This window comes from Cinclus cinclus, chromosome 17 (genome assembly GCF_963662255.1).
Source record: "Cinclus cinclus chromosome 17, bCinCin1.1, whole genome shotgun sequence".
Classification (NCBI taxonomy): domain Eukaryota; kingdom Metazoa; phylum Chordata; class Aves; order Passeriformes; family Cinclidae; genus Cinclus; species Cinclus cinclus.
Window position 1 is genome coordinate 10,556,493 of NC_085062.1, and position 60,567 is coordinate 10,617,059.

General features: G+C 46.7%; 2 protein-coding genes and 2 non-coding genes across 4 annotated transcripts; 1 reads left to right on the forward strand and 3 right to left on the reverse strand.

Moving 5' to 3' along the window:
- Window positions 1-1,111: 1,111 nt before the first annotated feature.
- PXN (paxillin) lies at window positions 1,112-43,478 on the reverse strand. The gene is made up of 11 exons (XM_062504324.1): window positions 43,450-43,478; window positions 18,955-19,181; window positions 18,354-18,469; window positions 16,334-16,473; window positions 15,766-15,967; window positions 15,142-15,277; window positions 5,033-5,203; window positions 4,516-4,689; window positions 3,880-3,961; window positions 3,387-3,535; window positions 1,112-1,432 (listed from the first exon to the last, which is right to left on the reverse strand). The coding sequence occupies exons 1-11, from the start codon at window positions 43,460-43,462 to the stop codon at window positions 1,166-1,168; spliced, it is 1,677 nt and encodes a 558-aa protein (XP_062360308.1). The 5' UTR covers window positions 43,463-43,478; the 3' UTR covers window positions 1,112-1,165.
- Window positions 43,479-47,736: 4,258 nt separating this feature from the next.
- Window positions 47,737-47,877, reverse strand: LOC134051153 (U4 spliceosomal RNA). Its single transcript, XR_009933761.1, has one exon. It is a non-coding gene; the product is annotated as a U4 spliceosomal RNA (small nuclear RNA).
- Window positions 47,878-48,477: 600 nt separating this feature from the next.
- LOC134051154 (U4 spliceosomal RNA) lies at window positions 48,478-48,618 on the reverse strand. The gene has a single exon (XR_009933762.1). It is a non-coding gene; the product is annotated as a U4 spliceosomal RNA (small nuclear RNA).
- Window positions 48,619-52,263: 3,645 nt separating this feature from the next.
- SIRT4 (sirtuin 4) lies at window positions 52,264-55,308 on the forward strand. Its single transcript, XM_062504569.1, has 3 exons — window positions 52,264-52,763; window positions 53,765-54,059; window positions 55,156-55,308. Exons 1-3 carry the CDS (start codon window positions 52,264-52,266, stop codon window positions 55,306-55,308), a joined length of 948 nt encoding a protein of 315 aa, XP_062360553.1.
- Window positions 55,309-60,567: the final 5,259 nt, after the last annotated feature.

The window sequence follows — 60,567 nt, forward strand, 5'->3', positions numbered from 1 at the left end:
CAAAAGGTTATTGCTGTAGCATCTCTCAGTAGAACATGTTTAACAAGAGAACAGAAAAGGAAAACACCAAAGGGCTGATAGGTCTCATTAGCAAACTGGAAAAAGAAAGGATATAAATTTAGAATTTGTTTTTTTCTCCTGGCTTCGTAAACCCTTCCTTCTCCCCACTCTTGTGACAGATTCAGGCCCTGATTGATGGGAGAGTTTCAGGCCAGATAAATACACGCACGTCACACTCACTCATGACAGGGATGGATGAAAAAGGCTGCTCTAACCTCTCTGCACCTGCATTTAAAGAAGGAGTGATGCCTCTTCCTCTCTCCCAGGAGCAGTAGGTGAGGGGAGCAGATTCCCTGAGCTGGCCTGGGTGCCTGTGGAGCTGCCTGGCAGGGCATGTCCTCACAGGAGAGCACAACAGTGCTGAGGGATGGTTGGGGCTTACCCCACCTCCTGCTCCAGTGTGCTGAGAAAAGGCATTGAGAAAGGGAGTAACAAACTAGGGAAAAAAAAGAAAAACACCCCACACAGTAATATCTTGATTCCTCTTAATTAAAGAAAGAGTAAGTGGTATTATCTCCTTACAGTGTAATGGAACTGGAGAGACCCTTGCAGGGCCTTGGCTGCCTGCACTGATGCTCTAGTCTCAGCAAGTCACACACACCGTGTAACTCTGTGAGCAGAGCCAGGGTGGCACTGAGGTCACAAGGTGGCCTCGCTGTGCTGTCACTCACCCTGCACACGTGTAGGCAAAAGCCTGAGAATGAGGTGTCAAAGCAGAGGGTTGTGTTGTCTGCAAGTGTCACCATTTGCTCAGAGAACTGACACAGGCTGAAATGTACTGGCAAAGCCTCCTGCTGCCAGGAGGGGGCTGGGAAAATCTCCCTGTTAGAGCCCTCGAGCTAAGCTCAGCTGTCAGACACACGCACAGACACACACACACCATAATGAGGGATCTCAGCCTCTCTCTTCTGAGACACAGCAAGGGCGTTTCCAGTTTAATGGTCCATCTCATCTCTGGATCTACTGCCTCTCCATAGCAGCACTTCCCACCCCCCACCCCCCTCCTCCCCTGCCTGGTAAGGTTCCTAAATCACAGTAATGTTCAGAGAGACAGAACTGCCAAGGGGGTGGCAGAAAGATGCTTTAGCGCCCATCTATGGTGCCTCTAACAGAAGAGCTTGAGGAAGCAGTTCTGGCAGTAGGGTTTGTCGTTCTGCTCTTTGAAGGTTCCTTTGTTGAGCTGCTTGAGGCAGAAGGCACAGACAAAGTGTTCTGGGTGGAATTTCTTGCCCATAGCAGTGATGCAGCGTCCCGTGATGGGCTTCTGGCAGCCGGAGCAGAGCGAGCCGCGGCGCTCGTGGTAATGCACCTCGCAGTAGGGCTGCCCGTCGTGCTCGAAGAAGCTGCCGTTGACAAATGGGGTGAAACATTCCTGCAGCAGGACAAAGCAAAGGGGACAGGTTGTACGAGAAGCTGGAGTGGTGGGGAGGGCAGCTCTACAAGCATCCTCTGCTCTATGGCACAGCCCAGCTGTGCTGTGGGCAGGTGAACTGCTGCCTTTCAGCACTGTGCTGTTATTCAGAGCCAAACTCTGTCCATCATGAGTAGTTTCCAAAAAAAAAAAAAATACTAAGAAATAGACAGATACAGACACAAGCAAGGGAATTAACCAGCTCCTTCACCCAGCTGGCTTCACTTCTACAAAGAAAATACTATGGATGAGCTACCAAATGTGTCCAGCCAGGAAAAAAAGAGAACATTCCTGCCCTGAGATAGGAAACACTGCAGTACCTTTCCCTGTTTTTTTTTCCTCACTCTAGCTTCCCCACAAGGGCAAGCAGAATAAAGGACCAACACAGACTTTCATGCAGCAGAATCATGATGACCATGGGACTGGTTCCAGCTGAGAAAATCAGGCACAGTTAATCTTCGTGAGTGACCTCTCCAGAATGGCTGGCATTAGACAGGTACACTCTGCAAAGGATTGTCCAGCCTGAAACATTTCCACCAGTTACACATGGGTCACTGCTGGGAGAAACTGTTCTATAGTGTTAGTGATGTTGAATAGATAAGGGGAAGAAGATACACCAGCTATGTGATAAGTGTAGGGGAGCTGCTCCCTCCCCCTCCGAGTCAGGCAGCTGAGGACACTTCACTGCAGAACTTGCAATAGAAGCACCTACCATCCCCACCAGACTGGGGACTCTCCTCTCTTTATAGAAGTAGGAAACTGAGGCAGCAGAGTAAGGGAAAGAGTTGAGAACACTGCCAGATTTACCAAATATATCAGCACCAAGACCCAGAGGAGCCAGTTTCCTGATTCCTGGTTTTGCTGTCCTCAGGGAGGACACTGAGTATGACACACAGCTGGCTCCCAGCATGTGCACAGGAGTCCAGCAACAGCATTCAGAGCCATGGGCAGCTGAACACTTGCAATACCAGGAGAATGCAGTTTGCCTGCAGTGAGTCCAAGACTTTACCAATGCTGACAGTTACTTCAGTAAACAGTCTCTTCCCTCAGTCAGCAGGACAGCTGAAAAGTTTGTTATGCTTTTGCAGAAACAGAATCACATCTTGTGGCCTGGATGAAGCTCATACTGGCCTCGCTAATTCAAGCCGCAGCAAGGGGAAAGGAAAACAGAACTGCTTAATAAAGTCTCAATCTTCTGCATGGGAAGGCATAGCCCCAACCAGTCCCAGTCAGGCACAGCTTCTGCCTCACTGTGCACAGCACTGCAGGAGCCACAGACAGTCCCAACAGGCTGGTGACCGTCTGCTCTGAGCATCACAACAGGAATCAGCAGCTTGTGGTTCTGGCTGCTTGATCTGTTTTCTGCCTTCTCTCCCACTCTAGGAAACAGTGGCTGATTTGGCTCATCTCTTGAGGACAGCAAGAGTTAATATTTGCAATGCTCTCTGAAAGAGTGCCAAGCATTTAATCTGCAGTGTTCCTGTTTATTATGCCTGTTGTATGGAGCCTGCCACTATTTCACTGACTTGCATGTTTGTCTGAACAAGGTCACTTTCATTAGTTTACATTGTCAGATGGGGCATGGGAGGAAGATCCTCAAAATCTGATTGCTGAGAAAAGTGCACAGAGAGAAGCTTAGCTTATAATTATTTAAAGGTCACAGAAAATATCTCTCTTTATCTGTGAGCTGCTGCAGAAGCCCATAATTGCAGCTGGGAACAGAAAGAGCAAAGCAACCAAAAGTTTACTATAAACAGAGAACAAGAAGGTGTTTGGTTGCTGGCATGTTTTTATGTTGTGGGGCTGGCTGCCCTTCACTACCCCACAGACACCTTTCCCCAATATGGAACCAGATGCCTCAGGGTGGAAATAAGAGGGGTCATACATCAGCAGCAAAGGACCTTGGGTTTCTTACCCGACAGACAAAGCACTCAGGGTGCCACAGGGTGTTCAAGGCAGAGATGTAGTTTTCCAGGATAGCCCGGGCACAGCCTCCACACTTGGGAGCAAACATATCAAAGTAGTCCTTGCGGCAATAGGCTTTGCCATCCTTCTCATGAAATCCTGCCGAAGGAGAGGAGAGGCAAAGGGATCAGCTCCCCATCTTCACCTGTGGCCACACAACCTGTGCAGGGTAACCCGTGTGGGTAGGATCATCCTCCCCCATGCTAACACATGCAGCAGCTAGAGCTTGTTCTGTTCCCTTCCCATCCTAGCAGAGGCATGTTCTTCCTCTCCAGGGAGAAGCCATGATTCCTGGCACCATCCTTCCTCCATAAAAAGCTCCCTTGGAACTTCAGTAGTTCGCCTGTAATGCCTCGGGCTGTACCCCAGCAGCAGCTCTGCCTCACTCCCTCATCTGCAGTTCAGAGGGGAGATTGCTTTCCCCTTGCACAAACCAGCAATACCTTCAGGTCCAAAGAAAGCTCCACACTGAGCACAGAAAAAGTGTTCAGGGTGCCATGTCCTGTCCAAAGCCGTCACCACTTTCTGTTCAGGAGAAAACACAAACTGCAGGTCATGGAAATGATGGCTTCATCTTGGAGGTAAGGGGGACTGGACAAAGGGGAGAACACATGAATGTTGGTGCTGACAAGAGCAAGCATTAAAACAGACTGTCCTTTAGAGAGCAGAGTCAATTTGCCCCTGCCTCTGGTGCATTCAGACTTTCCCACTGCACACTTTTTTTACCCTAAAAGGATCTCAGGCACTGCTTCCTCCCTTACACAGGGCCCCATCCAGTCCTCAGGACCAGCACTGGTGCCTGTTACCACAGGCTACCAACAACAAAAGGTTGAATCATTACCAGAATGATGGAGCAATGTGGGGTTGTGAAGGAACTTCAGCAAAGATAAGAGGGACCAACTCCACTCTCTAGTGTAAGAATTTGACTGTGCCAAGTTGTTTCCCTTTCAAAGCAAGGACAAAACAAATACACAAATCCCTGAACAAAATCTTCCACCCAGGATACATGGGTGAAGTGGAATTTTAACACCTAGTCCTGCAGCAACTTGCCAGCACCGTGACTCCTGCGAGGAACTCACATCAAGGATGGGCCCATTGCAGTAGTAGCAGCGAGGAGAGAAGAGGTTGTGATAGTCCTTCTCACAGTAGGGCTGCCCATCCCGCTCAAAGAAGTTCCGAGACCCGATCTCCTCCTGGCAGTGGGTGCAGACGAAGTGCTCAGGGTGCCAGGTTTTCCCCATGGCTGTAACTACCTGTTGGGAAGACAGATTATGGAGAATAACTCTATCTCTCCCTGCCCTAGACCACATGACAAGATACCAGCTGGAGGTCAGCAAGAATGACAAGTTCTACTACTCAAGTGAGCCCTGGACTGGGGTAGCATGAAAACTGAATTACCTATCATCTCAGGAGAGGGCAGTCCCTCAGGGGCAGGGTAGAGGTCACTGGAGGAGCTTACAGCGTACCTAGCCAGTGGATAAATAGAGTACTTCAGTTTCTCCAGCATCTCCAGTCTCTCCAGCCTCACGAAACTCCCTCCCCGTTACTCCCAGCTGCAGCCCAAGGTTCAGCAATGAGGCAGCACCTTCAACTCACCTGCCCAGCAATAGGCTTCTTGCAGGCTCCGCAGACACCTTTGGCAACTGTAGCTACACCCAGTTTATTCAGGTCAGACTGAAGACTTCCCAGCATGGTATCCAGTTGACTGCCTGGCTTGGAGGCTGTGGATGGAGGGGAGCTGCTCCCAGCTTTTCCCTGTGCCATGAACTGCAGGTAAAAGAAAACAAATACTGTAAGGTTAATGCTGCTATGCTTATCAGATAAAGGCCTGCTGTTGCTGCCAGTGACTCGTCTGCAGAGACAGACAGGAGTCAGCTAGGTTCTCTGAAGAAGCTGGTGAGAGCCAGGATCAAGTACACACATGCAGAGACATGCAGAGAACTGAGGTATATAACAGCAGAGCTGTGAACTGAGGATTTGATTTTCCTTCACTGCACATACAGAAGTCACCAGCACATCCCAGGCACTCAGTGCAGTGCTCTCTAAGCCTTTGCCAAAAACCTCCCTTTACCTCATCAGTTCCTGGCCAGCTGACAAAGCAGACGCCATCCAGAGGGCCCCTTCTCCTTGACCTCTCCCCTATTCCTTTGCTCTTGCTCTCAGTTGTCTCTCCTCTGATAGAGATGCTCTTCTCTCCCTCATCTTACCTCCTTTTCACCACCTTCTGCACGTCAAGTCTCTCTCAGGTGGTTCTCACCCCATGACTGAGCTAAGCTACTGGAAGCAGGAAGGAACTCCCTCCCAGCTGGCTGCTGTTTACTTACAGAGAGGGCAGTGCATCCTCAGCAGACAGGGCTGCCACGTGTATTGTAGTTGGAAATGCACCGGTGGGGGGAAGGGGATTTGGACACTTGTCTCAGAGGCCCTTTCTGAAACTCACACCACCACAGCACACATGGCTTGGAAAGGCTTCCCAGAGGAGGGGAGAAATGTTTTACTAAGATTCGTAACTTATAAACAAAGCATATGTTCTCCTTGGCTACCACAGCCCCCTCTGAAGACAAACCCCAGCAAGGAAATAAAGATTATTTTAGATGACTTGGCACTGCCATAGCTACTGTCAGCTTTAGGGACACACAAAGAGTTTAGAGCACGTTTTCTTTTACTAAGAGATTAAATTAAAACAAGACAAAATCTGTGCCTATAAATAACCCACTAGCCTGCTGCTAGCCTAGCCAAAGGAGCATGGACATGCTGAAGTGCTCCAAGCTTTGGCAGACCCTACCCTTCCAGCCACAGGAGCTCTATTCCCTGTCCTGCAGCTGCTTGTCCTTGCAGTTGACCAGGTTATTCAATGACAAATCCTGGTTTCTGCTCGTTTGTATAAACATTTTCATGACATACATGAATTTAGCTGCTTTTACACACACAGCCACGCACTCCCCAGCCTTGCCTCACGTGCAGCATGACTCCCAATGGATCCTAACACAGCTTTTCCCTTCCTCTCTCCTCCCGTAACTTGGAACCTCTCCTAGTCTAACCACACAGAGCAGCCCCATCACACCCCAGTGTCCTCAGCCTAAAACAAACCCTTCACCACACAACACACATTTGCTACCAAAAACTGTTACAGTGACTGTCTCCAAAGCACACGAACAGCTGCAAGGATACTCTCACAGCAGGAGGCACCATGTCTTTGGAGACAAAGCCTGTCCAGAGTCCCAGGGTTAAGCCCAGGCTTCCTGCAGGGTGTGGCAGGAGGGAAAGGGCTGCACTGTGTGGGAAGAATCACAGTTTCTCTCGTTCTAGCCAGGGGTTATGGTCACGCAGGGCAGGCACAGATGCCACACACAAGTGATAAATACCATCCAGGAAGAAAGGAGATGAGATTAATTCAACACACAGCAACAGAGCACTTCATCTTGTAGTGACCTGGAGGGACCACACACTCCTGCCAGTCACAGCTGACCCCAGAGCAGGCACAAATACCTGTGCACACCTCCATTTCTAGCTGGCCCGGCCAATCCAGCCCTCTTGACAGCTCACAAATGAGCCGCCACCTCTACATAATGCATACTGTTTGTAGGGGACACTCAGCACATCATCCTCATAAACTGATCATGCAAAGGCCCTCCAAATTCCCACCCTTCACCCATGAGATTTGCCATCACTCAAGTTCAGAAAGGAGCTCTATGAGTAGCAAACCATGCAATACAGGATATTATCCACATTAACAGTGATGGGAGCTCCAGGAGCAGATCCCAACACACTCATCAGAGCACACACCATGCTGAGGAAACAGAAAGGGGATCCTGCCTTGTCAGGGGCTGTGGGGCCCCGGGGTGCAGGAGCAGCCAACAGACTGGCACTGCGGATGAGGGGACGAGCAGAGGTCACCTGGAAAGTACAACAGGTCAAGATGCAAAGGTGTTTCCTTGCTCACTGCTTGACAGCTGCCTGTACGCTAACACTGCACTGCACATAGATGTTAAAACTTGCCACCACCCTGGAGCTACAGCCCTTCCCTGGCAGGAGATGCAGAACCCAGGTCTTGACTATGCCATCTCCTCCCCAAAATCTACTTGTACAGTGGACATCTGCCTAAAAGGACAAACACAGGAAGGATTGCTGAGCTGCTCCTTCAGTATACATGCTCTGCCGTATTTTACTCTCCCCACTTCAGAGAGATTGCGGCAGGGAGAGCTGCAGGTTGTGTTTCAGAGTTACCTTCTTAATCTCAGAGGGAAATAAGAGTCCTTGCTGCACAAAGTGACTGTCAGGACACACAGGACCCACATATCCCAGCAAGTTACTGCACAGACATGTACTGTGCAGTGCTACAGATAGGATTAGATATTGTCCATGAGTCCTCTCTCCCATCCAGCAGTTCATACCAGCCTTTACCTGAACTGAACTGTCAAATCACAAGCAGTAGTCAGACTGGAAAATACTGTTAAAAACAAAAACCAGAACAGAGAAGCCTGCCTGCATTTCTGGGAAGAAAGCTTCATCTTCAGTCTGACAGCCAACAGAGATAACTGCCTTGGTGCTAGGGGTCCAGGTCTGGGGAGAACAGGAATGTTTGGGATCTTCATTAGGAGGGGTGCCCACAACAGAAACCTCATTATAATCATTATCAGAAGCTTCGCACTGGAAGAGAGGCTTGGGAGCCAAGCTGAGGGAAGAGGAAGAGACTGGACTAGGAGCTGGGGTAGATGACACGTGGGAAGGCTGTGGTGGGAGTGAGAGAAGAGGTGCAGGGCCAGAGGCAGGAGAAGAAGCAGCGCTAGCAGAGACTATCTTTGCAGCTTCTTTGGAAGGCTGGAGCTGGGAAGAGGCTGGAACAGAGATTGTCCTCCTGGGGAGGAGCGGAGATTCTGGAGGAAAAACCACCTAGAAAGACACGGAGGAAGAAGAAAGGTGAATAAATCCAAAGAGGAACCAACAAGCACTTCCTTTAACAGGAAGGCTGGCTCCTACCAGTATGCTTATCTAAGGGGAAAAGGCGGCAAGAAAGAGAAGGGAACTAGAAAAGGTGCTGTTCCCTGTAGCTTAAGGAAGAGCACCATCTTACTCATCCCCAGAAAGCCCTGTACAGGCACAGCACTGGACAAAACAGAGCACACCTCTGTGTCAGGCTTTCCAGTGCAGTTTAAAAAATAATAACCCCACGGGGACATTTGAGATGTGATAGCAGCAGACTGCATCAACAGGTAACATCAGCAGTCCTCTCAGATCCCACTGCAGTTCTTAAACATCCAGAACTAGGACCCTATACTGCTTTCCCTCTCAGGACAGACAAGGGAGAATAGAAAGAGTTAATTCCTCATTTTGTGTCATTTAGGATGCTCAGAAACTCAATCTGGACCTCCACACAATGCTGTCTGGACAGAGGGACATGCTGGAATTTCCCAGTGCAGTGACCCTGCTTTCTACCTTCTCTACTTGCTGTTCACCATTCTGCTCTTCCCCCCAGGGCCTGGCAGTGACAATGACCCCCTCTGTCAGCCAGACATCCTGGCTTTGCCATTCTTCCTGCTCCTGGGTATTGATGCCCGGTTTGTCCTGACGCTCCTCAATCAAGCGATCTTGGGACTCAGTCTTGTGGAATATGGCAGGACCTAGTTTATGCCTTGGAGAGAGGTCCCGAGACATTGGATGCACATTCGAAGTCTCTTTTGTCCTCTTGATTAAAGATTTAATCTGAATGACAAAGGCAATAGTATCAGCAGAGAAGAGCAATGTCAGAGCAAGCCCCAAGATGCAACAGCACAAACTCAAAGACGTTAGTGACAACTGTGAGCAGGAAGAGTGATGGCATTTATTCCACAATGCCAGAATTCCTCTTGGCACAGCCCAGAACAGTGACTCAGTGCAAGGAAAAACCCTGTAAGGATAATCACAGCAGCCAAAAATAACTGTCTAGAAAAGGAAGAGAAAGATTAACCAGTGGGAAGCCAAGATAGGAGGTACAACACGAGCATTCCACTGAGCATTACAGAAACCTCAGCATCACAAGGACACAGAGCTGCCTCCCTGTGCTTGCCCTTGACAGGCACAAGGCTCTTGGTCAGAGATATCTGTTGCACAAAGTGTACTCCAGCATGGAAAGGAACACTAACAGCTTCAGTAATGAGACCTAAAAAGGTAAGCAGAGTAGAGGAGCTGCCATCCCAATCAGCTGCATGAAACAGCCCTTCCAGCTTTCTGGAGGTCTCTGTGGACTGAGCCTTACCCCAGTGAGCAACTGGAAGTCCATTTCACAAGGAAGTCCCTACAAACTGCCATGTTCTGTGCTGCTGAACCACATGCAGGAGAGACCACAAGATAAAGCTGGGGGTTGTGAAGCCCCGTGACATGCAGCTGTCAGTGACACGGCTCAGAGCTCGTGCTGTTAGCAGGGTGAGCCTGGGCACACTCACTGCACACACACACACTGTTAGTGTGCTGTGCTGGCACAACAGTCCCGGCTAGGACCCGCCCTACTCCTACATTCACTCAGTGCCTGCCTGGCCTGACGCAGAAATCCTCTCAATGGGTGGTTTGGAGACACATGGCAGGTCCCATTCAGCCTTCCCAAGGTTTTCAGAAGATTTCGGAGTGACTGCAGAACTTCTGAACTGCTCATTTTCCTGGTCTCCTTTGGCCTTGTTCATGTTAGCAGTATCTGCTTTCCTAGGAGTTCTGTCTCTGCCCTGCCTCTTGCCCAGATCAGGACAGTGGTGTACCTTGGTTTCACGTGGCACTTCAGCCTTCAGATCCTGTCCTTGCTCCACTACAGAGCCCAACTGATTTTTAGTGTCTGGAAACACATCCCACCGATCCAGGGCAACAACAGAAGGTTCATTAACAGAATCCAAAACACTGTCATTCCTTGAACGAACCTCTGGCACATGTGCAGGCAGCTCCAGGGCCCATAGCTCATCTAAAGCTGTTTCCATACTTCTGCCCTGGGAGGAAAGAGCTGGGTTGTCCCTAAGTGCTCCCTGCTGATGCAGCTCTTTGGGTATCTGCCCCTTCAAAGTATTTGAAATAGGTACACTTGAGATTTTGGGGTCAGTTCTCTGCTCCTTCTTCTCAGTCTCTTTTGCCACGTCACACCCTAAGCCCCGTGCCTCCACACTAGCAGATCTACAGAGAAGCTCCACACTGGAAGCTGGCACAGCCTGGGAAGTATTTCTGGAAGAGTCAGGCTTTCTGTTCAGATGAACTAAGCTTGCAGAGGCCACCTGCTCCCCACGAGTAGCATATCCAGAGGAGCTCCGTGGTGGGGGCACAGGGACAGTTTGTGCTAAACGGGGCACAGGTGGAGGGGCAGCAGGATGCCCTGACAAAGGCAGAACTGCAGTGCCACTGCCTTCCTCAATGCAGGGGTCTGCTGAGGGGACAGATGTTGGCACTGTTGAGTCCCCACTGTGACTTGCAGAAGGGTATTTGGAATGGGACAGCACTGTTAAACTGTGAGGAGTGTTGCTGGAGTCTGCATTTGCTGAACTGGGAACCGGTTCTAGGGAAGATTCAGAAATCAGAGACATAGTGGAACTGGTCTGCAAAAAAAGAGATAGAGGGAATAAGGAGAAAAAAGATAATGACAGAGATGACGAGAAAAAAGGCACAGAATTAAGCATCATAAGAATCCTTAATAAGAATATACTTATATGACTTCCAAATCAAAAAGCCATGCTGACCCAGATCCTTACTTCCAAGAGTAAGGAAGAAAAATGAAACACAAAAGAGTAGAACCGGTATGACATTGTACAGATCTTCATGAGTTCTACAGCCACTGGGATCCTTTTTCTGGGCTGTCCTCCTCAGTGACAGCTCAGTCTTCACCTGCAGCTATAATGGGGGCATGACATAGCCACTGCAACTGCTGGGAAGCCAGCTCCAAACCCAGGAGTGTCTCAACTGTGAATAAAGGTCACATTAACTTACTCACAGTCAGACATGTAAATTTTATATTCCAAAGCTGCAAAAAATTCAATCAATGTATAGAACAAAGCATGACATTTTCTTCTTGATACACTAATAAAATTCTCCAGTTGGCTGAGTTCATGACAGTGAATACAAAGCTTCAGGGCATCCACAGCAAGTGCAGATGACACAGGCTTTGTTCTATTCACATCACTAATCTCACCTTGGAAGTGACACACACTGAATCTATACAAGCCTGTCAGTCACTCCATGCCTTTGTGAGCATTGCTTAGGTGGCAGATTAGCCTCTTCCCCTTAGGCCAAAGTCTCCACATTGACATTGTAATAAAATCAGTATTAATTTTAATCCAAAAAACCATTCTAAAAAGAGCAACTAATACAGGGGTTTTGCTTTTCCTTGATTTACAAGGACTTTTAAAAACAAAAGTTCATTGGTTCTTCTTTCCCCACTTCCAGTGGTTCCTGACTAAACTCTAGGAGACAAAGTGGTACTACTCCTTTTTCTTAGAAAGGGATACTCAGAACAGTGACTTGGACAAGCTCACAGAGCAGGTCAATCTAAGACCAAGACTGTGCCTTCTTAGTTTTAAAAATGTATCCACAAAGGATTTCCAAATCCAAGGGCTATCAAAACCTGCTCTGACTCTTAGTCATGTTTTCCAGAGAAGCCTAAAGAAGACAGATGTGTATGCTCTGAGGTGGAGGGGCACAGAACTTTCTAAGCCCCACACATGCTACCTCAGTCTCCACTTACCTTTCTGAGATACTTATCATGGAAAAAACAATATAATTAACCAGAACATGCACAAAACTTGTCAGTAAGTGGAAGAATAACCTTCAGCTGACCTGAGCTCCTGCCATGCTGAGGGGCCAGGAGCTGGCACACACACACACACACACACACGATTGCAAAGTCACACAAGTAGTGCTACAAGGAGACTGTTCTCGGAAAGGAAAGAGCAATAAGAGACCTAATTTCATTATAGATTGCTCTTCTCCTTGAGTAACACAGCCAGGCTACTGTGACCACAGTCACAGCTGAAATGAAAACGACTAGCAAGTATATTAAAATGAGGGAATTTCTCAATAGTGCCTTCTCTCTGTATTTTGCCTAAGCTGGGTACACCTGTAAAAGTAACCTGGTTTGATGCTGTGCTTCACACTTGGTTTCCAGACTTCGTAAAATGAAGTCAGTAATTTTCAAGGCAAGAGTAGCATTTTGCTCAAACATCACTATTTTCAACATACTAAAACCATACTAATTCCAAAATAAGAGCAATGGGTGAGCACTCAACAGTAACAGAACAGTTAACTACCAGCATCCAGCTATGCAGTAAGCAGGCATCACATTACACAGAAAAAAACAAGTGCACTAAGTAATCTCAGTGCCTGATGACCGATGAACCAGATAACCAAAATCAAATGAATTCTGTAAGCAAAAAGAAGGAGCCACAAATTAGGGTGAGTAAAATATGATAAAAGGTTAATGTATCATCACCTTTTACTCTGGGGTACAGGGCGAATCAAGCACCAGTGCCTTCCACTCCTCCCACCCCCATCCACTGCAACTCCAACTAGTTACACATCATATTGGGTTTTTTATCCTCTTTCCTGCAGTCACACACAGTCTGATACTCAAACAGCAGCCTTTCATACTGCACCTTCCTTGGCAAAGACTCCCCTTGTCTCCCTTATATGTTGACAATGGTACAGACTAGAATACACTTTTACAGCCAAGGTAACACCCCCAGCTGTCACAAACAGAAGAGGTATAACCAAACAAAAAGGACTAAAGGGAAAATGAAGCAACCTGAAGGACAGGAAAAAAAGTGAAAGTAACTTAAAAACAGTCAGTTACATCATTAACAAAAGGGAAATGATCACAGAAGCCATGTTGCTTGGGCTCCAGAAAGAAGGTTTAGGGACAGATGAGCTCAATGCATCACAAAAATACAAACGCTGTGCTTAATAAAGCCCAAATCTTAAAATCTTGCTGCATTTCAATTTGGTCTCTGAGGTCAACTGAAAACTAAGCCAGGAAAGTAGGTGGTATATTAGTCACAGCAGCTCATCTCTGCCATGCAGGTTTTACTGGAGATTATTATTACTTCTTCTCAGGAGTGCAAAGTACTGGAACACCCACATTTTAAAATGTCCTTCCCTGTGTCTTGCCAAAGAAACCTGTGCTGGGCAAGGTCATTCTCAGTTGCCAAGAGCTCACCTGGGAGCAAAGGCTGGACCACACCCTGAGCTTGTTCCCAGATAAAAGCAACAGGGGCACAAGGCCACAGAGCTCAGCTCCCACAGCACATGGAAGGAGCAGGGCAGGGAATGCCAGAAGCACAAGTGGGAGCTCCCTCCAGCTTCACCACACTGCAGTGTTTCAACCAGGCTGAATAGAGCTTGTGGCTATCCTGCACTAGACCCTAGGACCTCCAAAGGAGAAAAAAGGCAACACTGAGGTGTCAATAGTTGCAACTGACTAAATACACACTACAGTAAGTCTAGAGAAAACACTGAGGAACTCCCAGATTCTCACTGATTTACGTGCAAGTGCTAGGAATGGCAGAATGAATTCCATTCCAGCAAGCACAAGGCAAGTGAAGCTTCTCAGAACATGTGTGCTCAGTGCTGGGTTCTGAACTCACACTTGTCACAACTCTGTGTATTGTACTGACCTCCAAGGGACCCACCAGGCACAGAAAGAACAGCAAACAGTAGAGCTGTCACTGCATGTTCTGTACCTCTCCTCACAAAACATTGCTCAGCTCTGGGTGCCCCACCTAACATCAACTAGGAGGAGATGGAGTTCAGCACAGACAAAAAAAATCTCAAGCATGCAGCAGAATCTTCCATACAGGGATAAAACAGAGTTAGGAACTGATTTAGGATTAGAAAGCAGATATGTATGTAAAAAAGGTACGCCTAACATAGAGATTATCTAGTATATTTGCTTTCTCCACCTCTCTCAGAACAAATCCAAGTCAATAGTTCAGTAAAACTAAGCAAATCAGCTGAAAGTAGAAAGTGAAAAAATATTTTTCATTTTGCTATGACTATGGGTAAATGAAGTCTCATGAAAACAACTTCCATAGTTCATCATCTAATGCAGGAATGCTAACATACCCACACTAGTAAAGAAAAAGTTATTCAATTACATATGCCAACACTGAGTAGTGTTTGCTACTTGCCCCCACAAGAAGTTCAAACTTTAATCCCACTTTGAGGTGAGTAAGAGATTTTGTTTTAAGATAAAAACTTTGAAATCTCCTTCTGTCTCATGTAAAGGCTTCAGTGCTCACACATGCCTGGAATATCCATTCTCCTCAGGGAAAGCACATCAGGGTAGAAACACACTTCAGAGAGGAGAGTCATCCCACAGAACAGAAGGGCCTGGTCTCTGTTAGTAACCAGAGTGGTGTCCCATGTCTCTCTCCTTCTCATTAAGTTGTAGCACAGCAAAATAATTCACTCTGTACTGAGAGGTAACAAAGCTCATTATCTATGGCAAACAGACAAACTGCAGAACTGAAAGAAAAACAGATCCCAGAACTGCCTTACCCTGCCAGTGATGAGAATTTATAGCAGTCAAGGACACCTACAGCACCACTCAGAAAGCACAAATACACCAGAGAAGTTTATCAGAACAAATGTGAAAGGCAAAGGAGGCATTCTGGAGACCAACCAAGGTCAGCAAATGTGGTTAACGGGCAAGAGAGACTGGGGTGGGTAGGGACAAGATGAAGCATTGAGTGGTCATGACAGGGTACCTTAAAGTCAGAGAGAGATGCCATCAGCTCATCCAGCTCTCGTGTAGCTGAAGAAGCAGAAATTCGGGTCTGCTGCTGACTGGCAGTGACACGCTGGGGGCTGCTCACCTCGCCCTGGCTCACAGTGATTGCAGGCCTGGCCAGGAGGAAAAAGTAAAATTTTAAAAAGTGTTCAAAGTGTTTAAACCTGGGAGGGCACTCCTAGACTGTAAGTCCCACTGTTCCCACAAGTAAGCAGAGTATGAGGAGTTTCATCAGCACAGCCCAACCTGGCCCAGCTTCACCAACAGTGCAGACCCTGCCTCATGTGTGCACACACATCCCATCCACTAAGAAACAGATGATGTCTGAACATTCATTTTGTCAGACAGGGGTACCTGTGGTCAGCTGTACATCTGAGCTTGAACAGTCCACCTCTTATGGATGATTTATGCATTTTTCCATCCAGAAGTAGATTAAAAAGCACCAGCATCTTCATGCACCCGCCTGATTTCTGACCCTTTAGACAAAGCCCATCTTCCATCTGTTACTCTCCTGCAGCAGCTGCCCCTACACTAGAGTCACCATTCCCCCAGGAGCCCATCCCACCCCACCCAAGCCTGCAACCACCAAACCATTACTCACACTGGACTTGGCACAGAGCTCTCCAGCTCATCCAGCAGGCTCTCCACACTGGGACGCACATCTTCAATCCCACGGGCACCATTTCTCTTGGGCTTTTCTTTGGTCGGGGGTGCAGCCTTCCCTCCCCCTGAGCTGCTGTTCTCTGGGACAACATAGTGAGGGCCAGCCACGCTGGGCAGTGATGGGCTTCTGCCAGCCTCATCTGAAGAAAGGGGAGCAGAAAAGAGCTATTCAGAGCCCCATTACACACACACACACGTGCTGATCGCAGGCAAGTACAAAACATTGTCCAGACATCTTGTGGATCATCCATCTTCAAGGACATGAAAAACTTAACAGTGCAAGGGCCTGACTAGCTTCAAAACTCTAGTAAGAGGCAGTTTTGAAGTTGGTCTTGCTTTGAGCACAGTGCTGCAGCTCAGACCTCAAGAGATCCCACCGTAACTAAATGAATCCTTGATTAAGGGCTGGAAGGGTCTCCCTCACTAAGGACATTGGAAAGAAAAAGCAAGATACTATCCTGAGAATAAAATTATCCACTCATACCAAATGTCTTTCTATTCCTTACCTGCTGTGAAGCCACTGGCAGGAGTATGTTGAACAGCATTCAGTTCCAGAAGGAGTCTGTCCAGTTCTGAGAGGTTGCTGCCCAGAGAGGAGCTGGTCATTGTGGGAGATGGTTCTGCAGACTTCTGCTTGTTTGGGAAACTGAAGATAAAAGGGAAATGTGAAATTTCTGCATCAAGACACAGCAGAAGGATGGAGGGAAACTCATGAGGTTTCCAAAGTTTACACATGAGCTGTGGTCTTTTCAGGCTGATGCTTTTAGCTCTGGGGGTAAAGAAGACATGTGCTTTGTGACATGACTAAACACAGCCACTGCTATTCTTGTAAATTACAAAAATAGCATTGATGGACAGGGCCTCTGATTTTAGGACTATGTGCTGCCCAGCCTGTAAGAAAGAGTTAATTGTCTGTAGATCCAAAATGCACAGAACAGCAGCAGGACCATTAGCTCACATATGGGAAAATGACTTGTTTCTGCTGACACCACACCAAGCAGCACAATCCTCCTCCCTGAGCAAGGGAATGCAGGGCTAGCACAGACTGAAGAGAGAGGCCAAGCACAAACCTCAGGTTAGTAGCAGGAAGTGAGAAGCAGTAGGGTATGTCATAACCTCTTGCAACACTCAAGGTGTCCCCAAATCCTCACACCTTTAATTTGGGGAACTCTAATCAATTTATAAGAAAGTAACTTGATATTATTTTCTGCTGTGTTAAATACACATGCATGTATAAAGCACTGTCTGTAATTACTGCTAGTCTTATATGGGTGATATCATTTACCACACAAAATTGCAAACTGTTCCAAAGCAGAACGTCATATCAATGCAATGATTTTTACAGCAGTTACACTGTTGTAACAGTCTTTCTATTGTCACTGGTAGGAACATTTTTTTCTCCTGGTTTTACAAATGAAGAACTAACTTTTAATGCTCTAGAGGTTCTTATTTTATCAAAAAGATTCTTTCCAAATCCAAAATGGGAACTTCTGCCTTGTGCACAGGACCACATTATGCTCAAAAGGTTAGTATCTAGCAAGTTAAGGACTCTGACACCTGTAACACCAGTGACAATTATGAATTCCATAAGGGAAGGTATCCTTCTCTTCAGGTTGAAAAACAAAATCCACAATTGCAATCTGAGGAGAACATACACCAAACCAACACATGAGCCACAATTCACGCCAGAACCAAGCCATGTCAGACCCTTGTTCAAGAGGACTTATGGCTCTAATTACCTTCATTTCATACTAATTGCACGCAGTCATCTGAAAAAATTCCAATTACTGTATCCACTGGGCCATCTGTGGCTAGGCTGCCCAGAGAGGAGCTGGGCTCTACCCAGAATTAGTTCTGGTTGGAAACAACTTCCTGCTCAGCAGAAAGAGCTGGCACGGTTAGATTATGGTTCCAAAGAAACACCAGCTTCTAAAGTGTAAAAAGGTGCCTAGGATGAATTTCTGACAGCCTCTGCATCACTCATCTCTATGTCAGCAGAAAGGTCTGTCCTACTGTGCAGGTTACTCCTCCAGCCTCTCAGAGTAAAAGCAGCTGCCTTTGCAAGTGTAAACTTGTTATCTGTCAATCACCTACTGAGATGGGAGTTTTAAGAAGTTTGAATTCACTTGAAAACTCAAGTATCTGAACATCCCTCCAGGCCACAAGTACTAAGTTCCCAGGGAAAAGTAACCCAAAGGCCATCCACCTCCTGAAGAACTTTTGTGCTGTTTAACAGGGGGGTGGATTTGTCACTTGTGTCTGGATCATATCCTTCACAACACAATCCAGATCCTGCTGTGTCTGATGGATCCTAAACCTCCTGCAGCTGAGCAAGCCGGAGGGCCAGGTCAAAGTATGAAGTGAGTATGAAAGTTACAGTGGCATGTTACAAGAGGCAATCAAAACTGACACAAAGTAATGTAACACACATGGGGAGCAGCATTTGTTTCCACTTATAGAAGGTAACTTGACCCTCAGCAGGCTCAAGCTGTGAGTCAGGCTTATCTCTTGAAAGGGACAGGATACCTGTAGACGTGTTCCTCTTCACTGGCACGGGGAGTAGGAGAGCTGAGTCCGTCTCTGGGAATGGAGGCACTGGAGCTTTTGGCACTAGAGCTGTATATAGGAGACTGGGACTGAGGCTGTGGAAACAAGATTTGCGTTGGAAACAGAGAATACAAAACAAATATATACACAACTGCATTGCAAACCCATGCATTGACAGGGCAGAACAAAGCCCAGCAGAACAAAAAAAGACCTCTTTAGTCAAGCCAGTCTCTAGCAGGTGAGCTACACCAGGAACAACAGTTTTCCCCTTACTTCAGGCCTGCCTGTGAGTCACAGCTTTGTGCTGGAAACCCCCAGTCTGCCCTCCACAGGCTCAAGACAGATGACTAACACTAATCTCATCACACCACCATTTTGTCAGCACAATGACGATGGCTTTTAAATTATTCTCTGCCATTTGCTCCAACCAGTTAGTTCTAATAAAAACTCCCACCTCCCCCCATTTCCCTGCTCTGTTAATAGCCAAATTCATTCTCACTTTTTCCTATTCCCTCCTGCTTTCCTGAGAGATCCCACACCCACAAAACAAGCACCCTCCCACCTGCACACACCCACTCACCTGCTGGTGGCCGTATCTGGGTGTGTTGGGTTGCCACTGGTCTATGGGGTCGATCACGGTGCCATTCAGGGCCTCGTTGGATGGTGGTGGGGGCACCGGGGGTGGCACAGCAATCTCTTGGTACGTGTGGTTTCCAGTTGGGTAGGAGTAAGGAGTTTCCTCTGTGAGAAATACCGGTCGTTTGGAGATATGTGAGGTGGTGGATTCCAGGTCTGCCAGTAAGGCGTCTGCAGGAAAGCAAAAAATATCCCAACAAAATGGTAAAAGCCTGGACTACAACTTTGCCTCTTTCTTCTCATTCGATGTATCTGTATCAAAAGTTTTTTGGGAAGACTTTTCATCTAGGGTAATGTAATGCCCCAAAACTGATGCTCAGGAATGAATGAGTTAATCAAACTTCTACTACAAAGAAAACATCAAGATGTAACAAAGCAGCCAGAAAAGCTGCATCAGTTTCAGATTTTTGCTTTAACTGGAAAAACACCCAAGAGCAGGAACCCATAGTCTCACTGCACCCTGCAGAAGTGCAACCTAGGCAAGCCTGTCCAGAGATCTACTCCAACAGGATATTGACACAGACTAATTACAGGCCCCACATCATCACAGAGTCATTTACTGTGGCCGCAGGCACTGCTTTCTGCAGGAAACAGGATCTCAGGAGGTGTTTTCTCCAGAGTCCAAGGTAGTGGAAGAAGCATAAAGTGTTCAGATCAGTCCATCAGTGCAGCAGGAGGATGTATTTCAGTTCTAATGAAAATCCTTCTCAGTACATCATACAAACAGTTAACAAGTTTCCTGAGGCTGCCAGGTGAACACCATTTCTTCTGGAAACAATTCTTTACTAGACGGGTGGAGACTGCTCACAAATTCCTCAAGAGAAGGAAAACTTCCACCAGCTAGAAACACTGTCACTCGTGCCAGGCAGAAGACTCACATCACACAGTTCCCACTTCTCAAAAACCTTCAGTCCTGCCAGAGATCAGGCATAAAAAGGCATTTCCCAGCTTTTTGGATTTCTCCCTGCAAATGTATCCTCTGCATTCCTCTGGGGTGATTCAAAAGCAAATCCTGACCTGTTGGATCTCCCAGCCTGTGCACCCACCCTGCAGAGCCCATTGCAGTCCCTGTGGGGGGAACTCCAGGGAACACCTGCAGGTCTGTGCTGCACTCACTTTCCAAAGAAAGCCTCCCTGGCCACGTGCCCAGCCTTCCACTGGAGCAGCAGCACCAGTGCACACCTCTGCAAGACTGCTAGAGAGGAGACAGCTCAGTGGAGACATCGGCGCTCTCCATGTAACAGCACCAGGACACACCTGGCAAGTCACTCTGGAGACGTGGAATTCATCCAGAAAACAGAAATGCACCTTCAGAATTAGGAGGGGACACACCGTGAACCCCCCTGGATCTCCCTTCCCCCAGCCCAGACCCAGCTGCCCTCAGAGACTTCAGCACGCAGCACATACTTGACGCTCAGGTTTGGGGCACAGGGGCTCAACCTGAGTGTGGCCACCCTGCAGTGTCCCCCACTGGGTCACAAGGACCTGGAGCTATCCCATGGCACCAGAATAGCAACTGAGCAACTGCTCGCACTAATGGCTGCCCACAGCTCCCCAGGCAGCACCTGCCAACCCTGAGCCACTTCCTGAGCACAGCACTCCACAGCAGCCAATGCACTTAGCAAGCCTTCAAGAAAATATATTGGAAGAGGACAGTATTATTGCATTACAAGATGAGGAAGGTGCCGGTTTTATACTCACTCTTTTCCAAAAAACCAAAGCATCACAAAAGAAAAAATAAGCACTCCTGCATTCAGAGAGCAGAATACAGCCATTAGCAAATTAAATACTGTTTTTAATTATTTCTATATGTCTTTCGTTTAGTTAAAAAGATGCTCCAAACCATTAAAGTCACAGGATGGATATTCCTAAAGGGACCAAAATATCCCACAGGCAGATTCTCTGAAGGGAGACAAGTATTCTGCAGCTGGGGAAAAATTAACTGAATCTTCTTTTCAGGCAAAAGAACAGCTGGTGGATTCCAGAGTGAAAGGCACATACCTCCAGGGAACTGCCGATGAACCGCAATTCCTACAGTCAGGCAGGTCCTGTGACTGGAGGTTTCACGCACACAACCTCCCAGAGAAGGGCTTGCCGAGAAGGAGTGGTTTTTGCTTCTCCCCTCCAATGACAAAGGCAAATCAAGCTCCACCAGGAAGTGAAAATCCCGTGAGGGTGTTGGGCTCCTACGGCCCTGCAGAGGGGATGAAAACCATTTTTCCACCCTCCACCTCCAGCCCTCAGTGCAGGACCGGCAGCTGTAACCATGTCCTCACAGGAACTGCCCTGCTCGGCTCCTCTCTGTGCCGATGATCCATGGGACGGACACCCACGGCCTTGTGCTGATGACACACACCGAGATCGGCTACACGCACCGGTTTACTTTTACACATCTGCGGAAGAAGGGACGTCTGAAAATACCACGAGCACTGAGCCCCATGGCTGTGAAGGAGTTAAGATCAATGATTAACCTCTCCCATATCCTCCCCCTTCCTGACTTGAGCAAACAAGGCAGAGCCGAGGATCGGAAAGCTGAGGGAAGAGAAAAGGTCCGAGAGGAGTCACTCGGTTACTCAAACTCAACTCCAACTTTACAGCTGATACCGAAGAGCTGCACGAAGGCATCACCCCAAGCCTCAGGGACAGGAAAGGCGCTCACACACCGGATTCCCCATGCGAAAGGACTTCTTGTGCCTGCTCGCCCCCAAGCCCTGCAATCCGCTGCCCTCCCTTCCTGCGCCCCCGCCGCTCCAAGCTCACAGCAACGGCAGAGGGAAGGTTTCCCCATTCGCCTCCCTCCCTGCTGCTGTTCCCGGATCCACCCATCAGCAACTACAGCTCCCCGAAACTCTGCCGAAATGGGAAATTGCGCCCGTTTAAAGGGCCCAGCAGCAGCAGAACGTCCCCGGCGAGAGCAGGGTGAGAGTGGCAGTGGCACCGTCCCACCTCACGGACATCACCCTGCCACAGGGAAGCGACTCCCCAGTCCACAGGCACGGGCTGCAGGTCCCTCCCTTGGAGGTCAGCCGAAGGAGTTCTAGAGTCCAGAGCGTGACTTGAGGCTATTATTCAAAACCCAACCAAAAATTAACCAAAGGGATTAACACTTTGTTTTCCATTAAGCATTTCATCCCACGAGGTCCCAATGCACCATGTGTTCATTTAGGGTTTGTGCAACTACCAGAAGACAACGTGAGATAAAAGATGAAGGGAAAGAGGGGAGATTTATTAATGGAAAAAGATGAATCGCTCTCTCTTTTGCAAAAGGCACCAGCGTCTGTAGCCTGATGAACTGTGACAGGGATGTTCTGCCTTGTGCAGTGCTGCACCTCTCATCACCACACTGAGTTAACTTACAGTGGCCGCTCCTTAAATGGAATATTAAATGCTTAAATAGAAATATTAAAGTCTCGATCTATTTACTGGGTAATGAAGTGTTCCTGCCCAAGGTGACTCCTGAGGGCAGTGCTGCAGGACGTGTTTATCAGCCGTTTAGTCCCCACAACCCTAGGAAGCAGCTGACAGCCACCGCAAGGCAGTGAGTCGGGCCAGTCAGTGCCCACGGCACCATCCATCAGAGGGCACCACCAACACCCTCAAACCCACAGCAGTGCCCAGCTTGGCAGTGCCTTCACCGCAGCTGTTCAGCCCCGCAAGAGCCGGGAACCTGTCCCTGTTTCAGGCACACAGAAACCTCGGCGGTGCCACGTGTGCTGCCCCTCCCCACGGAGACGCACATCTTCAGAGCAGCTACCGCCCAGTGCTCCGGAAACAACCACACACGCTGACCTCACCACAGCCTTACCGCTGCCCCAAATACTCTCTGGAACACCACACACAGAGGCAGAACCTCCCAAGAATGAAGACTGTAGATTTAGTTAACTTTAGAGAATAGATTTAACCACTTTGTAGCAGAAAAGGAAACCAGACATAGTTGTAATGGACCTTCAAACTATTGTTCCTCCCTAGGATCACCCCTCTCTCCAGTCTCGCCACTACAAGCCACTAACACAACCCACAAACAAAATGTCAACTCACAGACATCTTCACGGGGCAGAATCACCCCGGTTTCCAAAGACTCGGTAGGGCTCAGCTACGCATGGGCTGTCCGCGTAGAAATCTGTATTTTCCACTCCATTAGCAGGGTGCTGCTCAAGAGGGTGAAAAAGGGATAGCTGCTAAGACACCACCAACCTGGACATTCCTGTTTATCATGGCTACTCTGGAGCAGTTACACAGCCAATAAAACCCTACCCCACTGAGCACCGCAGCAGAGAGCACTTCAGCACGCTGCACAGCTGGTCCTCCCCAGGCTTGGGTAACCTGGCCAACCACCTGGTAAAGCTGTGTGAAAACATGAAACAGAAGGACAGGGTCTTCCTCCCCCCCACTGGGCAACCCAAAAATTACATACTCGATTGAAATCACATTTAGGCCTGAGGGCTACTCAAACCACATCCTCCCCAGTATGGGAAGTCATTGTTGTTTGCATTCAGATGGATTTTCTATACAGATTTTCCTGTGGAGGAAGGACAGTTAAAGAATGATACCATATTTAAGACCTTCACCACTACAAAGCACTCCAAGACACTCGGAAGTTCACGGACATTACTTTGCTCCTCTCTCCCTTTCCTCCATTTTGCCAAAGATCATCATTAACTATGAGGTCCTTGGGATTCCGGTCTACAAATCCTCCACACCACTGTGCACATCAGTTAGATATGTAAATGTGCCCTTTAATACCAAGTGCATTGCTTCAAGGTAATTCCAGCAAAAGCCAAAGCTGTGCTGGTCATTTTAACAGCTCAGGCCAAGAGCTCTCACACTGATGTCCAATGCATCAAATCACTCAGAAAATATTCCTTCTACTACCGAAGTAGCAAGATGGAAGAGCAGGACAAATCCTTAGGCTAAGCACCATTTATCAGTTCAAGCTGCACTGAAAAGAGCAAGTTCTATGGTGCACATTCCTGTGCTATCTCCCCAGCCCACAGCTCCGTGGGCAGAGAACAGCTCCAGCATTCCAGCGGCTCCAAGGCAGGCTCCTCCGGCATCGCTGCGTGTCAGCACTCGCTGGCCTGCAGAGGCAGCATCCTGCAGCAGCATCGGCCTCTGCGCAGCCAGGGGCACATTCTTCAGCTTCCCACAGCCCAGGTCTGTGCGACACAGAGCACTACCACCAGCCTAAAGATCACAGCACTGCTCTACAGTCTGCACCAGCAACGAGTAACACCGGGGACCCTTTGTACTGATGCACACATCGACACTCCTTTCCAGGAATTTCAGCTGCACGCAGTCCCCTTAAATAGGTAGAGTGAAGTTACTAAAAAGTATATATTTATATATATTTAGATGTATTTTCCCATGCATATCAAAGCATACTTTGTTCACTTCCCCTTTCCTGTGCATGTCAAAAATGCTCATGGATTAAGGTGACACAGTGAAGCAGAACATGTTATGGACTAGTTCTGAAAAAACCTACACAACAAGGCATAGACCAATTCACATTTGCCAACTGACATCAAGCAGCTATTCAATGCTAATTTTTCCTCAAGCAGTAAATAATTTCCCACAATTCATAAGCAGTTTAGAATTTATCTTTTTTTAAAAGAGGCGATTTAGAGAAATCTAAATTTGCTTTCCTCTGGAGAAAGGATTTCCATATGCAGTTCATCTCTCTCAACAACTGAGGATTATTAAGCCATGCTGACACAGCAAATCACAGCATCATCAGTATAGTGAATAGATCAAAAGGATGGTGGTCAATTTTCTTCCACGTCTCATCTACTGCGGAGGAGGAAATGGAAGCATAACTGAAGCAATGCCTCAGATATCAGCCTTTCATTTTCAACAGCTGAAAGCCACATCTGCACATGTATCAAACCACAAGCTGCCTGTAGCTTTGCTTCTTGTATGGGACATCTGGAAAGTGAACAGCGCTGGGGACAGGATTCCTCATCCAGCCAGCACACAGAGCAAATGCATTCAGCCACAGAGTCAGCCCCATCTCCCCCAGCATCTCCCATGCCACGTGTCCCTGACAGCCCAGACACAGCACACTGGGGCATCAGGATGAGATGTCTGAGCACAAACTACACAATTTCCTCTGCTGCAGCTGCACAGAACAGGTGCAGCACCATCCCTATTCTCTCCCCTGCCTCTATTAACCCAAATAAGTAGAACTGGTGCAAGTTGTCATGGTTTAGGCAACAGAGGATTCCTAGAGGACTGGCAAATAGAAATAAAAATCAAGATACGCCTAAGGGCAGCTCTCAGTGAGGACATGGACTTTACATGCTAATCATGTCTCACTCAGCATCAGACAAATTGCAGACCTCTCACTGGCAGAATCACACACCATTCTCCAGCTCATTTTCTTAATATCCGCAAGATGCTGAATTCAAATCCTTGATTTTTCCTGTCCCCAAAGAGAATGAGGGGAAGGGAATTGCATCTCCAAAACTGAAGTTTGAGCTTGCAGCCTCATCTGAGCCACCTCTTTGCAAAATCCCTGAATGCAAACTTTAAAAATCTCATTAGGTTCAAGTAAGTATTTCCCCCCCACACTTCCAGGAGTAAATGCAGCTCCAGCTTACATACAGGGAGACAGCTCAAGGCAGTAACCCAATCCCTGGCATGACAGTTTTACACTCTGAGTAACTGCAGAGGAATGGGGAGCCTGGGTACATTTATCCTGTTAAATAGCCTTTCAAAAGAAATATTTGCAGTGCTCTACAAGACCTGCATCAAGAAGATTTGCTGGAGCCTTGCTAGGACTTCTCACTGCCCTGGAGTTTGCAGAAGGTGTGGTGAGCTCCAGACTAATGGCAAGAATTCCCATATTGACTTTTCTCAGCAAAATGGAAGAGCCTTATCAGAAATAGGAAAATCATGAACAGGTAAAGGCAGGCATTGACTTCCAGTTAAAAGACATTTATTAACAGGTTCTTAAGGCATTATATTCTAATCAATGCTTTTAAATGCAAAAAGATCAGAGACTACAAAAGCAATAAAATCCAAAGACTACATTCAAAATGAGACCTTAAAAATTCAAAATGCAATTAGGTTATCTTAAAATCCTCAAGTTATCCAGTTCACATATATAGAAAGCACATAAAATTGCTTGGCTTACTGTGTAAAAAAGTTTTGAGGAGATGACATTTATAAGCTTTCCAAAATATAACCAATGTGTCAAGAAGGTGGTTAGAACACAGAACACATAAAAGCTCTCAGCTTTCTCATGAAGCAGGGGCACGTTGTTATTTAAGATACACAAAAATTCAAGGCACAAAAGATAAGTCATTTTCCAGAGCTAACAACTGCTAGAGTATCAGTACAGACCAGCCACTGGGATTTTTACTTCACATTGCCCAGACCTGCCTAGAGAAAGTTCAGATTGCATGGTCAGCAAAATCATTCAGCTCTTTGTTTAATGTACTGATGTTTAAAGCCTTGTGCTTTCTCATTATCAAGGTATTGGTGCACGTCACACCTTGTGTCACTGCTTAACAAAAAGAATGTCCAAACTAGTATCACCATGTGGTATGATAAATTACAGTAAAGACAATAGCCATTAAAGTTTTGAAGCTTCTCTCTACTTTCAGACCAAAACTGCCCCTTAAAATTAGCAAAACTGCATTTGGAGCACTGATTAACAAACCTGTGAAAGGCTTAACAGCAAAGGCAACCTCCCAGCAGCAGTTATGCCTGGCCACCCCAGGCTGCAGAGACAAAGCGAGTGAAGATTCATCTCGTGGCAGCCAGAACTGATGTCAGAACCAGGTGGTGGCAGCCACCATGAATCCCTTCTGTGCCATAACTGGAGTACTGACAGCCAAACCAGGGAGCCTTGCTCAGTACAGCAGCCCATGCACCCAGCTCTGACCACTATCAGCAAATGCCTACAAACAAAGACAAGACACTGCAGTGTGAGATGTGGTCTGCATGAGCAGCTGCAGCAATAGCTGTGGTTTCCTCTTCCAACCACTGAGACCCAAGCTGGAGAGTTTATTCCAGAGCTTGTGGCCAACTAACTGGTCACAACTAACATGCACTACTACCACCCCAAGTCTGGGGTTGCAAAAGAGTGTGCAAATACAGCCTGTGTGAAGCAACTGAAGGAACTGTTTATCAGTAACTACTCACTGCACATTTGGGGATGAACTGCAAACTCTGGAGTGCTCTGGCTGTAGTTCCAGAAGAGCTGACACCATCATGCACTGCCAGTGTAAGGGAAAGGCCCAGGAAACCTCTCTTCCCCAGCATGCAAACCCAGGATGTTCCTGGAACTTGCCCTGCTGATCACCAGACACTTTAAAATTAATTCAGCTTACTAATCCAATAAAAGATTGCTGAGGTGTTGGTTTCGGTTTTTCAAGATAAACTCATTAGGGTTCTTGGAAGCACAGGTCCAACCACTCTGACTTAAGTACCTTTTAGAAAATGTATTAAAAAGACCAATGACAGAACCAAGCCCTTGTTCAAATAAGTGAATAAAATTTCTACTTTAAATGTAAATGCTCTATTTTCACCTCCAAAACACATGCCAGAACACAAATTGTAAATCCAGCCCATCCTGCCATTAGTTGAAAGAAATCACCTATCCTCCTGTCAGACTCCCACAATTCATCTGCAGCTCAGATGCAGACCAGAAGAAAAGGCAGCCTGAAAAGATGCAATCAGCAGATAGCTCAAACTGAAATGCTCCTTATTCTGGGGACATCCTTCACCATTACCCACCTCTTCCACCTGAGCCTATACTGACATTTTATTTTGGCTTTCCAGCCCCAGAATTGTGACATGGCTCAGTCCCCAGGGCTGCACACGGTATGTACTCACTGATGCTCTCATTTGTGCTGCTGAGCTGAAGAGTGAGCTTTTGACAGGGACTTCTGAGCATAAAACTGAAGAAAAGCCAACTCTGTATGCTACAAAAACCCAACAGAAGCCATCCTGTGCGCTCAGGCCTTCCACAGATCCCTCTTATGGGCAGGAGGGCTCTTTGTGTGTGCTGAAAAGCCATTAACGTCACCACTAGATCCTCTCTGGATCTGCCCCCACCATTTCCTTGCAAGTGAGTCCATTTCTGTGACACCCAGACCTGCAGTGGTGTGTCTGCCTGCAGGCTGAGGGTGCTGGAGCACTGTGCAGAAGTGCAGGTAGCAGGCTCCTGTGCAGCCCAGCAGCTGCAAGGCTCTCAAGGGCACAAGGACACTGTAGCAAAACCAGCTGACCAGTTTGCAGCTCGACACCAGCAGTCCCTGGGAGTCACAGCCCCACTCCTTGAGGGAGCACCTCAGATCCACCTCTCGTCATCTTGGATGCAACAGGCTGGGAAATCCTTCAGCTGCTGGCTCTGTTCACATCACCAAGCTTGGCAGGGCAGTAACCCAATGTTAACTAGTTCCACGGGGCATGGGATCACCAACTTGGCATGCTGGCTGAGAGACACCACAAGTGCTTTAAAGACTGAGTCAGCACAGTTTCCTGGATGAAACAATACAAATCCACAGCACTCCCTGGCCTACAGTCCGAGCTGTGTGAAGGAACCACAAATGATTTTCCCGTAGGACCAGATTTTTTCCACTTAGGGCCCTGAACACTAAACTAGACTCAAGCTTAAACTGGGTGACAGAAATGAACCACCATCTAACAAAACAGAAACATTTAGTTATTCTGCCTTCCTCCAGCTTCCTGATCAAAACTTTCATCCCCTTTCAACTGTCTCAGAACAGTTCATTAGATGGCTGAGACAATGGAAGTCCCACAAGGTACATAACTGCTTTTGTGGTCAGGGATAAATACTCCTCAATATTTCACAAGTGTGTTGAGCATCCTCACGCTGAAAGTGATTTGTAATGTAAGCCCCTTCTCCTATCAGAAGGGAAAATGCTCCAGAGAAAGAAAATACTGTTTGAATATGTTTTTTTTTTGTTTTCAGACAAAAAGCTGCTAAAACCGAGTGCAGCCTTTTGAAGTTTTTCACATTAACCTCAGCTGTCCACTCCACTGCCTTGACTATCACATTCAAAAGCTGGCAAAAGAAACACCAGGAAGAACAAAGTCTTACTGGCACTGAAGATCTCAGGACAGCATAGAGGAAAGCAAGGCCATACAAACCCAGCAAGGCTGGCTCTTGTATTCTGTACCTATTGCCTCCAAGAGGAGCACTTGAACTAAGCAGTGGCACTGTGATAGCTACTTTCAGAGGCTGCTCCCTTCCAAAGGTGTGTCCTTCCATTTATTTTCTCATTTCCAGAAGTGGTAGATCAGGGGGTGGGTGGAGAGGGAAGGGTTATTTCCTGCCCCATACTGCATCTTTTTTTATGGCATGGTTTTCTCCACACCTGAAATGAAAAGAGACATCTTATATTTACTTCCCTGTTTATAGTGCAGAGTAGCAAACAGATCATGCCAAGAAAAAACACCTTATGCCAAGACTGGCTGCCTAAAAACTGAATTCATGTTCCATATTCCTTACGAAACAAGTACTTTCAGTTTCACAGCTACCAAAGGGTCCTGAGAACGCCAGATCCAGCTACACAAGCCTTGAATACCTCCAGAGATTCATGGCTGTGTGAAGCTAAAATAGAAAATAATCCTTCATGTGGGTCCTTTCTACCTACATTCACTGGACTGTCAAGAGTCCTGAGTAACAGGAAACCATTTCCAAAGCTGGATAAGCACAAAAAAAGTTTTTCCACTGCTCCATGAACAATCTTGAGGAGAATGAGGAAAACTTTGTCAAGGGTTTGCACATCCCAGCTGCAGCACATCCTATGACACAGCGTGTGCAAAAGCTGAACTGACCTCAGTGTTTGCACAATGCTGAAGAGCACAAAGCTGGGCTGTGCTTCACTGGACAGAGAAATTAGAGATTGCACAAGAGAAGGATCACAAGGTGATACGTAAAACATAACCAGCCTTACCCACTACTCCAGCTCCTGACCTCCATGACTGAAGTACCACTCTGCTCAGATGATCTTCCCACCCACCATTTACAGCACTTATCACATGGAAGCCTTTTTCAGTCACTGCTGTCACAACTCCACACCCTAAACCTAAATCTCCACATATTCCATTTTGTATTGATAGAACTGGCTGTGGCCTGCAGCAACTGCAGGCAGTAAAGTCTGCAGCCACTGCACCTCAATCCCAATGAGGCTCACAAATCATAATCTTCACCCTAACATTCACACTTCCTTGACAGCACAAAAGAAATGTACCTTTCAGAAATGGAGAGCTGAGAGGCAGCCTGAACAGCCCAACATAACACAGCAAGTCCATATTATTTCACAATAGAAAGCAAATCTGACTCTCGGGCCTTTACTAAGCATATTTAAGTTGGAATTTCTCAGCCTGAATCTGCAGTCTGCTATGAGCTCCACCTGCCACCAAGTCTTTTGTCAGAATCCTCTCCTTTTGGAAGTAAATTGACTGGTGTTCAACAGGCAGTTATAGCTAGCCCTGAAAAAGATCACAAGAAACAACTATCTGCACAAATCAGAGAGTCTCCATTTCTCTCCCTGTGTGTCAGCTGTGAAATTGGAAACAGCTTTGGGCCCCAAGGAGGGTAAGCACAGCCTCTGAGTCTTCTGGAGCAGCTCTTCTTATGCAAGATCTATTTCTGATCTCTGCCTGACAGCAAACACATCCTCAGGCATTTCCATGAAGTCCCAGACAAAGGCAGTACCAAACGGCCAATCCTGACCCAACTGTCTCTGGGAGGAAGGGGACTTGGCTCAGACTGAAGTGAGGGACACTGCTCTGTACAAACAGGAATGAAATGGTATCCTAGCCAGTTTGGTGGGAGGAACAGACTAGAGCAAGTGTAAACATTTTACACAAACAACTCAACAGTTAACACCTCACTATTGACCTGGGCTGGATTTTAGCCAACATTCTAGATGGGGAAAAAATTTTAATAAGCCCAAAAACACTAGTAACCAAGACACTGTCTTTTTTAGTCCTTTATTTATCCTTATACATGCAAAATATTAAATTGACCATTCTCATGAATGTCGTAAGAATTTTCATTTGCTGCTGGCTTCCCTCTGAAAGTTTCTAAAAGTCCAGCAGGATCTGATCTCCTCTGCAAAAAAAAAAAAAAAAAAAAGAAAAAAACAAACAAAAAAACATGAACACCAAACAAGCAGCCACTGAGCTGACCCCTCAGGGAACATTTCCAGGGCCAAGGCCTCTGGACAAAATACCAACTCCTACAGGAAGAGGGGCTCAGCCAAGCCAGCTATCTGAGGAACCAGACCCTTCCTGCAACACCAGCGTGCAGCCACTCCACAAGCACTAGGTCAAAACACAGCAATGCCATACTGCAAAGATCTGACAAATCTGGTATAAAGGAGATCTCCACTAGACAAAAGAGTCCAAGGATGGGAACAGAACCATCAGGAAACAAGATACTGTGGATTTTAAACCACAGGTCTGGTAACAGAAACTCAAGGCTTGAGTGCAGAGGTGTGCAGCACCCAGCTACAGCAAGCAGCCCTCTACACACCCACCAAAGAGGATAGACAAGGGCATTTTTTAAGCTCTGCAATGTTATTTTGGTTGAGATTTGTACAACTGAAAGTTGTCTTAAACAGCACTGAGGTTCCAACACATGCTGATCCAGGACTGGATCACTCTTCAAAGCAGTAGATTAGTGTGAAATCAACAGTGGCAAATCACAACATTGTGAACACACAGCAGTGATCTCCAAATCTCTGGGCAGCAGCAATCCTGGTGTTCTTGTGCTCCAGAGCCCTCAGGTAGAAACGACAAGGGTGTGGGGTTTGACCTCTCAAGGGGACCTCTCACAACAGCTGTAGAGCACTTGTCAGCTTGGAGATCATAATTTGGTAAGTGCTGATTCTAACTCATTTAGGGAAGGAAAGCATATTACATCAGGGCTTACAGTGCAACAGAGCACAGGAGTTCCACTGGACACTGAGCACCCTGGAGTGAAGGATACAGTTTCATAAGATGCAGAAAGGCCAATTAACAGCTCACCACTGCCAAAAATGGAGAGGTTTTACTCTCTCTTCCAGACATGTGCTGCTGCCACTTACTCCTGCACACTTTGACTCTCACAAGACCCCTCTGTGAACCAGTCCAACAGAACACACACCCAGTGGAAAAAAGCTGACTGTCCTCCTTTGGGTCAGGGAAGAGATGAGCACAGCAGTCAGCAGGAAGGGCTATGTCCAAACAGTCACATAGCACAGAAGGAGAAAGGACAAGTAAAAGTTAAGCCATCTCCCCCCTTCAGCAGCAGCAAGCCCATGTATTGACCCAACCAGCAGCAGGACCACCACCTCAGACCCCCCAGCAGCACACAGGTAACCAGAGGCAGTAACAACATTGCTAAGGATCCCTGAGATCCTCTCCATCTGCTCATATAAAAATGGGTTTGGACACAGTCGCAGACAAAATACTGTCAGAGCTTGCACATTCCAAGTTAATTATCTGTCTTTTTAAAAGTAGCAGAAACAGGAAAGCATGTGGACCCTATTACCAATAAAGGGAAGAGTAGGATTTGCATGGTTATGCAATAATAGACATGGAACTTGAGCGGAAAAAAACCCAGCATCTTTTAAGCTGTGGAAATCCTATCCAAGCAGCATGAACAGATCTGAATATAGACCCATCTAGGCAAAGTGCCAGTTACAAAATTTGAGACACACATAAAGATGATGAAATAAAGGATTGAAATACTAGTGTAAATTCTGAATTCATTAAAAGAATTCTGAATTCATTAAAAGCATTAGAAGCACAAATTCTGCCAATGAGATGTAGAGTGCCCTGGCTACCAGCAAAAGGAGGATTCCAGTAATAAAGAATGGGGACAGTAAGGAGACTCTGTAATCATATCCATATTTAGTACAGTCTTATTGAGGCATTCCTGTCCTGAAGGCCCTTAAATGGGATATCATAACGCAGACTTGACAGATTTTAGTCCTTGAAACGTATACTTTTCATTAGCTTCAGCAACTTCCCATTCAGTAAGTAACAAGCATAGCTCCCAAAAGCATAAATGCAAAGAACATTCAACAAATGCAAATCCACCCTTAAAAAGTTTAAATCTCAAGTTTGAAAAGACTGTGTCAATAAGGAGATCCAGTCCCAGCAAATCTCACCCAGATAAAAAGTTAGTATGTGGAGATATAAATAAAGACTTGCTGGCTTGACCTGCCAACCTCTCTGAAGTGGGTTGTTTCCCGTTTTTTAAAATGGGAACTTGTGTCAAATGCAGTATGTGGTTTAACTGGCTTGTTACAAATCTAATTGCTAAGGCAGTACTCTCAAAATGGTGGATGTTTCTTTTAAGAAGTTTTCATTTCTGCAAGGGTTCTCTGCAACAGGGTGGGAGCAGACTTGGAGGCAACACCGAACTCTTTGTAAGCCAAAAAGTGTAAGCCATCATCAACAACTGACTTTACACAAAGCGCTGCCAAAAGCACAACGTAAACTCACAGAACAGGGCAGGGGGAAATGACAACAAAATATTTCACATTTTTCAGTCGTGTGGATCTTGGTACTAGTTATAACTATAATAGGTAGAAAGTTTCAAAATTAAGCTTTCAGTCTGATGAGCACTGCACTGTAACTTAAAAATAACCCAAGTTATTGCAGATAGCAGCAAGCAACAGCTTCAAAAGACAAGAGAGTACAAGGGGCCAAGAAGCACATGGTTAAAAATCTAGTTAAAGCAGCTTTCATTTTAAAAGCAGCTTCTGGGAATGAAAGGACAGTGCCTCAGAAATGAATGTGGGAACTGGTCCCCGGGTCCATTTTGGGAGATGTGGGTGGCAATTCAATGGAGACTGCTGATGGCTCTATAGCTGCAGAGCTCTGACTCAGTTTTGTGTTTTTTTAGTATTGGCAGAAGAATGAGGCTCAAGAGTTTCACAACGTCATGACATTGGCCCACTGCAAGAAAGGACGTTGTTAAATCTAAACAGAAAACTAACATTTTTAGAACTGAAGTATATTGGAGCCAGGGGATAGAGAAGAGCTAGAGAATGTTTAAAGTTTTCTTATCTCTTCTTACATGAGAAGGTAGATGACCCATCATTGTACCTGTCATCTGGCATCAAGACACAAGTACCAGACACAAGTCTCTTGCTTGTTTCAGCAGCAGCACGTGAAATAGTGAGGATATTTTACTAAGAGCAGTATTAATAAAGCAATTAAACACGACTTCTTCAGCTTCTTCATCTCAATGCTGTGAACACAAGTTGTTGTAGTTATTTGATAAAGAAAAATTTTATTCTATCAACCAAAGGTTGTTATTCACAAGAGAACTCTTGACTGCAGAAAAGAACAACTGAGAAAAAAGATTACAAAGACCAAAGAGAAAGTAGATTTTTGAGAGGTAGAGATGAGTAAGAGAGACCGATCTCCAGCACTGACCAAAAATGGAAATGGCAGCAATACTGAAATAGAAGCAGCATGAGAATGAACTTCCCTTCCAGAGGTACATGAAATAAATCCTTCTTCAAATTACTTTCTAAAAAAGGGTTTTCAGCACGATCCCTGATTGTCCCTCTACCAATCCTATGAGATAACTGGAGAGACTGTTTTGCACTAGTCTAGAGAAGTCAAGATTCCCAGTGCCTACATTTCTGCTTTGCTGAAAATTAAGTTGACTTCTTTGTCTCAGCTCATCATGTTCTTCCTTGCTATGCCCTGAACTAGGGCACAGAGGAAAAGAGATTAATTTTCCTATCAAGTACCTGTATGCACACATATTTTATATGGACCTGTACCTCCTCACATCACTTTCATCCCGTTACTGTTGGGTATTTTAAAATTAACCTGCTCCACCTCAAACCACACTGGCATCCACAGCCCCAGAGAAACCCAGGGACCAGGCTCTGGCATTTACACATCCGATGTATAAAGACAACATCCCACATGTGCACAGCAGCGTAACTATCCCCTCACCAAGAACACTATTCCACTTCTATCTTCATGACAAATCCAAACCTAGAGTGTTTAAAGCAGATAGAAAATAGAGCAACTCCAACTCCTTTCCCCCCTCCAAGATAGAAAACAACAAAAAAAACTGTTTCTGCCAAGCAAGTACTGAATACACTGCATTCCATTTCATTAAAACAATTATTCAAAACCCAGCCAAGAATTACATGAAGCTTCCTCCCTGCACCACCCCCACCCAGCCCCTTCCTTCAACCCCTCCTCCCCAGCAAACAGCCTCCTAACCCTGCAAGGACAGGACCACACCAGAGGCTGCTCCAAACGCCTCACATCCCCCTGGCTCTCCCATCCCACAGAGAGCATTTTCCAGACCCAAGCAACACAATCAGGGGGTTCCAGCAGATCCAGACAGCCCAGAAGGTCTCAGTTTCACATCACCGTAGCCATACCATGGTGATCTGTTTCAAGTGGATTTCTCCCCAGCATTTGACAGGAAAGTAGCATCCAACAAATGAAGCCCTTAACCAACCCTTACAGAAAAATGAATGATAACCTAACAGATTTTCTCTCTAACTCACACCAAGTCTTCTAAGCATGACACCAAGCAGAAGGTGCTAGAGGCACTGGATTCAAGCAGTTAAGAAGTACAGGAGCAGCATGCCAGAGCAGCTGTGAGGCACTGCCCAAGCAAACTACTCAGGACAGCCAAGCAGCAAATCTCAGATTAAACACAAGCAGGATAGACTGAAAACTACAAGCTTAGGGTTATAAGAACCTGACTGAAAAATTGATCTCAAACTCCACACAGCCACTCCACAGCTCTCAGCCTGACTGACAGAGCTGAGCTCCTCGTCTTTCACAGGAGAAATAAAAGGCAGATTCTTCAGGCCAATGCAGCTCACCCACTCACAACACTGAGTTGGCCACTGATAAGAGACTACATGACGTGGATGAAATGGCATTTCGTTCCCTCCCCCAGAGCTCCAGCTCTCTGCAGGGATCCTGTCTGACTGCTGGAGCTGCTCACAGCCAGGCAGAATAGTTCCAGCTGTGTGTCACACTGCCTGACCAGGCCAACACAGCCCAGAAAAAGTCTCCCATATAAAACCATAACTAACAGGAGTTTCAAACCAGAAGTACTACTCCAGGCATCTTGGGGATCACCTTTGCCCAAAAAGGGTCACTTGCTAGCAGAAAAAAAACCCCGAAGAACAATCCAAACCTAGTCCCAAGGCAACTGCTGATGCTGAGAAACAGAGAGCAACGATTGCAACTAATGGTGCCACAGCAGAGACCAGCCAAGCCATCATCTTATTCCAGCTCATGGGGCACCAGTAACCTCAAGTGACATACAGTTAGCCTTGGGCTTTTTTGTCTGACCGAGGTGAAACTAGTGGCTTCAACCCAAAAGAAACCTTTTCACAGAGAAGCCCTGAACTGGTTTACAACCATGAAAGAGGATAAAACAAGGGAATACTAAACCCCTAATCCACAGCAAATTATTTACAGCTCTCTTGCCCATGACCTTTTCTACCTCTGGCTTCTTTTACCACCTCCTGCTCTTACTCAGCCTAACCACAGTCCCTGAACCACTACAAACTTCCCCATAGCATAAAGTGAAATTCTCTGTTCACCTTCCTCTTCAGCAATGGAAATAAAGCAAGATCCTGTGAAGCATCTAGGAAGACACAGGATTAATTCTGTCTGCCAGCTCAGTTCTGTGACAAAAGCATGGGACTGGTTTATTCCTGGAGCCCCCATACAGTCTGATTTACAGAAGAGCCATTTAAAGCACAATTCCCCATGCAGAGTGTCATTCAGAAGGTTTATTCCCTGGAGCACCATTTACTTTTTTTGATGTTCTTCAAATTATTTGTAAAATGTTAGAGGTTTAAACATGCAATAAACAGTAAAAAACCACAAGAAATCAAGCTACACTCCACTGCATGCTGCCAGCCAGACACTCAGTACCTCACCCAGCAAAGCCATCTAGGCAGATGTACACATGGTAATAAGAACACTGTGACAAGTGGCATGACAAACGGCACTGGACAACTTCAGACTATCTCATCAACATTTAAATAACTTGAACTGAACTTGTTCACAGTGTAGAGACAGCTCAGCTCAGGGAAGAAGGAGCCAAGCACTAACAATACGGGCCGCCTCCCCCCGTGGCCTGCCATTAGTTCTCTTGGCTCCTCAGTTTATAGTTGTCTCAAACTGCTTAGATAAATTTCCCATGTAAATTCTTAATAGTTACTGTCTTCTAAAAGAAAAAGATGCATTTGTGTGAGCAGAAAAAGAGTTTACCAGACTCCTAAATAGCACAAACACATAACCTCAGGGAGTCAGTTCCTGTAACCGGAACATCAACACCAAACTTGTTCCACAGCACTCCAGTTGCCATTTCAACTTGTTTACTTCATTGGGACTTAAAACACATATTCACAGAAGAGAAAGCATGGATTTGAACACCCATCAGCCAAGGGAGACTGTCCCCAGCTAGCTGGTTGCTGCTGCTCTGGGGCCATTTGCAAAGACAATGAGCATGAATGGGGAAAACAGCTAAAACTGATATGAGAAAGTCATCACCCACCTCCTATTTTTATGGTATATCTTTAGCACACAACATTCTTTGAATGACTTCACAACGCTCTGTGGTAAAGGGAAAGACCAGGCTAGAACTACTGCGGGGAACTTGAAAGGGAAAGGAAATCTTTTCTCCCTACTCACAGCCTGTCATAACGGGGGGTGAAGAAAGGACGAGCAATTAGAAAGGCAGAGAGGGAACATTCAACATTCAGGGCTGAGAAAGGAATAAAAACTTGTAAATCTAATTCAAACCTGTCACTGTAAGCTTTTCCAGCAATGGTGACCAAAAAGGCTTGAAAGAAGCTTTTCAGTTGGAAGCTATTTCAGAAACACAAAGATCTTAACCAACATAGCCACACTTTGCAGGTAAGGAGTAATTACCCCGGTTTCACAGACAGAGAAACTACATGCCTTAAGTTAGGGTACATTTTTGAGGCTGTGGATAAATGGTTACCTTATGCTATATTAAACATAACCCACAGCTGAAAGAGGTGGCCTCACTTCCCAGTCCATGTAAAAAAAAAAGAGAAGAAACAGCCTGCCGACCCAGTTAACTGTCCAACAGTTATTGTGGACAAAAGCAAGGGAGATGGGCACAGGGAACACCTCAGCAGCCAGCAGTTAAATCAAGTGAAACCAATTTGAGATCACAACTTATTCTCTAACCCATTCAACTTCAACCAAAGTGGAAAGTAATGGTGCCACTTCTTGCTTCTACTCTGCACTGCTGGATGTAGTAATCCTGCCATAGATGAGACTGTTCCCTACTTACCATTTTAAAATGCAATACCGTAACAGTCATGATAATCTGTACTCCCAGGGTTTGTTACTAAACCTCAGTTAGTTAGGACAGACCTGAAGTGAGCAAGGAACTCATTCCCTAAACCTCATCATCTTATCACAGCGTGAGAAAGCTTCCCACAGACAATGTCTCACTTTCAGGCAGCTGGAATAGAAGAGCATCTTCATTAACAGCTTCCGCATCAGACAAAAAGGGACACACAGGATCAGTACACAAAGAGGGAAGCATAGGCTGAGACCAGAGCAGGAAACTGGGACCAGAGATCCTATTCACTCACACTGATTTTCCATTAGCACACACAACTGCATTCAGAATCTGCTCTGGCTATCTCCAAAGCTGCATCAGATTCTGGATATCACAACTAACACAAGAGTTTGATTTAAACAGATTTGTTTTGTGGCCACTGACAGGCTTTTCCCCCCTCTAGTTACAGAGTTTTAATATAAGGGATTTATCTGTCTGTCTGTGCAGCAGATCAGAAAAACAACTCTGATCTAAATGAAGTGCATTATTAGTCCTTGTTCTGCTGCCAGACTTTTAAAATTTTAGCTGTCATTTCTACACACTTCAAAGGGAAGGCGAGAGGAAAAAGGGGTCCAGAGAAATTGAAGTATTGTGATTCCCCAAGAAAGAATGAAAAAGGGAGAGAGGGAGAGAGGGAGAGAGGGAGAGAGGGAGAGAGGGAGAGAGGGAGAGAGGGAGAGAGGGAGAGAGGGAGAGAGGGAGAGAGGGAGAGAGGGAGAGAGGGAGAGAGGGAGAGAGGGAGAGAGGGAGAGAGGGAGAGAGGGAGAGAGGGAGAGAGGGAGAGAGGGAGAGAGGGAGAGAGGGAGAGAGGGAGAGAGGGAGAGAGGGAGAGAGGGAGAGAGGGAGAGAGGGAGAGAGGGAGAGAGGGAGAGAGGGAGAGAGGGAGAGAGGGAGAGAGGGAGAGAGGGAGAGAGGGAGTTGAAGATGTATGAGAAGTTTCCCATTTGTTTCTCTAATGGCAGAGATGGTGTCAGAGGATCAGTTTTAACCAGGAGGGCAGCTGAACACTTGGGATAAATTGACCTCTCCCAGCGAGGGACAAAGGAGCTAAAGACAGCAGAGTCCAGCCTTTCCGTGGAAATAGAGCAACAAGAAAAGGAGCCTCTCTCTGCATCGCACACTGCTTGAGGCAGAGGACTCCCTGTCTGAGCTGCCCAGGACAATGAAGTCCCTGTTTTACAAGGGGTCACAACAGCTAAGGAGCTGAAACAAGTCAGAACCCCATTGTGCAGAGCATTAGTTCTGTTTACAGCCTCCTTGCCCAGCAGCAGGAAGGACTCAGGAATCTGAGCCAGTAGAAAACCAAGGTACCAAATTACTTTACCAGCGCTTCCCCCAACACCATTTCCTGGGCGTAGCTGACCATGAGCAATTTCACAGCAAACTTTTAGTCAAGTGAGCCCAAAACCCACAGCATATGACTCCCAGACTAAAGGAACTGAGTCAGAAGCAAGCAAGCATCCCCCTCTGGAGAGGGACAGACAGCACCGCCCTGCAGAGCACAGCAATCGTCCAAATGTTAGGACAGATGACAGATGGAAACACATGTACCTCCCTCCACACTGCCATGAAAAATCAATGGCAAGATTGCTCCCTTTAAAGTCAATCTTGAGAGGATTAAGCACTGAAGAGAGGGTGGATTAGAGCTCCTAAAACAGAGGAAAACAACTAATAAGCAAAATCTCTTGTGCCCCTGAACTATTGCACGAAGAATTTTGAAGCCAAATTTCTAGACAAACTTATGCAAAAGAAAAATCCTTCTAGAAGTGAGCAAACACACCCAAAAAAAGCAGCTCACAATCTAGTTGACATGGACAGCCAAAACACTGCCATAAATATGTCCCCATTAAACAGACATAACTTCTTTGCAGAACACCTTTTCCAAGCTCTAGTGAATGTTGTTTGGTTTTTGATTGCAAAATACAGTTTAAAAATACCTGTAGCCTTTGAAAACAAGAATTTAAATAAAAAATAACAGTAGAGAAGTGAGAATTTTATCAAATGAAAACTTCTAAAAGCCACACCATTTCTGTTTGGAGTTACCAAAAGGTTTCCCAGTAGTATTTGCAAATAACCCCTTTCAGAAAAAGGCTGTAAAAAACTCTTGGAGTCAAAATCAAACAGCATCTGAATAAAGCAAATGTAAACTTTCTCTTCTACTCCTCTCACCATAAATATATGGCACATTACAAAAATTAGGTTTCTTCCTCTGCAACAAGCAGATCCTAATGAATCTGTCCCTTCGTACTATTTAGACAAGGCAGCACCACAGAACCAGTAACTCAAGATCTCATTCAGTGTCTCAGATTTTCTGAGGCACATGTGGATGGTCACTTGCATGCTGGAAGCACAGGCTGTGTTTTGGCAATCCCCTGAAAGGGGCAAGAGCCCCAAATCAGGATTCTCACTCTTTAGGACAAAGCTGTACTCTCTGTGCCAATTTATAGCACTGCAGAACGGCAGACTCATTCAGCAAACTTCCTGCCCAACTCCAAGCACATCCGCAAAGTGCGCTTCCTCAGAGATTGGAGGGAGACAATCCAGACAAGGCTGGCCAGCTGCTCTCCTCCCCCATCCCACCACAGGCTGTTCTAGTTTACATCCAGCCCCAGCCCTGTGTGTCCTGTGCACAGAGACTCTCCCAGAAAAACAGCATGCACAGCTCCAGCCTGCAGGAAGTTTCCTGTGTGAACTTCTTCAGCAATGGGGGAGGGGGTAAAAAGGGAATGAAGATTTTTTTCAACTCCACGTGAATCCCCAAAGCAGGATGAATCCATTCTCATACATTTCATAACCTCTCCAGTCCAAGAACAAAACTGAGATACTTCTGGACTTCCATTTTACAGTGCACATGTACACACTGATCAAATCTTCCAGCTCTAGGAAGAGGGAGGAGATTTTGGATAAAGGCAGAGAGTTAAGAACAGGCACACCAATGGTCTCTGTGAGAGGTTCCCTCATGCCCAGCAAGGCCCTTCACTCACTGCTTATTTCTGCACCACACAGATTCAGATGCGAGGTGTGGAAGTATCTAAGCTGATTTTACTTGACATCAACTCTGAATCTACAAGTCCCAGATCAATACCGAACTCCTTTTGGGCCAAAACTGTCCTGGAAGCAGAGCAGCTTTGTGCACATGGCACTATGCCTGAACCAACAAGTCCTGCCTAACCAGCTTGACTCTGGACAGAGCCAGTGCAGACTGTATCCATGGCACAGTTAATCCACAACTCAGATAATCCACCCATAGATAATGAAGAAAGAAAAACAAACAACTCTCACTTGAGTTCGAAAGTCTGACTTATTTCAGGGGAGTTGTATCAGCACAGCACTGTTCCATTATGTGTGCATCCCAAGGTGAATGGCTTTAGAGCAGTAAGTGAGCCATTTTGGGGCTAACAATGATTCACAGAGGGAAAACAGCTGGTGTGCTTTTCCGTGGTGAATTCTGTACACCACAGAAAAGCTTAGAGAGGGAAAGGGTCACACTTTTTTTGTTCAGCTGCTTACTGTTAATTAGATCTTGTCCAGTCTGAAAGGCTGCACAAAAATTGAGACAGACATAGTGTAATTAAGACTTGACAAAATCAGGTTGCTCAGACTAAAAGTTCTACTTTCCAAGTCACATCACAACTTTAACTTTTGGTTGTTCAAATACACTTTAGAGCTCAGAAGAACAAACCAGGCACAATTTCAGATCTTTTTCACAATTTCTTTGCAGTTCAGCTCTAATTCTCCTACAGAGAAAAGAAAAAACGTTAAAGGACTGAAGTAGCCTATTCCAATAACTGCGAAGTCACGCTACTACTGTTCAGGAATGCAGCTCTCGAGGTGGGCACAGTGAGGCTCCCATGGTTTACTAAAAAGCATGTTGGTGAGACACTAAACTGGCCCCACACAGACCTGTATGCTCACCTTAAAGGGCCACTCATCAAGTCAATACACAGACTGGATGAATCCTGTTCTGACTAGCAATGCATTCCTGAACACGCTAGAAACTTGCACCAAATCTCCCAGAGATAACCAGAATGAGGGATATGAGAAAAGGTAAACAGACCTGTCTCCACTTAAAGAACAACAACCATGAGAAGAAGCTGCAGTAGAAATTACTTCTGTTTCCACCAATAGCTACTTCACCCATCTGAGGGTTTCACTCCCCGAGCATGAATCCTTCATGGGCAGACCTTTCACCAAAAAGCCACGCAGCAGATGGACTCCTTGCCCTGTGAGTTTTATCACTAGCCCAATTCAAAGCCTGTTTTCTGAAGGTGTGACCGCCAGTTTTATGCCAGCACCGTAATGTGAGCTTCCAGGTCCAGGAATAAACCTGCAATTTTCTTGGACTATATGTCAACAAAATGTCTGGTTTCTATTAAAGGTAGGATGCAAGTAACGGATCACAGCCCCTCCCCAGTGTCTGATTTAATCACTTTCATAAGCGGAACTCAGTCGCCCTAATGCCTCCCAGAGCACAAGGGATTTTGGCAGATCCACACCCTTTCCGGCTTGGTACCAAAGGAACTCAAATTCTCTAGACCTTTCCCTTGAGGCCAGTTGCCTGACATTTCTCCTTTACACGGTTTCGGGAGACCGCATAATACAGCACACCTGGGAGAAGCACAAGGAGGACAAGGATGAGCTCCGAGCCCAGCTGTGCTCCGCTGACCCCCGAGGGCTCCCCACTCCATACCCGCGCAAAGTTCAGCTCTCGCCCGAGAACAGGCTGGAGAGGCTGCGGCGGGCAGGGGAGGAGGCGTTTGCTGAAACCCGAGTACGCTCCGAGCCGCCCGGGCACAGGAGGAGCGCAGGGCGCCCTTCCCGGCTGGGACAGCCACCGCCTGCCCTGGCTGCGGGCGGCGGCAGCCCCGGGACAGCCCAGCCGAGGGGCCCGGGTGCGGGCGGCGGCGCGGGGAGCCGGGCTGGCCGGCGCGGAGCAGCACATCCCCGAGCGCCGGCAGGCGCGGCCCGAGCCCCGCGGCGCCGAGGGGCTCTGCGTGGCCGGGCGGGCCGCGGCCGCCGTCGCCGCCCGGGGCTCGGCGGGGCGACGACCCCCGCCGCGGGGAGCCCGCGCAGCTCGGAACTCACCCAAGTCGTCCATGGCGCCGCCGTGCCCGGTGCCGGTGCCGCCGTTCCCGGAGCCGCTCCCGCCCCGCCGGTGCCGCCGCCGCCCCAGCGCCCGCAACTTTCCCGGCCCGCCCCCGCGCGCGCCCGCCCGCCCGCGCGCCCCCGCCGCGCGCCCCCCGCCGCCCCCTGCCGGCCGCCGCCGGAGCCGCCGGTCCGGCCCCGTTCCGGGAAGGCGCCCCGGGAAACGCCGGGCCAGAGCCGCCCCCCGCCCGCGGGGCTCTGTGCACGGGGAGAAGCCTGTCCTGCCAGAGAGGAGCCGTTCCGCTCGCCTGCGGCACCAGAGACTGAGCAAGAACGCGACACGAACCCTGCACTGCTCACTGCAGGAGCAGGATCCTTTCCCAGAGGAATGTCCTCCCTTGGCGGTGATGCAGCCGCGCTGGCTTTGGGTAAGGCTGTGCCCCAAAACCTTCAAACAAACATTTCAGAGCCTCAGCTGATTTACCAGAGAAGCTGGGCAGCAGAAGCCTTTGCTTAACAATTTTCCCCAAGCTGTGGCCACCATAAAGGAAAGTCACCAGCCAGTTCTCCTTTGCTGTGATTTAAGACCGTAACAGCCCACCTGGATTCCTCATGCCATGATCCTGAACAGTCATTTCCCATGTGCTTTTCTTTTCAAAACTCTATAAAACAACACTCCAAGGCAGCAAAGTCCTCGCTTTGTCTGAGCCACAGCACAGCTCAGACCTCACCAGAGCTACTGTTTCCCTCTGTGCTCCAGCCAAGTTGACGTGACAGTAATTGCAGTTGCTCAGCCAAAACGTTCACCTCTTAATCTGATGAGAGATACACCAAAAAATATCAGTGTGAGAACTGCTGGTGATCCAGGAAACATGACTCTTGTAGCACTTTTCCTTACAAAATTGCTACCAAGTCAGAGAATGTTCCCAGAACTGAACAGCACACGTCCTGTTGTTGAGCTGAGATTATGGAATTGTAGTTCCATAAAGCAGAGACCCTGAGGTCAGCTGTGAGCAATCTCCAATGCTGTATTTTTCACTCTAGGCACAAACATGCCCAGTTTCCTCTGCTAGCACAAGTCAGACGTCATTATTTCCTGTGTTAAGTCATGCTTAATGGGAATTATCGCTAGGGGGGGCAGGGAAATATCTCCTACCTCATCCCAGTTAATGCTTATGAATAGTCAACAACCTTCAAGAAATTTATTCCAGCTTTTACTCCAAATCCAGGACTTGTCAGAAAATAATATCTTTACTGAGATCTAATACAACACAAATATAAGAATTTCATTGCATGCTTCACCCTCCATGCCAAAGATCTCACCTGATATCCCCCTTGCTGGTCTCCCTCACCACAATGTAAAATATTATTTAAAGGGACTGTTAAATTTTCTCAAAATCCATCACTGGCTGTACAATGACAACTGAAGGATGCACATCCCCAGGTGGAGCAACGTAAACCACTAGCACTGACTGGTCACAGAGCAGACCTAAGGTCATTAGAAATAGGTCCTTTCCTGGGGTCTGTATGTTTCCTCCAGCAACATGTGACAAGCATGTGCCTCAACCTGGGTTGTATTTTTACCTCTACATAAATAAAGTGCTTACTGTGCTCTCTTCATATTGTAGCCTGGTATGCAGTTTTTATTTTCAGCTTCATATGGTGTCCTTTGGGAGTCTGGAAGTGAATGTAAATCAAGGAAGCAGTTTCTATTGTGTTCAGGGCTGAAATTAAGCTGTCATAGTACCAGTTAGGGTTGCACACACAAGAAATGGGTTGTGTCCAAGCTGCTCAGTGTTAAAAAAAAATATGAAGTCATTGCTTCTAAAGCTTTGCCTATAGCTTCAGCACTGCTTTGAAAGGGTTGGTGGGGTGGGAAGGCAGGGCTGTCCCATGAGTCATGCCATCCTCTAGGCATACTGCTTTTAAAATCAACCTGCTCACAGCCAGTTGCTGCTCATAACTGAATTCTTTACACACTGACATTTCTTACTTAAAATTGCCAGTCCCTAAGCATCCCATGACAGCTGAAGGAGTAGGGGCAGGTTAAAACCTCAGCTGCCAAGACAACTTCTCAGTGCTGTGGGCTCAAGCTAAACTCACCCCAAGCAAAGCTCACCCTCTCTTTCCCAATGCCTTGAACTCCTGTTTCTTCATCTACCTGCTCTCTGCCTCAGACTCTCCCTGACTCATGAACACCTGCTTGCTGCTAGAAATACACAGGCCTCCCTCTGATGCTGTGCCCTGTGGCTGAGACACGTTGTGATTTACCCTTGTCTTTCACAGAAGGTGTTACAAGAAGTTACCACCACCATTTGCAGATGGGAAATAGGGTTGGGAGCTGGAAATGAAGTTAGACAGTGAGTCAACATCAACAAAAGGTTGAACTTCAGGGCTTCCTGTCTCCACACAATCTGTGTTCAGAATATTCCTCACTCCACACAGTCTATGTCCAGAGTTCTTGCTCAAGGCATCTTTCCCTCTTGATGAAGAGTCATTTACCAGTTACAGACCAAGTCCCTCAAAGGGCAGTCTAACCCACTGACCACACACAAGACCCTCAGAGTCGATGGTTTAACTGTCCACCTGTGCCCTGCCATTTCAGACTGGCTGCCAAACAGAGGAGTGATCCAAGCTCATTTCATAATACCACCAAAGAAAATAATCATTATTTGCAATCTATGTCAGAGATGAAAAATAAAGCTACACTGGCTTGTAAGGCATGTTTAGAACTTACTTGTGCACTTTCCAGAGAGTGACTTGAAACTGCAGAGCAATGACAACGCCTTCATTGCAGTGTGTGCCCTTTGTGCTGTGCTACATGAACATCATGCAAGGGGATTTAGCTCTTTCTCCTGGTGAATGCAAGAAAAAAAAATCAATCAGAATTTTAGGCTTCAGGCAACAGCAGTAAATCACAACATGCAACTCCCACATTCGAGGTCCAACTTCACACTGGTTGAAAGGATCTATTACAGCAAAATGAACAAACTTGGTTTCTGACATAAGACGTAGGACATGACTCTGCAATGCAGATTAAAAGCACCACACCAGGGCATTATCACAGACAATTCCATCAGCAAAGATGAGGAAATAATCAAGTGATAAACCCTTACTTATCAACACAGTTTATAAAAATCAAGAAATTACCTGTAGTGTATGACTCCCTGCAAACTACATATGCCTTTGCTATTCACCAGCGTGGCTTATTCTGCCAAAGGGTAATGGCATTTCTATGCTTCAGGGTTTGATTTCAATTGATATTGCTGACAATAGGAACAAATGGGGGGGAAAGGCAATCTATGAGGCTTCACTGTCACTCTTGGTCACTGTTGCGTATAATACCCCAGAATGACTGAATGTTATTAAAAATAAATAAATAAATAAAAAGTTATTAAGAGGAAACACTAAAGTTCACTACTAAGTTTTCTACTCTACCAAAGTTTCAAGTAGCTGCCCAGCTCAAGGTCTAACCAGCAGGGCCAGAGCATCCAGATGGATGTGGATCTGATTCCGTGCCCATCCAGAAAATGTCAGAGGCAAGCTGTCAGCAGCGGAAGGAACATCTCACTCATACAGAGTGACGGAGGGCAGCTGCTCCCAGCTGCAAGGGAGCCTCAGGGGAGCTGGGGTGCAGTGGTCATTAGTCTCCCTCTGCAAGGGCTACTTAGCTATTAAATTGTTGCAAATTAGGAAAGGATGAGGTTTACCTATATGAGTTGACACCAGCAGCTGTCTTTTCCAGAGTAAAGTTTTGTGATTTCTTTGATAATAAGGAACCTTTTCTTTTTTGTTTTGTTGTTGTTTTTTCTCCTCAAAGCAAGCAAGGTCAATAAAGCAATGCACACAAAATAGAGTTTGCAGTACTTCACACTATGCGTTCGCTAATAGGTTTTAGAGGACTTCTGCAGCTAGGGAAGCCCGATTCAGACTTTCAGACCCCCCCAGATTCCTTCCTGCCTGTTGAGAGGCTGAGCTCTCCTAAGGATCCTGCTCAACAAGAGCTACTCCAAAAACCTAAGCCCCTTCCACTTCCATTTTGCAGCGACAGATTCCTTTTTTAGCAACTTCGCGGGGAGACGAGCTTCTTACTATGTAAGAGCGCCCTCGTTTTACTAAACCGCGTTTTCGGCGGCAGCAAACGCTGGCATGGCTGGAGGAACAAAAGCTGCGTTATATTCTGTAAAAACCCTCTGCAAACTCAGAACACAAGCCCGCCAAATACCTACCGCACGTGCTCCACTAAAGCCTTTTTGCTTTCGTTCTGTTTTTTACAGCAATATTCAGTCTCCGTAGAGACTGTCAAAAATTGCCAATGCCGACTATATTTCAAGTCGTCATGGCGGGGTATTGGGAAAAGTTTTCAATTAGCAATAATCGCGCCTCGGATTAACCTCATTGGCTACGATACTGCCACTGCGCAAAGCTGACTCGTCATTCCCACGGCCGCCGCCACTCGCCCCGGGGCTGCCGCCGAGCTCGGGGCGAGTCCCTCCGCCCGGCCGCTCCTGCCCTACGCTCCCCCAGCAGTGCTCCCCGTCCCGCCCGTGCCTCCCGCGCCCCGCCGGGACCGGGCCGCTCCGTTCTGCCCTCCGTTCCGCGCCCCCGCTACACCCGCGAAGGCTGCTGGGAGGTAATATGCAAAGTGAGCGTGACGTCAGCGCGGGCAGCCCCGTACGGGACCAGGGGTTCCCGCGCAGCCCCCGCCGTACCGGGACCGGGCACCCCCGGGCCGCCAGCCCCGAGCGGCCACAGCGCCGGGGAGTCCCATCCCAGCACGAGTCCTTCCCGAGCATCCCCACCACCTGCTCCAACAAAAGTCAGGGTTTCATGAACTCAGCACGCTTTTGCAGGAGGAGTTTCGTTACTGTCTTTTTCTTTCAGAGGTGCTGAAGGAAGGAGGGGTCAGTGAAACTAAAAGCGGAGAAACCCAGATGCTAGACAAATGTCACTTCTGCGGAAAAATTCTAGCAAGGGACTCCGTCCCTTTTCTCTCCAACCTTATCTTTTGACAACAAAAAAAATCCGCCTCCGCAGAGGCTCTCAAAAATTGCCAGTGCCGACTATATTTCAAGTCGTCATGGCGGGGTATTGGGAAAAGTTTTCAATTAGCAATAATCGCGCCTCGGATTAACCTCATCGGCTACGATACTGCCACTGCGCAAAGCTGCCTTCACCTCCCACCCTCCCGCACCCCGGCCCGCCGCGCCCCCGCCCCGCTCAGAGCGGCTCCGGCCGGTCCCGCTGCCCCCCGCGCTCCGCCCCGCCCGCGGCCCCCGCCGCCCTGCGGGCCCCGGGGATGGACCGGGAGGCGACGGAGGGACGGACCGGGGGCCGGTGGCACCAACGCCACCCGCGGAGGCTGCCGGGAGGGCACTATGGTAATGAGCGCCCGGGAAGGCGATGCTCGAGCCGGGGGCGTTGGCCAAAACCCGTCGTTTTCTATGCCGGGAGGGAGCGCACGGAGCGGGGGGGACACTATCGAGGAGCACCAGGGAGAAACGGCGTCTGCCGGGTACCACCAAAGCAAAGCCATCATCCAACAGTTCAAAACACGTTTAAACTCCCAAAGTATAAATCGCTGGAAGTCGTTTAGACTCACGATACTGCCAAAAAGAGGGTTACGCTCCACACCTAAGGCCAGGGGCAGAGGGACAGGCAGGGTGGCATGGCACATCGAGCGAGAAGGATGCGCTTCTTCCTTGTCATCATAAAATTACACACTGCTACACAGACACTCGGGCTCACCTGGCCTTTGAAATAACTGTAAGAGGCCAAAAAAAAATCTGCAAGGTTTTGAACTGTTTAGCAAGATCTCTTTGGTGAATGCATTTGAAAAGCAGTCCAAGTCTTCAGAAAAAACCCACTGTAAGACTGCTGGACATTCAGCACACCAGGCTGCTACCATGCAGCAGTCTGGCCTTCCTCATTATTTGTTCCTCAGAAAAATAGGTTTCATTTGAAGAAAAACAAAACAAACAAACAAACAAACAAAGACACCCAAACACAAAGGTCTGCCTGCCTTATTGCCAGGCAAACTACAAATTATCAGGTGATTATTGAGACTGAAACCTGCACCAAGCAGAGAGGCACGATGGGCTCCTGCCAGAGTGCCCAGAGTCGGCAGCAGACAGGTTGGCACTGCCCTAATTCCCGAGCTAGAAGAGATGTTTTTAACAGCCTACAGTGCATTTTTCTTCCATTACTTATTTAGCCCCATTTTAAGCCTGAAACATGTTAGTATCAGTTAAAAGAAAATGCAGAAAAGAAAATGTTCTTTTGTAAGAACAAGCACCTACAATGCATTTTATCAAAGCTGCCCCATGTATTTGTATCAAATGAATTCGGATTTAAACCTTGCACGTTTCCTTGAGGGCTGCTATGAAGCTGTCAGTGTATTCGAACGATCTCAGGTGCTGGGATGTTGGGAACACCTTAGGCTACCCCTCCGCTCCCTTTGACACATGGGAATTGTAGTCTTTGTGCTTCGGGCTTTTTTTTTTTTCCCCGTGAACTACATTTCCCAGAGCGCTCATTTTCCGGCAGGCCGGCCCCGTCCTTCCGCGGCCGCGCTGGGGCGGCACCATGAGAGGTGAGTGTTCCGCGTTATTACCGTGTCGCTCCTGTTCCACTGCACCGGTTCGGTTCGGTTCGGTGTCACCCCGGCCCCGCCGCTGTCACGGCCCCAGAGACACGTGGGAGTCCCTGTGATGCGGGAGTCCCTTTGCATTTCTGGCCTGTAGCCGTTTGTAGGATCCTGTTTATCTTAACCTTGCCTGATCCTTTCCTGTGGAGCATCTTGGGTGTGTGCTAAAAACTAACTCTAGCTTCAGATCTCCGTAGGTAGGTTTAAAGAGTTTCACTTGTTTTATATATATATATATATATATATATATATATATATATATATTTAATCTGAGCACCTTTATTTTAAAAGCAGCTTTGTATTTGACAAGAAATATGCCATTCTTTAACTTTTTCTCTTCCATAGTCCTTACCTGGTTCACAACAGCTTTCAAATGTATCTGTAATTTCTGTTTTCTCTCTCTTGTGGGACAACCCCTATTTCATCTCTATTTCATTTTGCCTTTGAACAATTCTTTTTGAGAGATCTTTTGATAATAAGGGGCAGGAATGAAGAGTTTCCATCAGTTAAATCAATTTAACTACCATCAAACTGGCTTAACAGCCTTTGGGGAGCATCATGAAACAAGTTACTCTCAAAGCAAATTAGTTTATTGGGAGACTTTGTCCCTTCTAATTAATTCATATGGGAAATTAAACCTCTTCAGAGGGAATGCCCAATACAACTCCTGCTAAACAGCAAAACAAAGCAAAAATCGTTGCAAACAGAATCACTGCTTAGATACAAAAAGCAGTTCAGATTATGGAGTCTGTCTATTCTTTTCTGTATTTCAACTGATGATGACAAAAAGCCTTGAGAACTGAAGACTAACTGAGCCAAATCTACTCTTTGCCACTAGTATCAATTTAGTATCACAATGCATGGAGCTGAATACCTAAACTTCAGATGTTTCTAAGTCCTCAGCTGCCTGCCAGTACTAGGTTTTACAGTAAATGGAGCAATATTTAAATACCTCTGAAGTTTAGCTCTTCAGATCGTCCCCTTTTATCAGTAAATAAAGTTCTTCCTCCATCTTCCACATCTTGGACAAGCCCCTCTGCATAGGGAGATTTAAGGAGGCACAAATACCAGACAGAATTCTCAGGACTGTTGCTTTCAAAGCTTTTTGTAAATTTGCAAAACCATAGAGAGACCAGAAAAAATAGTTTTAAAACAATGAAATGGAGAAAGAACTGCAGGCTGCTGGAAAGCCCGAACAAGATCCAAGTCCAAGCACATCCACTTGTGTCTCAGCAGGTCCTGCACACAAATTCAGGCTACTTAATCAGCAAAGCCATCCATCCTGCCTGTCCCTAGCAGGCACTCCTCCTTTAAAGCAAGGTATCCTTCCCATTCCTACCTATTAAGGCAGTTCCTTCTGCCTCACACACTTCGGATGATCCCTTCTCTCTCAAAAAACCCCTGTGTCTGCTGGAGAGGCAAAGCAGTGCCCCTCCAGCTCCCCACTGACTCTGGGGAGGTGGCACCTACAAAAGAGGATGTTCCAGAGGCATTTAGACAGTGCCCTAATCATCTTCAGTCCCATTTCAAGGCCTGTTCTGCATCAGGCTTTTGTTAAAAAAAAAAAAAAAAACAAAAAAAAAGCACAACCAACCAAAACACACCACATAGGAGTAACTCCAGTCAAGGCCTTTGTCAGGAATAAAAACATTTCAAGGTTGTTTTTCTCTCCCTTCCTACAACACATGTAAAGGATGGGGCAAATATAAAAGACTGATTTGGAGCAGGCATAATGTTAAAAATGCACAACAAGGGTCTCTTCTGGGGAGGAACTAGCCAGTGCCTCTGGGGTGAAGTGTTTGGCCTTCCTGTCATTTCCTCTCTGGCCTGCTGCACATACCTGAGAAAGACTTTTCACGCACAGATCTTTCTGGGCTCTTCACAAGTCCTCCTAGGCAGCCATCCTTCACACCAGGGTAGAACAGCAGGAACCCAGCAACTCAGGGCTGGTAACTTTGCTCAATGTTCCCCTCTTCCAAAAGAACATACTGTCCTTGGATGGTAGGCTTTAGTTAATGTTTCCAAAATAATTTGTTCCTTTACTAAAAACAGAGCAAAGATTACTTTACAGCATAATTTTCCAGAGAATAGCAAGCAAATGGCATTAAGTACATGCTTTTTGCTTTATTTTACCTGCCATGTGTTCTGTTCTTGCCTTTTAGCTGAACATGTTCTCTGCCAGGAAGTGCTCTGGAGTTTTCAGAGCTGCCAGACTGCATCATTTGAGATCCCATTCTGTATCCAGAGCCTCTCCAAACTTGACTTTCGTGCCAGCCTGTCTTCCCCCAGATCCCGTGGAAGTGGAGGAGCTGCAGCACTTTGTTTCTAACTCCAAGAGGCTGTTTGTAATGACTGGAGCTGGAATCTCCACGGAGTCAGGGATCCCCGATTACCGCTCTGAGGGCGTCGGGCTCTACGCCAGGACAGACAGACGGCCGGTCCAGCACGCCGAGTTCATCCGCAGCGCCAGTGCCCGGCAGCGCTACTGGGCAAGGAACTTCGTGGGCTGGCCCCAGTTCTCCTCCCACCAGCCAAACGAGGCACACCTGGTACTGAGAGACTGGGAGAAGCTGGGCAAGCTGCACTGGCTGGTGACCCAGAACGTGGATGCGCTTCACACCAAAGCCGGGAGCCAGCGCATGACGGAGCTGCACGGCTGCACGCACAGGTACAGCTGCTGCCGCGGGGGCCTTGGCCGTGGGTGACCGACAGGCAGCTGCAGTGTCAGCTGCTGAGAAAGGAGGCTAAATGTCCACGCTGCATTCCTGGAGATGACAAGCACAAAGGTGGTATGGCGGATTTCCCCCGGTCTCTCTGACCTGCCTCAGCTAGCTCGGGGTCAGAGAGATAGGGGATTTTTTTATCTGGCATGGACAAAGGCAAAAGATTAGAGGAGGCTCTCCTTCCCGGGATGATCCAAGTTTATTGTCCTGAAGAGTTCCAGGGAGAAGAGAGAGAGAGTATGGCAAACACGAGGTATTTTCAATCCCAACTCAGAGGTGGAGGAACCCTTGGTCACAGCCACTCAGGGCTGGACAGGGGGAAAGGGAGGGGTTAAGGGAAGGGGAGAACCACGCTACAAACAGAGGGGAAACAGAACAAACCATCCTCAGTGCAACACAAAACCATAAACGTGCATTACAACAGTGATATTGGGCTGGGGTGGAGAAAGAGATCACAACCCAGTGCTGTTCACAGCACGGTATTTAAGAAACATGACCACCGCTCCATTTTTTTGGAGCGTTAATTGGATCACTTTCCTTGAAACCTGCATCCATTTCCTCTTTCCTTGGTTCAGCAAATATCCTCTTAGTGAAGAGAACAAGGGGATCATGAAGATGCAAGGATTATCCACCTTAAGCAAAGTGGATAGTGCCAGAATTGCATGGGATGCATGGACTGGAGAAGGGCCATCACAGCCTGACTGGGATCACCCAGAATTTCTAGATGAAAAAGCACAGCCTGAACTGGGAGGATGTGTGGCAGGGTTGAAACCACATCCTTTAGTGCATTCCTACAAAGCAACAGAGTAGAAAAACATCTCCTTGACCTGTAAAATTTGGTAAATAAATGTGGAAAAACATGATAGGCCTCCTAAAGAACAAGTCAGAGTCTCCAGATCTTCAGCTGACATGAAACTCTCCATTAAGACTTTGCTCTGAATTTCAGGGTTTTCTGCTTGGCCTGTGGAGACCAAATCTTGCGTTCTGAGCTCCAGGAGCATTTTAAAGCTCTGAACCCTACTTGGAAAGCTGAGGCACTTGATGTGGCTCCGGATGGGGATGTCTTCCTGACGGACGAGCAGGTGCGCAGTTTCCAAGTCCCAGCCTGCCAGAAATGTGGAGGAATCCTGAAGCCTGATGTGACCTTCTTTGGAGACACAGTGAGCCAGGAAAAAGTCAGTTTTGTACACCAACGCCTGGCGGAATCAGACTCCATGCTGGTAGCAGGATCCTCTATGCAGGTAAGTAGGTCTGCCTCCCAAATTGCATTCCTACTTCTCTGCTACTCTGCCTGCAATGATCCTTGGTCCCACAGCTTAGGACTACCAATAGCTTGTGGATCAGATCAGCCTTTGCAGAGCTTCTTTGTATTTTATTTTTACTGTGGTTAGAATCTGACTTCATGAGTGACGTGTTTGGGCTTTCCTGTCACTTTCTTGCCAGTCTACTTCATGCTGCTGTAAATACCTCCATTCAGACCTCTCTCTGCTGCCTCCTCCATCAGGTCACAATTGTCCATAAAGGCAAAATATCTGACACAATTCAGTCCTCACATTTTTTTCACCCAAAATTTTTGGCCTTTGGTAGCTTTTTAGGCCCCATGGCACACTGTGTAAAATACCAGGTTTTAGGACCTCTCATTCCTTATTAAATTCTCAATAAGAGAGCCAAAATGTCTCTGCTGCTTGGGATTGTCCTTTGTATCATGATGTGTTTTGTCCACTAGCCTCTTATCTATCAGGTAAGGTAGTTGAACAGCAAGAGTTTCTAAACCCAAAGAAGCTTTTGTAATGGTGTTTGTGTAAGATAAATTTTTCCAGGAACAAGTTCTGTTATATTAAAAAGACCTTATTCTAACATGCCCCAGAAGGAGAGAAAACTAAGGCTGCCTGATTGTGATTCTCTTGGCTTCAGGATACAAATTCCTTGAGCTTGCCCTTCTTAAGCTTTTAATCGTCTGTACAGGAATGATTGAAATTCCTTAGGTTTGTTCTTGTACTACCTAAGCTGGGCCATGCAAGAATCAAAGTGCAGCATTTAAGTAGCTATGATAACTAATAAAAACTGCTAGAGAGATTTAGTAGAAGACAAGGACATTTCCTTTCCATCTGCTCTGAAGTTTCAGTTTCTATGAAAGTGCAAGTCCTTCACTGACAGAGGTTAAAAGCTGTTCTGTGCACTCTTGAACACAGACATTTCCTACCTGAGCTCAGTGCAGCTGCCTAACACAGCATGTATGTACAGCCCTTTTCCCATTGCCAACAACTATTTTATTCCTCTCTGTAATTCTTTGTTTGCCTAAGCTGTCAGTCATTTTGTCTTCTGGTACTCCTGCAGGTGTACTCCGGTTACAGGTTTGCTCTTGCTGCCCGGGAGAAGCAGCTGCCAATTGCAGTCCTTAACATTGGGCCCACCAGGTTAGATCACTTTGCATCCTTAAAGCTGAATTCCCGCTGTGGAGAGCTGCTGCCTTTGATTGTTTGCACATGACCCAACCAGCTGAGCTGCAGGAGCTATCAGGATTAAAGTTATTTTTACAAGGTGAGTGCCTTCCCTGGTCATTCACCTTACAGGGTAACAATATGGGTTCCTGGCAAATGCTGAGACCGAGATGTGCTGACTGACAAAATGTTCCCTCACTGCACCAAAAGGTGACTGTAAATTTTAATCTGCAGCTGGTCTGCCCTGATGGGCTGTGATACTGTATCCCATGATCATAAACAAAAATCATACTAAGTACTAGCACTCCCAGAGAATTCGGTAGGACTATCCAGAAGACTCAACAGTGTAGAATTCCAATCCATTTGTAACTGTCAGGAAACCACAGGGATCACCTATAGTTCCAGAGAACCTGATCACAACCGTTGCCTTTGCAAGTGACAATTCAAAAGCTGTTCCTGATTGAATTGGTCCAGGTAATCCTAACCAAACAGTGCTGTTTAAAATAATCAATTCAGTCAATAAAGCAGCTTATTTTCTTCTTCTCCTGCAGGACTCAGAAAGGGGAAAACTCCAGGAGGCAGCTGTGAGATCCAGTGCTGAGGGCACCAGGAGAGGGCAGCAAGCCTCACACGTGTCAGCCTCACCAGTTCTCTCCATTGAAACCATCTCCACGTATCAGGAAACAGAATTATGATGAAAAAGAAAAGTACTTTTCTGCCTTACCTTGCCGTTGTAAACAGTGCCTTTTCATTCACTGGGATAGGGTAATTGGACTACCATGTCTGAAGACAAAATGCCTTTTTTATAATGGTACCCAGAGGAGAAGGGGGGGACAGGGATTTTAACCAGGTAATTTGAGGTTGTAGCACAGGAGGGCGATGTGGGAAAGCAGGACACTGCTGAGGGATCCAGTGTCACTGGTGGGATACTGTAGAGTGTGCAAAGAGGAAAAGGAGGCAAGAGGAGCTGCAGTTGTCACTTAAAAGGAAAAAGGTTCAAAATAGAAGCTGAACAAGAACGCTGCTCTTGTAACAGATTATTTGGAAGCACAGACTATAAGGCTGACATCTTCCAGCATGGAAGGGAAGTCAGCATTTCTCTCAACTGTCAGTTAACAAGCTAAACTGCTTCCAATCCGACCCCTTGAAAAATAAAATATTGTTGAGATGCTAGAGGAGTTACTTTAAGCTAATCTGACAAGCACTACTTTCAGTGAGGCTGCTCCATTTTCCAGAATGCATTTTTTGAAGATGATATTTAATTAATGAATAGCTAAAGGAATCAATTAAAATTGTTTAGAAGACTGAGACTATTTGCATTGTAATTTTCTCTCCCTCCTATGATTTATTTAAGTACATTTTCAGTAGACAGTTTAGATTCATTTTCTTCCATTGCAAAAATGCAGGTTGTAATTACTAGCAGCTGATGAATTAAGAGAGAAATACAATTAAATCTGTACAATAGGTCTCCCTCAGGAGGTAATCTCTGTTGAAAGGTGCAATTTCCACACTCCTAACAGGAGATCCATCACTACTGGGTAGTGATTTTTTGTTGATCCTTAGGATGGTATTGCAAGCTCTGTCAAGCTGTTTACAGAGTAAAATACAGAACCTGGCACAAACTAGAACACTGAATTTTGACCTGATCTTCTTCATGAAACTACCACTACCCCCTTCTAGCTCTGAGGGATTTAATTGTTGAGGTTTTCCAAGTGTCCCCTCCTACTCCAACATGTCCTGGACTAATATTTTGACAAGAACTGTAACAAGCAGTTGGAAACAAGGATACAAGAGTTATCTGCTAAAAGGTCAAGTAGCAAAGCAAGGACTACTGACCACAGAATGCAAAGTTCATTTTTGCTTTGTTGTCAATTCAAATCCATGCCAGGAGAAGGCAAATAAAGCACAGAATCTAAGGGATACACAAGGCACCCAATTTCTGCAGAAGGTAGGGAGCATTAAGATGCTTAACATATTTCAAGATTTGGCTGTATTGGGTTAGAGGAGAGACAGCTTCACTTTGAAGCCAAGCAAGAACAGTTCAGGACTCCCACCTGCATTCTGCTCTCATTGAATGGTGACTCCACTTTCCAATGATTCAGGTTTCTGCTGCTTGGCACTGAGCAAAGCTCACAAATACTTCTCTGTCTTGAGCTGTCCTGTCCATAGTACAGCTGTCCCACCAACCACAGCTACTGCAGAAATCATCACAGCAGAGTCTCCACATGCACCATGTTTTCATGTAGGGGTTTTCCCTGTAAGAAGAGACATGGATGCCTCCTTAGCAGAGGAGCTGGGGCTGCGATTCTCACTATCCACATCATCTTCTCCTTGAAACTTGAATGCCATTGTCAAAAACCGAGGCTGCAAGTAGAGCCAACATTTTGAGAAGGTGTGGGAGCATTGCCAAGGAATCTAAAACAACTCTTGGAATGAGTTCTGTGAGAGGTAACTAAACCTCCCACATCTACCCTGCCTCTTCTCTAGTTCTGCAGCTGAGCCTGTGGGAGAGGAGTCAGGGTTTCTCTTCAGCATCACTCTCAGATGAGTCATTACCCCAGTTCTCCACTGGCTGCACTTTTAAGCCACCAGGACAATAACTTAAAATAAATGAACATTACAGGAAATCTCCTGTGCATGGTTTATTACTATATGGTAATAAGCATATCTATAACCATTAAATCAAGATGAGATTAAGATGTTCCTTCTTTTTTTCTTCTAAGATGATGCAGCACTACTAAAATTGACCTCTTCTATAGCAGGATCAGAACACTTCACTTCTTAACATATTCCCCAAGTTACCATTAAGAAGTTTGCTCACATGAGAAATGCCTGAGAGAACCTAAAATTCCTACACCAAAGGCCATGACATGAAATTAACTGAATCAACAGCTTTTGCTCTTTTTCTTACAGCTGTTCCCCCTGAAGCTTGGATAGAGTACCTTGTAATGGATTTTTTTTCTGCTCCTCTGAAAGTGGGGTTGGAGTTATCCAAAGCAAATAAAAGATACTTCCTATTTGGCAAATCTTGTCTTTGTTTCTGGGTAAATTCTCAGAGCAAACTGTAATTGAATCCAGCAGCCTGAGGAAGGTATTCCACATACTGAGCTCCAGTGAGGGCAGAACAGAATGTAGATGGCCCAGAGTTTGGTGCCTGTGGTGTAAGTGCAGCCTCCCACATCTTACAGTCAGATTGCTTCTATTGACACACCTGCTTGTTCATTACTTCTGGAAAATGACCCAAAACCCTGGGCATGGATAACGGGAGGTTCAGTGGAGGGAAGGTGACTGAATCTACCATCAGGAGTGTGCTTCTTCCTGTGTGACTGCTTTGGATGTTGCCCTTTCCCAGCCTTTGCAGCAGGCAGGGAAACAGCAAAATCAAGCCAGATGGGCTTTAAAACCACTATTCCAGACTGTTCCTGCAATTCTGTATGCAGCTCCCTGTCATCTCCCTTCCCACCAAGAAAAGATATCCCAATGCCACTTCCTGCACTTCTTCCCTTCTGCACCACTAATTAGACAATGGCAGAGAAAGAGAAGCTGGGGTGAAGAGGATGAGCAGCAGTGCAAGTGTCTCAAATTGGTTTCAGGCCCAAACAGAACCTGACTGAATCATTACCATCAGCAGAATTGTTTGTTCTCTGCATGCCTCACCTCAGCTGGAGCACTCTTTTTCATCTGTGCAATGCCCATGTAGTTAAGAGTAATTCAGCTCTCCCTGCAGAGAGTAAAAAATCTTGGCATAGAAAACTGCAATAGAGAAAAGACAAGAGACTGAGATTTCACTTCTGCAGTGAGCCCATGGAGCTGCTCTCCCTCCAGCATCCTATGCACCAGCTCTGGTGCTGTGTAGGGTCTCAGAGCTCCCCCTTGCAGAACACAGGGATACCTTGCATTCCAGGCAATCTCTTTTGGTTTGGAACAGAAGTACAGGCCAGCATGGCAGATCTTCACGCACTCCTTGTACTCCCCTAGACCTGCAGTTCAAGCAGTCACTAGCCCTGCTTTCTCTTCCCACAACGTTCCTCAAAGCCCTAATGAGCAGCTCTGCACAACCCCTTCAGCCTCCCCACCTGTGCTGTTCATTAGGGCCTGACGCTGCATTATGTGGGAAGGCTCCCTATGGATAGGGGATGTTTGGATTTAATGGTAGGTCTTTCACACCATCAAAATGGCATGGAAATGAGAACCGTGATCAAGGGACTAAACATAAGAGCAGGCTGGTAATATCTGTATGGAGTAAGACAGATATGGAATCAATTTGAGCCTTCATCTATCTATGGAGTTCATCTATGGAATGCTAGAATGCTCCAAATGCTGAATGGACAGGAGTAGATACACTGCTCACCTCAAATCTAGAGTTCCTGTTGCAGGCAAAATTCATACTAACACTTTCTGAAATGCTTCCAATGCACCCCAGTAATCTTCCCTACTTGTGATAATACAGCTTGAAATTGCAGTGTTCCCTCCAGATAGTGGTGATATTTTACTGTTTTTCCTCTATAATGAGGTTTATCACAAGGGGATTTTAGTAACATTTACTTAGGCGCTTTACTGTTCTACAAACAATCATTTCAGAGCATCTAAGCTAGTATTGTGAGTACAAGAGACCTCATCTTGCTCTTCCAGCCCTAAGAATGATTCATTTTGGCCATATGACAGGATCACATCCAGGATCCTCAAGATTTCTGTGGAGGATGCCAAGCACTCAATGCTTCCAGAAAATTCATGTACACAAACACCTGAGCAAAAATAAGCAATGAATACTGGTACAAACCTAGGACTCAATCTGCCATAAAATGGAATGTCTCGCTGTGACACAATCCCTTCCCCTTTTCAAGGAAATAAAGAACTAAATGCAATTCACTATCCTTTCTTATTATCATTCTAATGCCCTTAAAGACACATTTACTTCCAGTAGGAAGGCATTGCAAGTACCTTGCAATAACATACCAAGCCAGCTGCTTCCTTCTCCATTTGCTTCTCATTTCCCAGAGCACTCTCAGATCCTTGGGGCCTGCTCCAAGTCATTCTGATGATGAACCAGGGCCCTCCTCATGCCCTGCCAGCAAGCAGGGGAGGTGCATAGATCCTGCCCCAGGAGCTCCCCTACACCTCCGAAAACCTCTGCCAGCAAAACCGGTACCAAGGGTGGGGGCAGCTTTGGTACAGGACCTTGGCAAGGCTGGGAAAGTGGGGCAGAGACTGTCCCACAGAGAGGTTCCCTGCCCTCCAGGCCAACATTACCTCCTTCCCGGCAGCTCCAGACTGCGAACAGCGCTGGGGAGGGAAGGGGCTCCCCAGG

Excerpts from the sequence above, each read along its gene's own strand:
- PXN (XM_062504324.1), bottom strand. Across the intron at positions 15,968-16,333 it reads TGCCAGTGGCTTCACAGCAG|ATGAGGCTGGCAGAAGCCCA; the intron begins GTAAGGAATAGA and ends CCCTTTCTTCAG. Across the intron at positions 5,204-15,141 it reads CATCTCTCTCTGACTTTAAG|TTCATGGCACAGGGAAAAGC; the intron begins GTACCCTGTCAT and ends TTTTACCTGCAG.
- SIRT4 (XM_062504569.1), top strand. The coding sequence starts at position 52,264 with ATGTTCTCTGCCAGGAAGTGCTCTGGAGTTTTCAGAGCTGCCAGACTG. Across the intron at positions 52,764-53,764 it reads CTGCACGGCTGCACGCACAG|GGTTTTCTGCTTGGCCTGTG; the intron begins GTACAGCTGCTG and ends TCTGAATTTCAG. Across the intron at positions 54,060-55,155 it reads TAGCAGGATCCTCTATGCAG|GTGTACTCCGGTTACAGGTT; the intron begins GTAAGTAGGTCT and ends GTACTCCTGCAG.